Source organism: Macaca fascicularis, chromosome 2 (genome assembly GCF_037993035.2).
Source record: "Macaca fascicularis isolate 582-1 chromosome 2, T2T-MFA8v1.1".
In the NCBI taxonomy this organism is placed as follows: Eukaryota; Metazoa; Chordata; class Mammalia; order Primates; family Cercopithecidae; genus Macaca; species Macaca fascicularis.
This window is the reverse complement of record NC_088376.1, coordinates 101,902,626-101,974,714: the sequence shown is the minus strand read 5'-3', so window position 1 is coordinate 101,974,714 and position 72,089 is coordinate 101,902,626. Positions and strand designations below refer to the sequence as shown.

Here is a 72,089-nt window from a genome sequence, read left to right as displayed (position 1 = left end):
CCAGCCTCAAATGTTCAGTTTTTCCTGAATTCCCTTTTTTTAAGAGAGTGCAGTAAGTTTTCAACAGAGATAAAGCAGTCACCTCCATGTCATTCATGTTCTGCAAATCCTACGTGTAGTTTTTGATGCTTAGCAGATGGGGGCAGCCTGGGCCATAAGAGAAGAGCCTGTGTGTCCACTTGTTTGGACATCAGTCAGGTGTGGCACAGGGCAGTGATCACTGCCTTTCCCTGAGGAACTCAGTTGTACTTTTATGTGGAGAGGACAAAGAAAGCTGTTGTACAGGGGGCAGGAGACATTTCACCTGCAAAGCAAGGCACAAAATACATAGTCTGTGCCCTGTATGAGAAACCTAGCAGAACTGTGTGCTGATTCCCACCCCTGCCTCCCCTTCTGAGAGCGAACCGTCCATTGTACCATGGTGGAAGGCATTTCTGAAGCCTCTGCAATCGGAGTGATCTGTTACTTGCCCATTGAGCCTTAGGGGCAGCAACCAGATGGTGTGGCTGAAACACAGGCCTTGGCCAGACGTGGTTGGTCATGTTGGTTCTGCCACTGATTGTGAATTACAAAACCTTGGAGAAGTCATTGTCTTTGTCTGTGCCTCTCATGTAAGATGGGGAACACTGTGGCCATTGCAGAAAAGCAGATAGGTGGAGCGAGTATGGAGTGCTTTGTGTGTGTCATACGGTGAATGAAATGGCACTGATTGACATTATTGATAGTAATAACAGGTTTAATTCAGGAATAAAATTGGTAAAGTAGGCCAGGTGCGGTGATTTACGCCTGTATTCCCAGCACTTTGGGAGGCCAAGGCGGGCGGATCATGAGGTCAGGAGTTTGAGACCAGCCTGGCCAATGTGATGAAACCCCATCTTTACTAAAAATACAAAAATTAGCTGGGTGTGGTGGTAGTCCTGGGTGTGCCTGTAGTCCCAGCTACTTGAGAGGCTGAAGCAGGAGAATCGTTTGAACCCGGGAGGTGGAGGTTACAGTGAGCCGAGATGGTGTCACTGCACTCCAGCCTGGGCTAGAGAGTGAAACTCCATCTCAAAAAAAAAAAAAAAAAAAGCCTGGTAAAGTATTTTACCCAGCCTAGGTACATGTGGTAGAGCTGAATGAAAGCTTAGAAAAAGATGACTTGAGAACTAGCCCAGCAGAGGAATCAGGTGGGATGTGTTGTTACTGAGTAAGTGAAATTTGCACCTGCTTTCTCCCAGGCCTCGCTGAGTTGTGTACAACAGAGAGCTCAGGTGTTGGGGGCAGTTGACCGGTTGAAGAATGCATTGCTATTATGTGAGGAACATTGGGCTTTGAAAAAGCAGAACTGGATCCACGTTCTTGCCTGGTAACTCTAACTATCATCTAGTTTGTAAAGGGGTATACAGTTCACTGAAAAATTCTTATGACAGTGGAGAAAGGATTGGGGCATCTGCATTGGTGTGTGTAATATAGGTCATATGAAAGAGCATTTAGGCTGGAGGGAGACTTTTCATCTCTATAACTTTACTTTCACAGGACAATTCCATCATGATTTGAAGATTTTTGAGTCAAAACTACATTGTTCTGCTATGTGTTTGGGGGCAAATTTATACATACAATTTGCTTAAATATTTCAGATGATACAAGAATATATGTGTAGCATAAAAAGCTGAAACTTGCATTTCCCCTTCTCTAGAAGTAACCATTGTGAATAGTTAAGTCTGTATTCCGCTATTTTGTGTATTATAAATACACTGTGAATATATGAGTCTATATATACATATATGTTACAGAAACACATTTGTAGAGATGGAATATTGCTGTGTTGCCCATGCTAGTCTCAAACTCCTGGGCTCAAGTGATCCTCTCGCCTCAGCCTCCCAAAGTTTTGGAATTACAGGCGTGAGCCACCGCGCCTGGCCTGGATGAGTATATTTACTAATTGCTAAGTTACTCTGTTCATTACGTGTCTATTGAACTCCCCCATGTGCCAAGCATTGTTCTGAATACCTTATATGCACCAATTCACTTAATTTTTAGAGCAGCTCTATTATTGTGGCCCTTTTAGAGTGAGGAAACTGAACCACAGAGAGGCTGGGGACGTTGTCTAACATCACACAGCCAGTGCTGTTGGAATTGAGGTTGGAACCCAGACAGCTGGCTTCAGATCTCTTAGCTGTTATCATAGATGGCACACCCAAACCTTAGGGCCGCCTCCCAAGGCTTGCCTGAGCTCTGCCTGAGCTCTGCGAGAGCCGTGTATGTGAGGTTTCTTTCCTCTTTAAGAACACAAGTCTTGGAATTGTCCCAGACCGTGGTAGGACCTCTTGAGGACCAAAACACAGGGATTCTTCAAGCCTGCCCCAAGGCCAGATCTCTGATTTAGCTACTTGGAAGGCAGACGTGGAAGAGAGTAATTTTGCCAGAACAAAAAGTCAGGATGGCTGGGCTGACTCGGCCAGATGTGGTGGCTCATGCCTGTAATCCCAGCACTTTGGGAGGCCGAGGCAGGTGGATCACCTGAGGTCGGGAGTTCGAGAGCAGCCTGGCCAACAAGTTGAAACTCCATCTCTACTAAAAATATAAAAATTAGCTGGGCGTGGTGCTGGGCGCCTGTAACCCCAGCTACCAGGGAGGCTGAGGCAGGAGAATTGTTTGAACCCGGGAGGCAGAGGTGGCAGTGAGCTAAGATTGCACCACTGCAGTGCAGATTGGGTGACAGAGTGAGACTCCATCTCAAAAAAAAAAAGAGGGAAGGGGAATGGCTGGGCTGTCTCATCCTGGGGAAGAGGCCCTACAGCAGCCGTAGGACCTTGGCCACTTGGTTGGAAAAGAAGGAAGGAAAAGCTTCACCCATGGCGGTGACCTGGACTGCAGAAACCACACTAAACAGTCCACGTCCTGGAGCCTGGCCACCCCATTTGCTTCTCTTCTCCTTGGGTAGAGGGTGTGGGGAGCTTTCTACCCTGGAGGCTGAGCAGTGCAGCTTCTAACCAGGGTAGGCATTTGTCTGTCCCTGGGAATACAGACAGCATTCTCGTAAGCAGCCCAAATACTCCTGAACAGCTTTTTGTAGGGTGGGACGGAGGGGGGCAGAGGGTCATTTTGACTCATAGGTACCTTTTCCACTTTCACGGCTGATAACTGTGTTACAGATTAAAGTTTCGTTTTTGATACTGAAGAGGGCTTAAGAGAGTGAGCTATTATGGCACATCTAAGTCTGCTAAAATAGAACCGCGGGGTAGTGTAGGAAAATCTCTTCTAAATTATGGATCATATATGGTGAACGTTAGAAGCCACGTGTACCTAAGTTGACAAATCAAAACATGGCTTGTCTTTGGGTGACCCAGGTAAGTCTGGATGCCACTGCGCCTTGTGTGAACACAGGATGCTGAGGTGTAGGGATCAACAGGCTTTTTCTGGACATCTTGCGCTTCTCCCTTGGGGTAAAGTGGGGCGGCAGTAGGAGCGCACAGCTGTTGGGCCCCTAATATTTGTCAGCTGTTTTACATGTGGGATTCCATTTAATGCAATCTTAGAGGTAAAATTATTTTATTGAAGATAGAGGCTTAGAGAAGTTAAGAAAATTGTTAAAGTTCACGTCATTTTTTTTTTTTTTGAGACAGAGTTTTGCTCTTCTTGTCTAGGCTGGAATGCAATGGCATGATCTTGGCTCACCACAACCTCTGCTTCCCAAGTTCCAGTGATTCTCCTGCCTCAGCCTCCCGAGTAGCTGGGATGACAGGCATGAGCCACCACACCAGGCTGATTTCATATTTTTAGTAGGGACGGGATTTTTCCATGTTGGTTAGGCTGGTCTTGAACTCTCAACCTTGGGTGATCCGCCCAACTCGGCCTCCCAAAGTGCTGGGATTACAGGTGTGAGCCACCACGCCTGGCCAAGGCCATGTAATTTGTTAAGTGGAAAGATGAAGTACTTGATGAACTCAGAAGTTTGACTTCAAGACCCTTGATCTTTCCATAACACGTGGTTCCTTCCCTGGTTGGTGGGGAGTGACTGAAGAACTCAAGGAAGCTGTGTTTTGTGGAAAGAAGACCTGAGGGGTGTATGGTCTTTCCAGGCTTGGAATTGCCATGCTGGGCTTCTGAATTGTGTAGCTGGGCCATATAGAGAGAAGCCCCTCATTTAAGACTGATTATTTGGGGAAAATAAAGGAAGGCCGCCCACATGAGACAGGCAGAGATGACTTTCTCAGAGCTGCTGTGGCAAGGGAGTCGGCACCATCACTTGCGTGTGACAGAGACTGACATGCAAGTGAGTGGCAGATGAGGAGTGGGGAAGCTTCAGGATGGAAAAGAACGGCTCTCAGTGGAGGCTGTTGTGGGGGCTGGAGGCGGCTGTGCAGAAGTGGGGTGTCCTATGTGATTCGTTAGGGGCGTATTTGGCTTTCTTTGAATTATCCTAAATGGAAATAGGGGCCAAAATTAGGGTGGATGTCAGTTTTGAGTCAAGTCCTGGCCACGTGGGTCAGAATCATGGTTTAGTTTCTGGGTTGTGGAGAGAGAGCAGTTCGGCTTCCTGTCTGATGTGCTAGCCTGGCTGGCCTCCTGGCTGTTTACTGTAGATAGGGGATTGGTTTCCTGGGTGGGCAGCTACAGGTTGTGGTCTGAGTTCTGTCTTTATACATATGATCAGGCATGTTCTGTTTGTATATTCAGTCCCTCATTTTTCTTGTCAGTAAAAATATCAAATGACAAATTGGATACATTGGGAACTTTTTAGATGTCTGTGTCCCCTGGAGGAAGTTTTCACGTTCACATTTAATCAGAATGAATATAAACAATTGGGCCATTTATCTTGAAGTTGTAAAATAGGAAATCTTCAACAATACTACCTCAGCGCCATTGCCTGTCTGTCCATCGTTAGGGAATGTGTTTTTATCCCCCGCCGGCTCATCGTCCACCAGTTTGTGGTTGATCCACTTCTCTATACGTCTTGTCTTGTGTGCATCTCATTGTTTGCTAGTGTTAGCTTTCCCCTTGGTCAGTGTAGTTTATTTGTGTAGCCTCTGTTGGTAGGAAGCTATTTGTGGAATTTGTGAATGGAAGGGACCTTGGAGGTCTGCTAGGTCAGCCCAGTGATTTTCAAGATAAACGGAAATACAGGGAAATGTTCCAGCTTCTTTGGTGGCAAAACCAAGAATAGAAAGCAGTGTTCTTTGTGCCACAATGTCATTGGAAGACAACTCAAGGTGGCCCTAAAATGCAGAGTAACTTAACTTTCATTTATCTCTGCTTCTGACTCTTGTTATCAGACATTTTAAATTGACCTTAATGTGTTCGCAGAAATATGAAAAGTTCTGACTTGTTTACATATAAGGTACTTTGTCGCCTACTCATTTGGTTGTTTTTTTCAACAGGATTGAAAAGACATTGTTATAAACCGAATGTTTATGTCCCCTCCAGATTCTTGTACTGGAGCCCTAACTGCCAGTGTGATGGTATTAGGGGATAGGACCTTTGAGAGGTGATTAGGGTTAGATGAGGTCATGAGCGTGGGCCCTGGTCTGACAGGATTAGTGCCCTTAGAAGTAGAGAAACCAGGCCGGGTGTGGTGGCTCACACCTGTAATCTCAGCACTTTGGGAGGCCGAGGTGGGCAGATCACGACATCAGGAGATTGAGACCATCCTGAAACCGTTTCTACTAAAAATACAAAAATTAGTTGGGTGTGGTGGCACGTGCCTGTAATCCCAGCTACTCGGGAGGCTGAGTCAGGAGAGTTGCTTGAACCAGGGTGTCAGAAGTTGCAGTGAGCTGAGATTGTGTCACTGCACTCCAGCCTGGTGACAGAGTGAGACTCTGTCTCAAAAAAAAAAGAGAAAGCAGAGAGCTCCCACTGCCCTGGTGTGAGGAAACAAGAAGAAAGGTGGCTATCTGCAAGCCAGGAAGAGGTCCCTTTCCCAGAACTGAGTTGGCCGACACCTTGATCTTGAACTTCCAGCCTCCAGAGCTGGGAGAAATAAACTAATGTTTAAACCACACAGTTTTTACATTTTTTTATGGTATTTGCCTATAGTATTTTTATGGTGTTTTTTATGGTATTTGCCTATAGTATTATGGCCATCTGATTTGACTGATACAGAGATGGTTCCAGAATACTGTAGCCTGTATCTAAGTTGGTGATGCCATGAAAATAAATGTGGTAGTTTATTCCTTTATATAAAGATAGCGCTGTGAGCCAAGGGCCTTTGCTCATGTCTTAGTTGAGTCTTGTCTTCTTATAATAGCTTCCTAATTTCTCTTTTCCCCCTCTAATTTATATTATATATCTGGATTAAATCATATATGGTATGATTTTATACTTTATGTCTATACAAACTTTTAGTGATTTTATTTCATTTTATTTTTGAGACATGCCCTTGCTCTGTTGCTCAGGCTGGAATGCAGCAACAGAATCACAGCTCACGGTAACCCTAAATTCCTGGGCTCAAGTGATCCTCCCGCCTCAGCCTCCTGAGTAGCTGGGATTACAGGTGTGCTATCCTGCCTAGCTAATGTTTAAATTTTTTGTAAGGACAGAGTCTTGCTGTGTTGTCGAGAGTGGTTTCAAACTCCTGTCCTCAAGCAGTCTTCTCACCTCAGCCTCTCAAAGCACTGGATTACAGGCATGAGCCTCCACACCCACCCCAGTGATTTTTTGTTGTTAAGATCAAGGATGGGTTCCCTGGCTTGGCATTCAAGGCTCATGATCTGGGCGTGATATGCAAGTTGGGTTTCAGTGTTTCCGTTCCCGCCATCAGCCTTGCATTCCAACTTGTTGCCTAAGCCCTGTTCTGAAGCCCAGCCTGAGAGCTGCATTTAGAATTTATACCTTCTCATCTCTTCATCTTCTTTGCCTATGTTCTTATCTCCATCTGGGACATCGTCTTCACCTGTGTTCTTATTTCCGTCTGGGACATCATCTTTACCTGTGTTCTTATTTCCGTCTGGGACATCGTCTTTACCTGTGTTCTTATTTCCGTCTGGGACATCGTCTTTGCCTGTGTTCTTATTTCCGTCTGGGACATCGTCTTTACCTGTGTTCTTATTTCCGTCTGGGACATCGTCTTTGCCTGTGTTCTTATTTCCGTCTGGGACATCGTCTTTGCCTATGTTCTTATCTCCACCTGGGACATCGTCTTCGCCTATGTTCTTATCTCCATCTGGGACATCATCTCCACACTTCTGCCTCTTTAAATCTTCTCCATCCTTCAAGACTTGAAATACTCACTTCCTTTACATGATCCCCGCTCTGACATCCAAGCTAGAATTAATCTTTCTTCCTTTGAACTCTGATAGTGATTAATGTTTTTCATCCTTTATGCAGCAGTCCTGTGTGTTAGATATTATTTCCCCAGTTTTTCATAGTTACTCTGAAAATATTTACTGTAGTCATATATTTTGAGTATGAAATATGAGCGACATTCAAAAGGTCCTGGAGAGTGAAAGGCAGTCCTACTCCCATCACTGCTCTGTGACCACTGTTGCCAGTTTTGTTTGTTTGCTTGTTTGTTTTTCCAAGATGGAGTCTTGCTCTGTCACCAGGCTGGCGTGATCTCAGCTCACTGCAACCTCCACCTCCTGGGTTCAAGCGATTCTCCTGCCTCAACCTCCTGAGTAGCTGGGATACGGGCGCGCGCCACCATGCCCAGATTATTTTTGTATTTTTAGTAGAGACAGGGTTTCACCGTGTTGGCCAGGATGGTCTGGATATCTTGGCCTCTTGATCCACCTGCCTCAGCCTCTCAAGGTGCTGGGATTACATGTGTGAGCGACTGCACCCAGCCTATGTATCTTCTTTTTAAAACACAGGTGTTGGCATAAGATAAACAGTGTTCTCCACCAGTTCCCCACTGGTAAATATTTAGGTTATTCCCAACCGTTTGGATTAATCAATGCTGAGTTGTACATAATTCTTGCATATTTGCATCAATATATTCATAGGATGCATTGCTAGGAATGGAATTGTGGGATCCAGGGTTCTGCACATTTTAAATGTTGATGGGTGTTGCTCAATTCCCTTCTGTTAGGGCCATACTGTTATCTCACTGTCAATGTGTAAGGGCGCCTATTTCTATTTCCTTGCCAACAGTTTCTTCTGACATCACACACACACATAAAAATAGTCCTTTGTTCCAAAAACATGGACATTTTACCTTTCTACTTAAAGTGTGCGCACACTGACTGAAGCTCTGTGTTGCAGTGATATGTGCTGCTAGGATTGTGGCTCTGTTTTGAATTTGCTAGCCAGGCTACGGCTTTCCAGTCAGGTATTTTTTGTTTTGTTCACGTTGTTGCTGCCGTTGGGCCGGGGTAACCTGTGTGAATTTCCCTCTACTGCCCAGCCAGATTTCCTTTCCAGTGGACGGGCTTAGTGTCTCATCCGGCAGTCCTGTTTCCTGGTGATCTGGGCCAAGTGTCTCATCCGGCTGTCCTGTTTCCTGGTGATCTGGGCTTAGTGTCTCATCCGGCAGTCCTGTTTCCTGGTGATCTGGGCTTAGTGTCTTATCCGGCAGCCCTGTTTCCTGGTGATCTGGGCTGAGTGGCTCCATGAGAAGTTGCACCCATCTTCTCCAGTAGTGCGTCTTTTCACAGCAAGCAAAACATTTTCACCATGTTTCTAGCGGGACAGGCACTAGCTCTTTTCTGGACATCAGGAGACCTGGCTTTGTTCTGGTTCAAGCAACAGCTGGTGAGTTACCAAAGACAAGTCGCATCTGGCCCCTGGTCCTTTGCTTTATAAGTAGAATCACAGTCCGAGTGGGCATCACTGCCCTGGTCTCTATGCGGTGCTGAGTGTTGTGGGGATGATGGCTAAGTGTCAGGATGCATTTCCACCACTAGGGGATTATAGGCCAGCCAAAGACACAGGAGGAAAGCTAACAGCCCTGGGCAGGTACACAGAACCAGAGGAGTTTGAAAGGGTGGTTCCAAGCTCCTTGGTGTGATTGATGTGATCACAATAAACATTTTATCTCTAAGTCTTGGGTCATTGGACCAACAGAAGAGAGAGCTGGTGTTGAGTTGTAGTGAGAGGTGCGTGGTTTGTGAGCCTGCTGAGCCTGGCTGGGACTCAATTCCATTGAGTCCCATTCCATTTTACCTTCTGTTTCCACCTTTTTCGTGCTCCTGCTTGTTTCTCCAGAAAAAAAATGCAATAAATTCCTTTCAAAAACTTTACAAAAGCCATAGATGCTTATTGAAAATAGTTCAAATGATTTGGAAGACAGAAAGATAGTGAGTGTTTTTCTCCTGTGTGTTTGGATGAATGTGTCTTTGGGGTAGTCACTATTAACACTGGGTGTATTTCCTTCCAGATCTTTTCCAGTGTACCTACAAATATACATGTACACATAGTAAAAAACAAAATAGTACCTGATAGACATTGAGTTCCCCTACTCCCACTCCGCAGTCTACATGGACATCCTTTCAGGGTGATACGATGAGACCTGATCGACTCCTTTTGTTCGCTGGAGTGGCAGGTAATAATAGCTACAGATAACTCACCTTCAGTGGGCATTTACCATGTGACAGGGTCTGTGCTCCAGGCAGGCTACATGAAGTGGGTCTTAAGGCTTTTTACAACAATGCTATGGGTGAACACAGTAATTGTTAACATTTTGCAAATGATAGAATTGCAGTAGAGAGAAGCAAAGCTGCTTGCTCAAACTCATGGCACGATTCTTGAGAGAGAGAGAACACTTTTAAAACAATTGTTGTTATAGTCAGGTGATTTATGATCATTTTAAGAAATAGTGCATTCAGCGAATACATTTCAGGGTCTGGTACAGTCTGGGAGCTGGTCCTGAAAATGCACTGGGCTAGAGGTAAGGGAGCGGTCCGTTGGCCCTGGACCGCTAGTGCAAGGAGGGAGGTCCCGGGGAGAGGGGGTATGGAGAGGAGGTCTCTGAACAAACCTTGCAACATCCATTTCTGCTGAGTCTGGTCCGAGGTCTGGTTCTTGACATGTACACTTTTCAGAGATACTTGGTTTGATTTTTATCATGGCTCACCTGAACAGCCATGGTTTCAAACTGCCTGGAGATGTGGTCTGGAAGGCCAGTGCTATGCCCATCCTTCCCGCTCCTGCAGGAGAGGAGTCATCCTGGGACTAGAGGGCTTCGCCTGTAATCAGCTATCTCATAATACGTGGATTTGATGCTGGTTTCACTGTGTCAGGAAATTTCCCATTTGGAAGGAAAACTGATACTTGTTTTTGGGTTTTGCTGAGGAGTCACAGGGTTCAGAGCAGGGACTGGAGGTTTGTTGAGACACACGTGAGTGCACTCAAACATCTTCCATGAAACGTAGAAATAAAGACAGTGTTCCAGAGAGGTCCCTGGCTTTGGAATATAAATATTTCTGTAACAGAATGGCACTGGATGTCTGCTGTATTTTTTTCTCTGCTATTTTGGCAAATTTTATTTGGGTGTTTGTCTCCTGTACGGAAGGTATGACATCAGTTTTTGCCACCAAGTATTTACAGCCATTGGTCCCTCCTATGTGGGTCACTTTTGTGCCGTGGTTTCTTTGGGGAAATTGTAGGTCTCCTACCCAAAGCATATTGCCCATTTCAAGGTGCTCCTGGTTTCTGAACACCTGTGTCAGTGCCTTCCCTATAGGTGAAGCCAGCGGAGAAAGTACTCCTCCCCAGGAGGTGGGGACTGGTGATTGCCTGAGTGAGGAGGCCGGGGATGAGCCCTGGACTAGAACTTGTGACTGGCTGCTTTTCCTTCCCCTCCTCTCCCTCCTATTTTGCCACCACCCCCACTTTTTAAAAATTTCTTATTAAAAATTAAGCAATTATTTTGGTTTCCTTTATTCGCTATTCCTTTCTAATCGCATGCAGAGTGAGCCTAGGACAGTGGAAAGGAAAGTTGTACTTAGCTTCAGATGATCCTACCAGTCTCGCATTGAAGGGCTTCCGCCAGGCAGCATGGTCAAGTGGCGTTGAGGTTCTCCTTTCAGTCCTCAGCATTAACCAGCAGAGGCAGGTGGTACTTATTCCTGGTTAATGTTGAGGAAGTTGAGCTCAAAGTGGCTAAGGGAACTTCCCAAAGTCACATAGGAAGTAGCAGAGTAGAACCAAACACAGATTGTCTCTGTTTTGTTTTGTTTTGTTTTTTTTGAGACGGAGTCTCGCTCTGTCGCCCAGGCCGGATCTCAGCTCACTGCAAGCTCCACCTCCCGGGTTTACGCCATTCTCCTGCCTCAGCCTCCCGAGTAGCTGGGACTACAAGCGCCCGCCACCTTGCCCGGCTAGTTTTTTTGTATTTTTTAGTAGAGACGGGGTTTCACCGGGTTAGCCAGGATGGTCTCGATCTGCTGACCTCGTGATCCGCCCGTCTCGGCCTCTCAAAATGCTGGGATTACAGGCTTGAGCCACCGCGCCCGGCCCACAGATTGTCTCTGAATCAGGCAGGTCGTCCGATTCCAAAATGGGCTCTTAATTTTTGGAGGTCAAAAAGCTGAACAGACACAGATATTTCTTTTTTTTTTTCTTTTTGAGCTAGGGTTTTGCTATGCTGCCTAGGCTGGTCTAGGCTCAAGCTGTCCTCCTGCCTTAGCGTTCTGAGTGCTGGGCTTACAGGTTTGTGTCACCACACCCAACCGAACAGACATTTCTTGAAAGAAGACATACAAATGGCCAAAAAATATGTGAAAAAAATGTTCAGTATCACTTATAATCAGAGAAATGCAAATCAAAACCGCAGTGAGGTATCATCTCACCGATTAGGATGGGTATTATCAAAAAGACAAAAAATAACAAGTGCTGACAAGGATATGGAGACAAGGGAGCTCTTACAGGGTGTAGGGGGGTGTAAACTAGAGCAGCTGGCTGGGCACGGGGTGCACGCGGACATCCCAGCACTTTGGGAGGCCGAGACGGGCAGATCACCTGATGTCAGGAGTTTGAAACCAGCTTGGCCAACATGGTGAAACCCCGTCTCTACTAAAAACACAAAAATTATCTGGGCATGGTGGATCACACCTGTAATCCCAGCACTGTTGGGCGACTGAGGTGGGCGGATCACTTGAGGCCAGGAGTTCAAGACCAGCCTGGCCAACGTGGTGAAACCGCATCTCTACTAAAAAATACAAAAATTTGCCAGGTGCGGTAGCAGGCGCCCGTAATCCCCGATACTCAGGAGGCCGAGGCATGAGAACCACTGGAACCCGGGAGGCGGATGCTACAGTGAGCAAGCCGAGATTGCACCACTGTACTCCAGCTTGGACAACAGTGAGACTCTGTCTCAAAGAGAAAAATGAAAAAGAGTAAGAGTAAGCTAGGGCACCCACTATGGTAAACAGTATGGAAGTCCCTCAGAAAACTGTAAATGAAATTACAGTGTGATCCAGCAGTCCTACTACAGTGTAGATACCCAAAGAAAAGGAAATCAGTGTTGGAGGGGCATCCACGCCTCTGTGTTTCCTGCAGCACTGTTCACCATAGCCAAAGTATGGAATCAGCCTCGGTGTCCAACAGCAGATGATGGATAGAGAAAATGTGGTCTTTATACACAGTGGAGTACTATTCAGCCATAACACAGGATGAAGTCCTGTTATTCTCAACAATGTGGATAGAACTGGAAGATATTATGTGAAATAAGCCAGGGACAGAAAGTTACACAGCATATGTTCTCTTATGTGGAAGGCAAAAGGAGTAGATCTCATGGAAGTTGAAAGTAGACAGAGGATCCTAGAGTGTTGGAAGGGTGGGGGAAGAGGGAGATAGGGAGAAATTTGTTAAAGGATGCAAAATTATAGCTAGATAGGAGTAAGTTCTAGTGTTTTATAACATAGGACGACTATAGTTAACAAGTATATATAGTTTCAGGCTGGGCACCATGGCTCATGCATGTAATCCTAGCACTTTGGGAGGCTGAGGTGGGTGGATCACCTGAAGTCAGGAGTTTGAGAGCAGCCTGGCCAATGTGGGGAAACCCCATCTCTACTAAAAATACAAAAATTAGCCGGGCATAGTGGTGGGTGCCTGTAACCCCAGCTACCAGGGAGGCGGAGGCAGGAGAATAGCTTGAACCTGGGAAGCAGATGTTGCAGTAAGCTGAGATCACACCACTGCACTCCAGCCTGGGCAACAGAGCAAGACTTTGTCTCAAAAAAAAAAAAAAAAAAAATATATATATATATATATATATATATATGTGTATATATATATATTTCCAGATAATTGGAGGAAGGGTATTGAACGTTACCAACACAAAGAAATGATAAATGTTTGAGATGGTGGATATGCTAATTACGCTGATCACATACATTACATGTATTATAACATCACTATGTGTACTCCATACATATGTAGAGTGCACAATTATGTGTCAATTTAAAAAGAAAAAGCTGAACTTAGATTGCAATGGCTAAGTAGCTAGCTTTTTCATATTTTTGATATAGACCCTGGACATTTATTTTAAGTAAACTACCCTTGGCTTCAGGAAATGTTTAGTATTTGAATTTTAGCCTTGCATTTTAGTATACAGAGAAGTAAAACTGTAGGCTTGCTTTAGATACAGTCACAGGGGTTTGCCGTGATGACTTTTTGTGTAATGAGGGGGAAATATACCTTAATTAATAGGCATACATGCTCATTTTTCTCCCTCGTACACATTTTTAGTTGTTGTCCAGGCATTGTGATACTTATGTAAACAGTATGCGATATCTTAGGTAGGAATCAGAATTTTAAGGTAAGAATACTTAGAGTTATATATTTTTCAAGCTTTCAAAGTGGACATTTTACATGTCTATTATATAACTGTAATTAAATTTTCAAAAAGACAATACCTGTCTCATATGGGTGATGCTCTAGCATTTTTTGTTTGTTTGTTTGTTTGTTTGTTTGTTTGTTTTTTGGAGACAGCGTCTCACTTTCTCCCAGGCTGGAATGTAGTGGTGCAATCATGGCTCACTACAGCCTCAGCCTCATAGGCTCGAGAGATCCTCCCACCTCAGCCTCCCAAGTAGCTGGGACCACAGGTGTACAACACCATGCCCAGCTAATGTTTAAAATTTTTTGCAGAGACAGGGCCTCCCTCTGTTGCTCAGGCTGATCTGGAATACCTGGGTTTAAGTGATTCTCCTGCTTCATCCTCCCAAAGTGTTGTGATTACAGTCATGTGCCACTGCCTGGCCCCATATAAGTGGGATGATGACTTTAGCCTAGGAGTTCCACACCAGCCTGGGTAACATGGCTCAAGACCCTGTCTCTACAAGAACTAAAAAATTTACTGGTCTTGGTAGCACCTGCCTGTGGTCCCAGCTACTCCAGGAGGCTGAGGCAGGAGGATAACTTGAGCCCAGGAGTCAAAGCTGCAGTGAGCTCTGTTCTTGTCATTGCATTCCAGCCTGGGTGACAGAGTGAGACCTTGTCTCTTAAAAAAAGTTACTGGCTACCTGATTATTCATAGGAAAAAAACCTGAACTCTGATCTAAACCTCATACCTCGTACAAAAATTAACTCAGAATGGATCATGGACTAAAATGTACAGTGCAAAATAAAGATGAAAAGAGGAGTTAGAGACTGGGATAAACTATTTGCAAACCACATGTCTGATAAAGGACTCATATCTATAATACATAAAGAACTATCAAAATTCAACAGTGAAACCAAATCATCTACTTTGAAAATGAATAAAAGACCTGAAGAGACATTTCAGATAACATATAAGCACAGGAAAAGATGTTCAACATCATGAGCCATCAGAAAAATGCACACTAAAGCCACATCACTATACACCTATCAGAATGCCTAAAATAAAAAGTAGTAACAAGACCAGTGCTGGTGAGGATGCAAGGAAATGGGATCACTCACACTTGGCTGGTGGGAATGGAAGATGGTACAGCCATTCTGGAAAACAGCTGACAGTTTCTGAAAAAACTAAATGTGCAATTGCCATAGGATGTAGCACTCACATTCATGGGCAGTTATCCCAGAGAAATGAAGACTTATGTTCACACAAAAGCCTTTATGTATCTGTTCATAGCAGCATTATTTATAAAGGCTAGAACCTGGAAACAGCCTGGAGACTGTTCAGCAGGTGAATGGTTAAACAAACTGGTGCACCCAGGCCCCAGATACCACTCTGCAGTAGTTAATGACATCGTTGTTCATCAGTCTTTCAAACTAGAAACCACTATCATGCTTAATCCCCTTTTTTCCATCCTGGGTCTGAGTGGACTTCATTTTGCATTTCTTTCCAATGCGTTTTCCCTCTGTCCTTTCTGGTTGCGCCTCATGCCTCATTTGAACTATTGTAAGAGCCACCAAACTGTTACTCTGCCTCATCATGGAATCCTTTCTACAATTCATGCCCCGCATTGTCATTGGAACAATCTTTCCAAAACATGAACAAACTAACTTAAAAGAAATATCCCAGGTAGCCTTCCAAATAAGTATAAACTTTCTGTTAGAAGTTTTAGTTCTTGTCTATAGGGAACCCCAGGACTCTAGAGAGACGGATTTGCTGTCTGCATTTTAAGATCAGGCAGAAATCCCTGGAGGGGCCCATGTGGAATAGTGGCACAAATACTGGTTGTAGAATCAGAAGCCCTCATATCCTGGTTCTAACACTAGCTGGATGTTCTTGGGAAAGTTTTGGTTTCATAACCTCAGAAACTCCATTTCTTAAGAAATGGAGATGAGGAAGCATACTGAAGGGATCACACAAGGCTGCTGGGAGGAGCGGATGAGGGGCATGGTGAAAATGCTGTGTAATCCGTGAAGCACGTCGTATGTGTGAGAAGTGGAGCTGTGTGAATAGCGGTTCTGGAATCATTGTATGAAAATGATGGAAAGCACATTCATAGTTCTGCCTGATGATACCACTGGGTGCCTGTGTTGTACATGCCTGCAACATGGGTGAGGCCCGGGTCAGTACGGCTCACAGTTTGGTTTTCATGCAGTTAGAAAGGCCCGAGAGGACCCTTCCCCCCTCCAGCTGTAGGAAGGTGGTGGCTGTCTCCTGCCTATATTTGGTGGGATTGTCTGTGGCTCCTTAGGGACAGGAATGCAGGGAGTGGGGGAAGAAAGCCGGCCTGACTGCTCGCTAATCAGCCTTCCCCCAGGGAGGAGTGGAGGGGTCATTTCGTGGTAACTTGCCAAGTGTTTCTTAACCCATCTGCTCTTAGAAATGACCAGCATGACAAGTAAAAGACCCGTTAGAGACAGATGGGCTGTGTGTCCCCTGCGTTTATGGCTTTGTGGCCTCAGAGCTTCCAGAACTCGATAGCTTTCTGGGGAATGCTGGGTCAGCCAAGGGGCTGAAAATAGTGAGAGGAAGAAAATTCCCCCTTGCTGCTCTGGTCTGGGAGTGATTACTGAGGAGAGCAGCATGGAGAGCCCAGCCGTGGGGTCCCTCTCAAGCACACCCTCACCGCAGTGGGAATGCGGGTCTCAACCTCCCTAGGCCTCTGTGATTTTCGTCTGTCACATACTCACCTCCAGCAGGGATGTCTATGGTGATGAGATGAGGGAGCATCAGAGCAGATGTGGCACTTAGTAGGCTTGCGGTGAGTGGACGCTGGCGTCAGTGGAACAGGAGACTGGGCGCTGCGTGTGGACGCACTCACGTGCTGGTGGCATGGGTGGACAGAGGAGAGAGGGACACTCTGCCATTCTCCTTTTGGTCTGTCACCCCCGCTGTTTTGAACAGAATCCGTGAGTGTATTCTGTTGCCCCAGTCAACTTGGTAGGCTGATTGCTCAATTTTCTGCTTCCACATTTGATTTCTTATGAATGGGAAAAGGAATACTTCAGTTACTTTTCTGGTTGATGGCATATATTCCTTGATATCACCTTAATGCTTTTTAATTTCTATGTATTTTGGATGCTGGAGCTTGCCTGACATCTGTGTTTTTATGCCTCACCCTCTCGCGTAACTGTTGGCCACACCAGGACCAGAGAGAAGTGACCAGACTGATTGGTAGCAGGGCTAGGACTGGAATTCCCCAGCCTTTTGGCACCCAGCAGGCTCTGTTTTCTGTATTGCACTGCTCTTCCCTATTTCGACCCCTGTTAGGACAGTGGATGTGAAATGTAGCTGGGCGCTTTTGGGGGTGTGCTAGGAGTGTGGCAGATGCCTCAGACTGGCATTTTCCCCTGATTCTGAATTCTCATGGCTCAGAGTCAGTCTCTAGGCTACGGACCGGGAAGATACAGGAAGTTGTTTTGTGTGGCAAACTTTGCCTGGGCATTTTTTTCACCCGGCAATTTATTTGGTTTGGACTGGAATAAATTTCTGATATTGGTTTCTTTGCCAATATTATTAGGGAGTCAAGCCTGACTTGTTAACTTAGCCCAATTCATAGTGCTTAGAATCTCAGTGAGTGTGTGTTGAACTGAGCGGAAGTGTGAGAGCATCTTGGACAGTGGTTTGCAAACCTAGCTGCATCTGGGGGACTGAAAAAAGCATGCGTGCTTACTCCAGACCAGTTGAAATAGAATCTGCAGGAATGGAGCCTGGGCAGCTATAGTGCTGTTAAAAACTGATATACCATAAAAGTTGAGATCCACTGATCCACAGTGAATTGGAGTCCTGGATCATAGACATGCCTTATGCTTTCACCAGCTTAGAATGGTTCTTGTGCTTTAGAACTGTGAAAAAAAGTCTTATGCAAACAAATGTAGAAATAGCGTAAATGCCACCTCCTGTTACTACCTGCCATGAAGTATATTTACCAGTTATTCACTCTATTCTGATCTCTACCCTTTCCACCTTTTCTTCATGGAACAATGATTTGACAGTTGGTTACACAGAACCAGAGTAAGTGTAGTTTGATTGGTGGGAAACAATTTTGGGTATGAAGTACTCTTTAGGCATTTATTAAACTCTTGTTTGTACCACCGCTGTGCTGGACAGTTTATAAATATTACTTCTTTAAGCAAGGCCTATGGAGTCAGGCTGCCTGGGTCTTGCTAACTAGCTGTGTCATCTGGGGCAAGTTTTTAAGCTTATATAAACCTGACTTTCAGCTATGAAATGGGATGACAAGGAGTCATTATCATCTCACAGGATTGTGCAAATGTGTGTGTAAAGTGCTTAGTTTGGTGCCTAACACATAGTAACTAAGTAAAGTTATTATTACACCATCATCATCATATTTAAATGTAAATATTAAGAGCTAATAAATTTGTAAAGGTAGCATATACCCTTACCCCTTGAACCAAAGACTAGTTTAGTTTTAAGTGGTTGGGTTAATTTATCACTTAAATATTAGCCTCTTGAATACCTTGAATTTCAATTGAACGTAGCCAGAGGATTTCATAATTGGACTGTTGCCTCTGGAAGTTGGAGCTTTGTTTGGTTGGTTGGTTTCACTTCCTACACTAAGCATGTGGCTGTGTGCACCTTTATGGTGACTTCCGGTACTGGGGAGTCAAAGCTTCATTCGCTTCTTTGGAGGAGATGATCTTATGCCATATGAAGCACTCAGACTTCGTTAACTATGTACCATCCAGACAAGACCAGGTGCTTCCCATGGCAGCCTGTCCTTTTCTTAGCTCTCTCATCAATCTAGCCTGTTCCTTCTATTCCTCTTTATATTAGAACTCCTCTTTGAACAAGGAATGTTGTTTTGTCACTGCTAGGTCCCCAGCAATTAGTAATGCCTAGCACATACTAGGTGCCTCCTGAATGTTAATAGGTGATAATCTAGCAGAACACAAGATAAATCCGCAGGTTGAGATTTAAGCTGTGTGGTATGAACGCTGCATTGGCAAACGTATTGAATCAATTTTGTTAATACAAGTTAAACATGTCTTAGTAACTGACTTAGTTCAGTAATCATTTACTGAGTGTCTTCTAGGCCAGACATTGGGGACAGAAAGGTAATAATATATGATCCCTGCCTCATGCACAGGAAGTCTAGTGTGATGGACAGACATGTGCCAATGGCTGCCATGGAATATGGTGAGTATTGATAAAGGGGCACCCTGTGTGCCCTTGGAGCATAGAGCAGGGCTTGTGTTCTGGGAACATGGGCTCGATGTGAAAACACAATTTAAATTAATTTTCTTTTTTCTTTTTTTTTTTTTGAGACAGAGTCTTGCTTTGTCATCCAGGCTAGAGTACAGTGGTGTGATCTCGGCTCACTGCAACGTGCTCCCCCCAGGTTCAAGCGATTCTCCTGCTTCAGCCCCCCGAGTAGCTGGGATAACAGGTGTGCGCCACCATGCCTGGCTAATTTTTGCATTTTTAGTAGAGATGGAGTTTCACCATGCTAGCTGTGCTGGTTTTGAACTCCTGACATCAGGTGATCCTCCCGTCTCGGCCTTCCAAAGTTCTGGGATTATAGGCATGTATGTGTTCATCCTTTTAAATATCTGCGGGTAGCACTTAACTTTAAATGGGTACTAATTAAACTATTGAATGACTTTAGTATGGATTGAATGACTTTGCTCGGTCCTCATTTTTAATTTCCTTCATTAGAGGAAAAAAAAAAATGCAGGTTGAATATCCCTCATCCAAACTGCTTGGAACCAGAAGTGTCTCAGATTTTTTTGCATTTTTGGATTTTTGAATATTTGTATTATACTTGCTGGTTGAGCATCCTGAATTCAAAAATCCAGAATCTGAGCTGCTCCAATGAACATTTCTTTGAGCGTCACGTCGGCACTCAAAATCCACACTTGTGGATTTCGGTGTTTCTGGTTAGGGAGACTCATCCTATATGGGTGCTGGATTGTCGCAGGAGTTCTGGACCAGAGGTTAAGTGACTAGGCTTTGGTATCCGCTTTGTTCCTAACCAGGCTGTTTTCTTCCATAAGCTCAGCTTTAGATCCCCTGGTTGTCAAAGAAGGGGATGGGCCATCTGATGTTTAAGGCCTCTGTTAGTTCTGACTTGGAGACACCTGGCTTCAGTTCATCTTCCTTAGGAGTGGACAAAGAATATGGGAATTTTGAAATTGTTAGTCAACATCTACAGGGTCGTTGCAGCCTGGTTTTAGGTAAAGGTCATCTTTAGTGAGCCCAGGGAGAAGCACTGGTTTAGCTGTCAGCTGAGAGGGGTAAGCGGTCCTATTAATTTTTCTCTGTGTTAGTGAAAGCATTGTTAAGGGTCACAGCATTAGTGGAGCTGGCTGGAAAGAGGAGGGGAACTCACTGTTACAGGTTATATTGAATGTCTTTTCAGTCACTAAATGCTTTTTATGATATGTTTTTCAGGATTTCAGTGTTGTATGATTTCTCTGTATTAAGCACAGGAAATTTAACATCAGCAAAAAAGAATGCTCTTTATTTTTTCTTCTTTGAGGTGGAGTTTCGCTCTTGTCCCTCAGGCTGGAGTGCAGTGGCGTGATCTCAGCTCACTGCAACCTCGGCCTCCTGAGTTCAAGCGATTTTCCTGCCTCAGCCTCCCGAGTAGCTGGGATTACAGGTGCTCGCCAGCATGCCCCGGCTAATTTTTGTAGTTTTAGTACAGACGGGGCTTCACCATATTGGCCAGGCTGTTCTTGAACTTCTGACCTCAGGTGATCCTCCTGCCTCGGCTTCCCAAATTGCTGGGATTACAGGCATGAGCCACCACGCCTGGCCTTGAATGTTCTTTCTATGGGAATCTACAAAAGCCAGCTTTTGAGCCTAGTAGCAGAAAACCTCTTCTTCATTGTTTAGCTGTGCTGTGAGCTTGGAGGGCTTCAAGCCCAGCTGAAAAAGCTGTAGTATTTTATGTCAGTGGCTGTCTTGGAGAACTTAATGAGCACTGGGCTGGAGTGATACTGTCAGAGTTCCTGAGCTGTTTGAGGCTCTCAAGGCCTAGATACTGGGGTTGCCCAAATACATCAGCTGGACTCACTATTTCTCTCGGGAGTCGGGGGGTGGAAAATGCTGTGGTCTTAACTCTGCTCTTAATTTTACAGTGCTGTTATTAATGGTAAGAATGATTTCATACGTTTGTATTTTGCTTCGTAATTCACAGAGAATTTAAAAATCCATTATCTGATTTTATTCCCTCAGCAGTTCTGTGAAAAAGGCAGAGCAGTTTTCCTATCTTCTGTTTTCCCGTGATTCTCTTGTGGCTCACAGAAGCTAAGAGCCTTCACCAAGGTCATAGGGTGAATGAGTTGCAGAGCTGGGAGTAGAGGCTCAGGCTTCTAGTGACCCTGTTTCTTCCTCGATAGCTCGCTCTGGTGGCGCTATGCTCAGGTAACTGCGCATGCTCGGTTTGATCTTTTGTAAATCCCTGCCCCATTTTGGGGGAGGTTCTTGGGAGGCTTCTATTCATTTTGGAGCATTTAAGTATCTTGTCCTCTCTCCCTCCTCCCAGATGCATGGGCATTTCTGCAGGCCCCCAGGCTGGCCCTTGTGCGTGGGAGTGTCTCCTGCCTCCACGTTGCTTGCATGCCCCCTTCTGAAGGTGCTCTTCCCCGCATGGAGCCCCCTCGTGCCTGCCTCCACACTGCAGGCTGTTCGGTAAATGTTACTGACTCAGCATCGTTGTTTTCTAGAAATGGGACGGGGTATGGAGGCCAAGTTCTTTTCTGTTTGAAGGCTGCGATGGTATCGTCTTGCCTTCCCCGTGTGTGCTCCTTGAGGGTGTCGCTGTGCTGCCGTCATCTGTGTTCCCTAGGGTGCCTCCCTTGGAGTCCCGGCCGTAGCAGACATGCAGTCAGTGCTCATGGCCTAAATAAGAGGAAGGCCAACGGAGCCATTAAATCTGGAAAATGACAAGTGAGGGAAAGGAATTATTATTGAAGGCATGTGAAAAAGAAATCTTTTTAGAAAAGTTGACCTGTTTCTTAGCTGGAGCTGAATTTCAGCTCAGAAAAGCAGCTGTGTGCCCAGAGGGCTTTGGGATTTCAGTTTGGACAGATGAATTTAATTTGTTGTTATATTATCCTTTTGTGGTTTTATTAGACCTTTCTCGATTTTTCTATAAAAGTCTCACTTCCTTTTTGAGAAGTGTAACACTAATTGTATGGGATGGTCTCCCAAAAGATTACCTGCCAGGAACCAAACACACTGCCTCAGACTCACGGCCCCTGGTTTCTGCCTGTGCAGCTGCAGGGGAGAGACGCACGCTCGAACTGAAATCAAGACGCATGTCTGCATCTTCTCTTTCTTTACTGCTGTTTCGTCTCTGAGCTGGCCTGCCTTCAACGTCTAGGAGCTTGGTGGGTGTAGACACATTACGGTATGGAGGAGGGATATGGTGTTGCAACATCCAGGAGACTCACTGAAGTCTCTGTTCTCTTCCTGCTCACTGCTCTGACTTTGTACAAGTCGCATTTGTAGGGCTGTGCACAGTGGTTTACACCTGTAATCCCAGCACTTTGGGAGGCCGACCTGGGAGGATCTCTTGAGCCCAGAGTTCGGAACCAGTCTGGGCAACATGGTGAAGCCCCATCCCTGCAAAAAATAAAAATTAAAAAATTAGCCAGGTGTGGTGGCTCATGCCTGTAATCCCAGCTACTGGAGAGGCTGAGGTGCGAGAATCACTTGAGTCCGGGAAGTTGAGGCTGCAGTGAAACATCATCACGCCACTGCACTCGTCTGGTCAGAGCAAGACCCTGTCTCAAAAAAAAAAGAAAAACAAACAAACAGAAACCCATTTGTAATAGTGGCAGTAGTTAACTTTTGAAAGTTTGGAGAAAAGTTCCTAAATAACCTGTGACCATGGACAACTTACTTAGCCTTTCTGTGACTCAGTTTCCTCATCTATGAAAAATGAGAGAATATGGTACTGATCTTACCGGATTTCAATGAGAACTAAACGAGATCAAACTCAGAGCCTGGCACCTCGTGAGTGCACACTCAATGTTATTATTTCAACATTTTAGAGGAAAAAGAATGCTAATGGGTCATTATGGCTAAACATAGTCTATCACTGGCGTTACTCATGGTATTGGAAGGAACTTGAATTCCATATAGATAGTGTGATGGAGAAAGTATTTTGGGCATTGGCAGCATTTATTCAAAGAACAAAGGACGTGTCTGTCCTGTGTGGAGAGCTGTTTCCGCTTGTTTCTTTAAATGCTATGGGAAAAGCAGTCGGCCCTGTGCTCTCTGCCGGACAGCTTCAGTCTCCATGTATTGATTTGGCCAATTGTCGCTCGCTGTCATCATGGCAGCAGCAGTTGAAGGGACAGCTTGTCTTGATTTGCATTTTTGTGTGTTTGTGCCATTTATAGACAATTAAGACATGGAAGCCTGTTTATGGCAAGCTGGCAAATTCAGCAAAACATGGAAAAACCTGTTAGCACAGCTTGCACGTGTGCAGGCACAGAGCAGCCAAATAAACACACACGTTTTCCTGTACTTTAAAAACCCTCTGAAAAAAAAAAAAGACATTAAACCATTGCCCAGATGGCTTATAGAGCTAGAGCTTTCTCCTTGAAGTACATGAGTATGTTATGCCCAGACCATTTATTCCCCGAAGAAGACCACCAGAGTCCAGAGTCAAAGCTAAGCAGCAAGGATCTTTATTACAGGTTCGAACCTGGAACTCTCCCTCGCTCGTGAAACGAGACGGGCAGGAGAGCTCCCCCACTCAGCTCCGAACAATGTTATATAGTCTAAGAAAAGTGGGCATAGAGTTATTATACAAATCAGATATATGATTGGCTAGTGTTTGAACAAGGCGATTTGGCTAACTATGATTGGTTCCTGCCATTTCTGATATTTTGGTTCAAACTTTGAGGCGGGAGAGCAGGTTTATGGCAGCAAGAGTTTATCTTACTTAAACACGTCTTGTGACCTTGCCTCAGAACTTACAAAATCTCTGGTATGTGCAAAACAAAATCTCTGGTACGTGCAGAAAACCAGGTACTCACAGAACTTACGAAATCTCTGGTATGTGCAAAGATTAGAGAGCAGAACAAGGGTGTAGCGGATGGGGGGCGGGTACACATCTATCTTTGTGTCCTTTCAAGTATGGCTGTCAGACATCTGAAACCCAAAGCCATCTTAAAACATCACCATCATTTTGATGCTACCCCTACCCACCGTTTTTTTCCATTTGTAAGGTACAAGGATCCAGGAAGGAAAGTATCAGCTTACAAAGGCTTTTGTTACAATTAATCGTTCACATTCTTTCTTTTGGTATCTTATTCTCTGTTTACATTTTATTTTTATTTTTACTGTTTTTGAGACAGAGTCTTGCTCTGTCACCCAGGCTGGAGTGCAGTGGCGCGACCTCGGCTCACTCCAACCTCTGCCTCCCAGGTTCAAGTGATTCTTGTGCCTCAGCTTCCTGAGTAACTGGGATTACAGGTGTGTGCCACCACCTCCAGCTAATTTTTATGTTTTTAGTAGAGACAGAGTTTTGCCGTATTGGTCAGGCTGATCTTGAACTCCTGAACTCAGATGATCTGCCTGCGTCAGTCTCCCAAAGAGCTGAGATTACAGGTGTGAGCCACCGTGCCAGGCCGCTGTTTCCATTTTGTAACGCTGGCATCACCCCAGTGTAGGGTGGCTAGGGGTATTCTTCTTTCCTGTTTCCTGGTGTATTTTCCTCTACAGCATTGATCACTCTTTAACATACTTTTTGGTTGTCTGTCTCTACCTACAAAAATATATATGTTCCTTGTTATATCACCAGTGCCTGGCACGTAGTCAGTCAATATTTGTTGAATGAATGAATGAATGAATGAATGAATGGGCTAAAAGAACCTTCTTCTTCTTTCTTCTGTCACTTCACACCAAATGCTTTTGGAAAATGCTATGTGAACAGGGATCATAAGCAGGAGAGGTTACACACATTGCTGTGGGATAGCCCATCATCCTCAGATACTTGTCTGGAAGGAGGTGGAGTACTTGAGTAGAAATGATACAAGATAACTTCTTCAGGGAATCAGCCAAGTGTCACAGCTTTTCACATAGGCGTGTGATATTTGCGTATGTGTGTATGAAGAGCTGTCGTGGCCTAGAATCACGGGCCTTTAGATCCCTTGTTCAGATAGAAAAGTAAAGGCCGAGGCCCAGGAATGCTGCAGGACACCGAGGTAGAGTCCCTGTCTGCCCTTCTCAGTGCCCAGTCACTTCTCACTGCACTCCCCTCTTTACTGCTAAAGCCACTTTCCCTGACTCTGAATGTGTAACCACGAGGGAGAAAAATGTACTCCAGGCTCACAGTTTGTGGAGAAAAAGCCCAGCAACTGAAAATCATGTTAACGAAGTTTGTACCTAGAAAAAGTGGCCATTTCTATAGTGTCTTTTAATTTCCCTGTTTCTCATACATTTTATAAACAAGACAGTAGAAGGAGATTTGGGAACAGCAACTTTAGAACAAGGGGGAAAAAATCAAACCTAGAACATTCCAGTTTCTGTTTTCTTCTCAGTTTAGGGCTGAGGCACTTTAGCTTCCTGTCTAAGGGACCACTCAAATCTGATTAGAAGCCATTGTGGGCTGGTAATTATCCGTAATTTTAGGAAGACAGATGCAGCACCAACTCTGTTCTCTAATAGCAGGCTTATTAATTTTATATTTGCATGGCAGGAGAAGCAGATGGCAAGGTGGGATAAGCGTCCAGATGCTTGGTCATTGATAGCTTTTTACTTCTACGTATCACATGGGGATTCCTGGGAGGCCTGCTGAGAACTGATGATTATCTGTCCCTTAACCAGCTGGGTTCTTTTTCATCCTGAGCTCAGAAAGATTGCTCCTACTGCAGCCAGGGAAGACAGGTGGTTGACTGGTTAGAAATCATGGCAGGTTATTTTCTCCACCTGCAGTTCCCAGTTGGCAAGCAGAGCTATCAAAAAGTTGTCTTCTTTATTGTATTTCAAATCTGGGTGTTTAAAAAATTGTGTAAGCAAATTAAGCATTTATTTAATGGTAGTTGTGTGTGTTCTTGATGCGAATGAGAGGTGCGTTCCCTTGTAAAATCCCTGGGACACTGTAGGAGGACGTGAGCCTTAGAACTGAAGTTGGTTTTCTAGATAATCATGTAGACCTGATGCTGAGCACCAGACAAAGATGTTGATTGAAGCGATTTAAAAAAATTTTCTGAATTCAGATTTTACACCAATATTTAGAAAATCAGCAAAGGAACTTGGAGGAATGTTCTCAGGCATCCAGTTCAGCCCCCTACCCACATTGTCATAAAATCCGAGTGTGTGTACAGGGAGGCGCATTCCTTTCTGTTCTCATCACAGATCCTTCCCTGGCTCTGCACCTGCCTGTCATGTATGTCCGTGTGAAGAGACCACCAAACAGGCTTTGTGTGAGCAATAAAGCTTTTTAATCACCTGGGTGCAGGCGGGCTGAGTCCTAAAGGAGAGTCAGTGGAGGGAGATAAGGGTGGGGCCGTTTTATAGGATTTGGGTAGGTAAAGGAAAATTACAGTCAAAGGGGGGTTGTTCTCTGGTGGGCAGGAGTGGGGGTCACAAGGTGCTCAGTGTGGGAGCTTTTTGAGCCAGGATGAGCCAGGAAAAGGAATTTCACAAGATAATATCATCACTTAAGGCAAGAACCGGCCATTTTCACTTCTTTTGTGGTGGAATGTCATCAGTTAAGGCGGGACAGGGCATTTGCACTTCTTTTGTGATTCTTCAGTTACTTCAGGCCATCTGGGCATATATGTGCAAGTCACAGGGGATGCGATGGCTTGGCTTGGGCTCAGAAGCCTGACATTGCCCTCTTCCCTACCTTTTCCCTCCTGTGCGGTTCTCTCACAAAGTGAATGGCCTCAGCCACAGCTTCTCTGCAGCTGCATCAGACTGTGGCGACAGGAGTGATGGCTGCTGCAGGGCCTGCTGTCCCCACGGAGCCCAGTCTTGCTTGCCGCTACAACCTGGTCACCATTTTGCCCCGAAAGTATGTAATTCTACAGAATGTGAGCCCACATGCTGGGGATGGAGGTGTGTTTATCACGGTGCTCTGCATATTTTAATCTTGGGTGGAAAGTATGGAAAAGTATGTGATACCTGTGGTTTGATGTCAGAAGGACGTTGTGAACTTGATGTGGACTGAGGATGTTAAGGTGCAACAGGCACCCCGGCTTCATTAAATGAGACTTCCCCATCTCCCTGCCAGGCACGCACAGGTGTATGGCCACGCCTTATGTGTTATCCTTATCTAGAATGTGTCTTGTTGTCATGCTTAAAATTATATGATGATATTCTGCCTCATAGAGTAGGTCCCAAACCGCATTCAACACAGAAATGTACTCTTGCTATTATACATAGAAAGTGCTTTCATATACCAAGTGGGAGAGCAGTCCTAAAATCTGGGCTGGAATCGCAGAAGGAAGGCATTGGAAAGCAACAGATTCCCTAATCCGAAGCTGATTTTTGATGAACCTAGAAACAGGACCAAGAGAAGTGAATTTGCCTAAGGCCCTGACAGTGTCTCACGGTAGCATCTGAACCTAGCAGTTTCTTGACCTATTTCTTTAAATGATTAGTCATGCTTCCTCTGATTCCTATATAAACATTCATTTATATAATGTTCATTCTTCATTCATTCTTTTATATTCATTTATATAATGTTCCTCATTCATTCTTTTGTTTCAGTGAATTATTGCAGTGCTACCACGAAACAGTATTTGAGTCAAAATGTGGCAGTGTTGATCCCTTTCCAAGGATTTTAGTTGCACAGTTTTTCAAAGTTGTGCTAGCAGTTTCTTGTTGGTTGCAAGGTGTCCTTTCAGAAGCCAATTGTGTGGTGTATTTATGTTGATTGTTGGAGGTAGTTTGGTTAGAACCTACTTCGAGTGGCTGGCGTGGGCCTGGGGGACAGTGACAGCTGCCTGCTTCATGGGCAGAGATGAAGTAATTGCTTCCTGGGAAGTACCATCCTCCTGGCCACACTCTCCAGCCCATTTTGTTTGTGTTGGTTTCCTTGGCATCTGCACATTTCTGGCTTCATGTGAGTCTCATTTATTTTAGCGTATGACTTCAGGCTGTGGGGAAGAATGGCCATTTTAGCACAGAGATGCACACAAAGGAACAACTGGCTAAATGTGAGTGAAGACATTCTTAGGGGGGGTTTCATTTCTTTTATTCTGTAACAGGCAGTCTGGGAAGCAGTCTGGACACGTGGCCTGCGCTGTCACAGTTCCTCCTCGCAGGATCGCAGATGTTTGGAGATTGTAGTGATAACTGTTATCATTGAGAATGTCATTCTCGCAGGCTCTAATAAGTCAGGATTTATTCAGTGTTAATTTGTTAAAGACAACTGTATTTCTAGCCAAATCCATGTTAGACATTTCTCCTGGCATTGTTGCTGGGGGTATTCCCGTGGCTTAGTCTTAGGGAAGCACACGCCTTTGAATACTGCTGAAGCTGTGAGTACCCAAAGCGCACCGGAGTACTTTTGCCATATGGGGTGTTAGTCACTGATACACATCTCAGTCAGACCTGATGGATTCTTGACCCCTTCCTTTTTTAATTTTTTAATTTTTAATTTTAATTTTTGTTTTTTAAGAGCACAACCCCTCAGGTGGCCACCATGAATCTCTGGTGTTTTCAGTTGGCTGCAGCCTATTTGCCATCTCTGGTTCAAACATATTCAAAGCCTGATGATGCTTCCCTCTGTTGTTCTTCTGCTGTGTGACCCCCGCACCCACAGGGTTCAAGACTGTCAGAGCTGGGAGCCACCTTCACAACTACCAGGGTTTCCGGAACCTCCTTCTTCTAGCCCTGGGGATGGAAGAGATGTCATCAGAGGTGAAGGCTTATTAGGTTTCCATGCCATTGATAACGAATGAGGAGGTTTTCTTTTATATAAGGGGAGCTTCTTATAACGTGCTTTAGTAGGGTAAAGAAGCTTTTGAGGTTTGCTCTCTCTGGAAAGATAATTTGTGATCCTGCCCTTGCTTTCAACAAAAATATAATTTGCATACCAGTGCATTTTGTATTACTGAGCACTGGCTGACAAATGGTTCTTAACTCGTCATTCACTCAGCCACTGTTTCTTGAATGGCATATGTGTGCCAGCTGTAGTAGGAACTTGCTAGGCTCTAGGACTAACCCTTATGAAACGGGGGTCCTGGGGGAAACAAATGCATATAAATATAAACGTTTGAGGGGATATCAGAGGGGGTGCCTATAGGTGCAAAACTTCGTTCATTCTTTGCCCCATCTAGGAGGTTTTGTGTCTTAGCAGCATGTTCCATAGCAACACATCCCTCTATCAAAATGTTCATCATATTATTTTGAAATTCTCTGCTTAGGTATGTGTTTTTCCGACTAAGTTTAGAACTGGTTAAGGACAGGCTATGGGGTATGTATTATATATATCTACACACACACATATATTTATATGTATACACATTACCATTGTAAATTTACAATATATTTATATATATATACACATATATATTTCTCCCTTTCTGTATATACACACACACCACACACATATATGTACACACACACATATATATGAAATTCTACTGCCAAGCACAGAAAGTCAAAACTAGTCAAGGGTTCTTTTAGTGTTCATGAAAAAATAGATGTGCTTAGTTGAGAGTGTCCTTCAGTTGCCAGGGGAAAGACAGGATGGATTCACAAAGGGAGATAGTGTTTTGTTTTTGTTTTGGTTTTTGTTTTTTCTTTGTTTAACTCTTGAATTCAAAATAATCTAGACTTATGGAAAAGTTGCAAAAATAGTACAGAGAATTCCCATATACTCTTCCCTCAGATTCCCCAAACATTTTACCCCATTTGCACTTTCTCTTTCTCTCTCTGTGGATATAATTTTTTTTTTTTTTTCTGAAATGTTTGAGAGTGGAAGGTAGAATGCAGGGCAGGGTGAAAGGTGGAAGGAGAGAGGTAGGTTGGGAGGCTTTTTTTTTTTTTTTTTTTAAACCTTCTGAGATGGAGTTTTGCTCTTGTCACCCAGGCTGGAGTGCAATGGCACGATCTCGGCTCACTGTAACCTCTGCCTTCTGTGTTCAAGTGATTCTCCTGCTTCAGCCTCCCGAATAGCTGGGATTACAGGCACCCACCACCATGCTTGGCTAATTTTTTGTATTTTTAGTAGAGGGGTTTCACCATGTTGGCCAGGCTGGTCTTGAACTCCTGACCTCTGATGATCCACCTGCCTTGGTCTACCAAAGTACTGGGATTACAAGCATGAGCCACTGTGCCTGGCGATTGGGAGGCTTTTGCAGTAACCCAGAGCGCTCTGATGAGGGCTGGACCTGGTTGGAAATGATGAGAAAGGTGAGAAGTGGTTAGGTCTGGCATATAGTTTGAAAGGAGAGTTTAAATGGGTTAGATGACAAGAGAGAGACGTGGCTCTGAAGGCATAGTAGCCCTTGCCCTGCTGGGCCGGATGAGACAGGCAGCCTAGGGCTACTACCGTACCCTGCGGGTGGCTCAGGACCTGGGCCAGCGGAGGAACCAGGCAGTGGTGCTGGCCAACTTCGGGACCCTATGTCTGCACGCGGGTGCCAGCAGGCTGGCCCAGCACCACCTCCTGGAGGCCGTGCGGCTGTTCTCGAGGCTGCCCTGCAGGGAGTGTGGCCGGGACTTCACCCACGTGCTCCTGCAGCTGGGCCACCTCTGCACCCACCAGGGTCCGGCCCAGCAGGGCAAGGGCTGCTATGAGTGGGCCCTTCTGGTCGCCGTGGAGATGGGCCTTGTGGAGAGTGAGTGCCCCGGTTCCTCCTGTGCGCCTTCCGGGGCCACTCGCGTCAGGGCACACCTGGGGTTTGTGATTCAGAAACAAGTGGTGGTTTTTCTACCATCGAAAGTGCTGAGTCATGGCCAGCAGCAGATGTTGGCAAGCGCCCTGGAGACAGGCGGTTCCCACGCAGGGCCAGGCCCTCTGCCCTACTGGGGCAGCCAGCTCTTCCCACTTTGCCCAGGGACCATGCCGCCTTGAGCACGGAAAGTCCTGCATGCTGGGAATCCCTAGCCATAACCCTGGGATCAAGACAGGCTCTGCTGAGCTGGGACTTGGGGCCCCTCCATGAGCCAGGCCCTGAACGCCGGTTCTTGTGCCCGTGTTATCTGCTTGGTGTGTTGGCAGCCTGCGCACCTGTCATCCCACTTCACAGAGGACATGGGGCGGGTGATTGCCCAAAGCCGCAGAGCAGTTCATGCAAAAGCAGCTCGTTGTGCAGTGTGTGCCAGGCCCCACCCATAAATGGGGCTTGTGGGGTCCTTGGGTGGCAGGGACTGAGCGTGAGAATGTGAGCTTTAGGCCAGAGAAGCCACAAAAGGGTGAGTGGCGTGATGGCGGGGCAGCACTTGGCCCCGGGTTAGGGAAGACTCTTAGTCTGGGACCAGAGGGTTGAGAGGATTTAGTCAAGTAATAGGAGGTGGGGGAGGGGCTGGTGGTGTAGCCTGTGTGAAGGACCAGGGATAAGCTAGTGGGGGTGAGTGGTGGTGAGTGAGTGGGGGTGAGTGAGCGGGGATGAGTGAGTGGGGGTGAGTGAGTGGAGGTGTGATGGGGGTGAGAGAGTGGGAGTGTGAGCGGGAATGAGTGGGGTGTGAGCAGGGGTGAGCGAGTGGGGGTGAGTGAGCGGGGATGAAGGGGGTGTGAGCGGCGGTGAGTGAGTGGGGGTGATTGGGGGTGAGTGAGTGGGGGTGAGTGAGTGGGGGTGAGCGAACGGGAGTGTGAGCGGGGATGAGTGAGTGGTGGTGAGTGAGCGGAGGTGTGATGGGGTGAGTGAGCAGGGATGAGTGAGTGGGGGTGAGTGAGCAGAGGTGTGATGGGAGTGAGTGAGCAGGAGTGTGAGCTGGGATGAGTGGGGTGCGGTGGTGAGTGAGGGGATGAGTGAGCGGGAGTGTGAGTGGAGATGAGTGAGTGGGGGTGAGTGAGTGGAGGTGTGATGGGGGTGAGTGAGCAGGAGTGTGAGTGGGGATGACTGAGTGGGGGTGAGTGAGCGGAGGTGTGATGGGGGTGAGTGAGCGGGAGTGTGAGTGGAGATGAGTGGGGGTGAGTGAGCGGAGGTGTGATGGGGTGAGTGAGCGGGAGTGTGAGTGGAGATGAGTGAGTGGGGGTGAGTGAGCGGAGGTGTGATTGGGGTGAGTGAGCAGAAGTGTGAGCGGGGATAAGTGGGGTGTGAGCGGGGGTGAGTGAGCAGGGCTTATGCAGGGAGGTGCAGAGTTAGGAGTGCGTGGGTTGGGTGCTGGATGGTGAGAAGCTCTTCTGGAGAGCTAAGCAGGGCCTGGGGCCTCAGGCTGTGGCTTGGCCTTTTCCCCAAGAGCACTGGGGAGCCATGGAGTGCTATCCAATAGTCACTGCAGACTGAGCAGTGAATGGACAGTAGGTGGGCAGGGCTGTCCGAAATCTAGGCCGCAGAGGATAGATGAGGAAGTTGAGTCCAGGGAAATGGCCGAGACAAGGGATACTGTTGTGGGTCCCCTCTGCCTTGCAGCGCTTTGTCATGGCATCGTGAGACCACTCAGAGCTGCCTCCTGTGGCCTGGACCAGAGCCCCAGGGGCTGTGGCCAAATCTGCCCATTTCCCAGCACAGGCCTGGCACCCACTCCTGGCCCTAGGAGGGATGAGATTTTGGGAAGGACCGTGTGAAGGGGCCCCGGTCCCACACATCTGCCCAAGGAGGGTTGGGAGGTTCAGACCCAGGCTTCTTCCCCAGGGGCATTCTTTGACTGGAAGGAGACCCTCCAGGAATCCAGCGCCCCAACCCCCACTGCAGCCTCCCGTGGCTCCTGGCACAATAGCCTGTGGCACCTCCTCCTACGAGGCCCTCCCCAGGGTGCTGGGGGATTCAGACTTGGAAATGCAGGCCAGGGAACGGGGATCATGCTTCCCTATCTCCCCACCCTGCGCTGAACGGTCGAGGAGACCGAGGGCGGGGCTGATACCCCACATGCTTACTTGGGGTCATTTTTGAGTCATTTTTGGTAGTTTGTGTCATTTTAGGAGTTTGGCTGTTGTGTCTAGATGGTCTGATTTGTTGGTGTAGAGTTGTTCGTAGTGTTTTCATGGAATCCTTTTATTTCTGTCAGGTTGGCAATAATGTTTCCTCTTTCATTTCTCATTTTAGAAACTTGGGTTTTTAATTTTTTATTTATTTCTTTTTATTAGAGATGGGGTCTCATCATGTTCCCCCAGGCTGGTCTTGAATGCTGGCCTCAGCGATCCTTCCACCTCAGCCTCACAAAGCGCTGGGATGACAGGCGTGAGCCATGGTGCTCAGTCTCTGATTTCAGTCATTTGTGTCCCTCTTTCTTTTCTTGGTCAGTCTGGTGAAAGATTTGTCAATTTTGTTATTATTTTCAAAAAACCCACTTCTGGTTCTGTTGATTATCTCTTTTGTTTTTCCATTCTCTGTATTTTTACTTCCCATTTCCACTCTCATGTTTATTATTTTCTTCCTTTTATTTGCTTTGGGTTTAGTTCATTCTTTTTCTAGTTTCTCAAGGTGGAAGGTTAGGTTTTTGATTTGAGATTTTTCTTCTTTCTTTGAATGTAGACATTTACAGTTATAAATTTCCCTTTCAGCACTGCCTTAGCTGCATGTTGGAATTTTTGATACACTGTGCTATTTTTTTTTTTTAAAGACAGAGTTTTGCTCTATTGCCCAGGGTGGGGTGCAGTGGTGCAATCTTGGCTCACTGCAACTTCTACCCAGGTTCAAGCCATTCTCATGCCTCAGCCTCCCGAGTAGCTGGGATTACAGACGTGCACCACCCTACCCGGCTAATTTTTATATTTTATTTTTTTATAGAGACGGGATTTCACCATGTTTCCCAGGCTGTTCTCAAACTCCTGGACTCAAGCGATCCTCCTGCCTCGGCCTCCCACAGTGCTGGGATGACAGGCGTGAGCCACCGCGCTGGCCCGGGCTGTGCATTTGTTTGCATTCTTCTCAAATTAGTTTTCAGTTTCCCTGATGGTCTCTTTGACTCACTGGTTGTTTAGGAGTGTGTAATTTCCACATATTTTTGAATTTCTCACATTTCCTTCACTGTTGATTTCCAGTTTCATGCCAGTACAGCTGAAGAACACCTCTGCTTTGGTCTCAGACCTTCTCCATTCACTGAGGCTCATTTTGTGGCCTGGCACATGGTCTGTCATGGGGAATGTCCCATGGGTGCTCGAGAGGACTGTGTATTCAGCTGTTGTTGGGTGGTGTGTGTAACAGATGTCCATTCGGCGTACCTGGTTTCTTGTGTTAATCTCCGGAATGTTTCTGGCACTAGAAAATCAGAAGCTTTCCACCGCCAGGGCCCAGCTTTGAACCCCGTTCCCCCAACATGATGCCGTATGTGGCAGACATGACGCTTGGCTTTGCTCTCTCAGGGTTCCATCTGCGACAGGGGCTACTTGTGCCCCTGGCCTCATCAGCTCAGGCTGAAGGCGGCCGTGGTCCTGGCCAGAGAGGCTTTGTGAAGCAGAAATAGATGGCCTGGTGCAGGGGCCAAGCCTGGCCAGGACCTCGGCCCTGGGAGTTGTAAAGAAGGCCGGCCTCTACCATGAGCATCTGCACCAAGGTGTGCCCATGTGACTGTGTGTTCGGAATCTGTCCTGAAATGGGTGCATGGCCTGTCTGTGCTCAGTCTCCCCACCTATGGGGCCCAGGCTCACAGAGGTGTGAAAGAGGCAAGCATGGCGCAGGGGCCTCCGAGCCCAGCCAGCCTCGCTTCGATGCTGGGAGACTAACATCTTCCATTTTGTCTTCTGCCCAGGCCAGCTGTGGGCCGTCCAGCGGCTGTGCTACTTCTACGGCACCGTCATGCCCAGCGAGGCCCAGTGTGTCATCTACCATGAGCTCCAGCTCTCCCTGGCCCGCAAGGTGGCCGACAAGGTGCTGGAGGGGCAGCTCCTGGAGACCATCAGTCAGCTCTACCTGTCCCTGGGTACGGAGCGGTAAGGGCTGGCTTTGCGGTGGTGGAGGTGGGGACGGGCAGGGCAGGGAGGGGGGCACAAGAAAGCTGGCCCAGGACCCTAGCAGCCCCTCTCCTTTTGATCATTTGGTTCCTTGGCATCAGATGCTTTGAGCTGGTGGGCCTGGGGTCGTTCCAGGGCTGCTGCTGGCCCGTGAGTCCCAGCTTGAGCCTCCCTTGTTGGGTCAAAGGTCATCTCCACCCCAGCAGAGGCAGTACGTGCACTCTGGGCTGTTCTTCCTACTATGGTGGCTTTTGTCATCTGACCTCTGCCTGCCCTGAATCTTCACTCCTGGCCTTCATCTGTCCCCTTAAATGTGACCACAGCAGCCACCTGTGGCTTCTCTCCCACAGAAGACAGAGCCAGTTGTGTCACCTGCTTCCCTGGGGCAGGGTTTCAAGGTCTCACATCCCATATGTGGCCTACTCGGCTTCCCCCAAGCATCCTGACCTGGTGGGGTAACCATGGCCCTGGCCACCCCACCCACAGGGCCCAGTGACATTGCTGCAGTCACACCCCCTCGAGTGTCGGACTTACTGAGAGAGCAGGGAAGGAGCCAGATTCCATGGGGACCTGGGAGACTGGCTCCAGTCTTGGCCTCAGGTTCACAGAAGGAAAATGGGCCAGTGTGCTAGAGCCATGCTTCTCAAAGGGTAGTCCCTGGACCAGCAGAGCAGCATCTATGTCACCTAGGAGCCTGTGGCAAGTGGGAGTTCTAGGGCCTGCCCCAGGCCTGTGGAGCCGGAAGCTCTGTGGGCAGGGCCAGCAAGCTATAGGGACAGGCCTCCGGGTGACTGTGATACCTGCACACCTTGAGAACCATCGGCCCAGATAGCCTCTGAACACTAACGGCTCCTGGTGCGTGTGGAGAAGACACAGGCCATGTCTGGGAGGCAGGGGAGATGGACTAGCACACTCCTCCTGCTACAGGGCAGCATGATGCTCAATTCCCTCAGAAGGATGTCCTTCATCTTTTCCATGCTATGTGTGTTCACCCTGGCCCTCCTAGCAGCTTGGGAAGGGCAGAACACTGCACACACAAGAGGGCCGTTCCCAGTCCACACATTCCAGATTCATCTGTCACCAGACCCACAGGAGAGGCAGACTGGTTCCAGGAGGATGAAAGCCCTTGTTCTGACACCTGTTTCTGATTCCAGGGCCTACAAATCCACTCTGGACTACACTAAATGAAGTCTGGGGATTTTCATTGATCTTCAGAAGAAAGAGAAGGAGGCGCGTGCCTGGCTGCAAGCAGGGAAGATCTATTACAGCCTGCAGCAGAGCGAGCTGGTGGACCTGTACATCCAGGTGAGTGGCAAGGGATGCAGGAGGACCCCTGTGCTGTTCACTCTCTGTCCATCCACCCATCCATTCATCCTTCCATCATCTATTTACCTGTTCATCCATCCATCCATCCATCTGTCCATCCATCCATCCATCCATCCATCCATCCATCATTCATCCATCCTTTTCTCATCCATCTATTCACCCGTCTATCCATCCATTCACCTGTCCATCCACCCATCCATTCATCCTTCCATCATCTATCTGTTTACCTGCTCATCCTTCCATCCATCCATCCATCATCCATCCATTCTTCCATCATCTTCCCATATACCTGTGGGTCCTTCCATCTATCCATCTATCATCCATCCATCCATCCTTCCATCCTTCCATCATCCATCCATTCACCTATTTGTCTTTCCACGCATCCATCCATCAATCCATCATCCATCCCTCCGTCCATCCATCCATCCCTCCGTCCATCCATCCATCTATCATCCATCCATCCTTTTATCATCCATCCATTCACCTGTCCATCCATCCATTCACCTGTTCGTCCATCCATCCATCCTTCCATCTATCTTTCCATCATCCATCCAACTGTTCATCCTTCTATCCATCCATCCATCCATCATGCTTCTGTTCACCTCTTCATCCATCCATTCACCTGTTCGTCCATCCTTCCATCCATCCTTCCATCCGTCTTTCCATTATCCATCCAACCATCTTCCATCCATCCATGATGCTTTCATTCAGCTGTCCATCCATCCATCCATTCATTCATCATCCATCCTTTTATCATCCATCCATCCATTCACCTGTTCATCCATCTCTCCGTCCATTCTTCCATCATTCCGTCATCCATTCACCTGTTCATTCTTCCATCTATCCATCATCCATCCATCCTTCCATCATTCATCCACTCACCTGCTCATCCTTCCATCCATCCATCCATCCTTCTATCATACATCCATTCACCTGTTCATCCTTCCATTCACCTGTTCATCCTTCCATTCATCCATCTATCGTCCATCCATCCATCCATCCATTCGTCCATCCATCATTCATCCATTCTTTTATCATCCATTCATTCAGCCACCATCCATCCACCTGTTCGTCCATTCATCCATCCATCCTTCCATCATCCATCCATTCACCTGTTCATCCTTCCATCCATCCATCATTCATCCATCCATCCATCCATTTATCCATTCATCCATATATCCATCCATCCATCTATCATCCATCTATCCTTCCATCATCCATCCACTCACCTCCTGTTCATCCTTCCATCCATCCATTTATCCATTCATCCATCCATCCATCCTTCCATCATCCACCCATCTTTCCATCATCTATCCTTCCATCATCCATCTATTCATCTGTTCATCCTTCCATCTATCCATCATCCATCCATCCATCCATTTATCCATCCATCCATCATCCATCCAGCCATCATCCATCCATCTGTCCATTCATCCATCCATCCTTTTATCATCCATCCTTTTATCATCCATCCATTTATCATCCATCCATTCACCTGTCTATCCATCCATTCACCTGTTCATCCATCCATCCGTCCATTCATCCTTCCATCAACCATCCATTCACCTGTTCATCCTTCCATCCTTCCATCCATCCACCTGTTCATCCTTCCATCCATCTACCATTCATCCATCCACCATTCATCCATCCATCATTCATCCATTCATCCATTTATCCATTCATCCATTTATCCATCCATCATTCATCCATCTATCCATTTATCCATTCATCCATCCATCCTTCCATCATCCATCCATTCATCTGTTCATCCATCCATCATCCATCCATCCATCCATCCATCCATCATCCATCCTTCTGTCCATTCATCCATCCATCTGTCCATCCATCTGTCCATTCATCCATCCATCATTCACCCATCCTTTTATCCATCCATTCACCCGTCTATCCATCCATTCACCTGTTGTTCCATCCATCTGTCCGTTCATCCTTCCATCATCCATCCATTCACCTGTTTATCCTTCCATCCATCCATCATCCATCCACATATCCTTTTATCCATTCATCCATCCATCCATCATCCATCCATGCTTCCATCATCCATCCATGCTTCCATCATCCATCCATCCACCTGTTCATCCTTCCATCCATCCATCATCCATTCATCCATCCATCCATCCTTCCATCATCCATCCTTTCTCCCATCCATCCATTCACTGTTCGTCCATCCATCCATCATTCATCCATCCACCCACCAATCTACCTATTAATCCATCCCTCCATTCATCTATCTGTCAGTTTGTTTATCCATACATTCATCTATCCACCATCTATCCATCCATATGCACATACATCATCTACCCTCCACCCATCCATACATTATCTACCCACCCATACATACATACAGACATACACACATCATTCCACCCATCCATCCATCCATCCATCCATCCATCCATCCATCCATCCATCCACCCACCCATCCATCCACCCACCCGTCTGTCCGTCCATCCATCCATCCATCCATCCATCCATCCATCCATCCATCCATCCCAGCATTAATCTATCTACACACTCATCCATCCATCCATGTGTCTACATCTCCTCATCCATTCATCCATCCATCCACTCATTCCTAAGCCACTGCTGAGCACCTGTTGTGTGCCTTTTTCCTCCCTCCAACTGGTTCCCTCATATCCTCCCCCAGTGGCCAGCATCTTCTCCCTGAGGGCAGAGGCGCGGCCCCTCACAGTGCCCAGCACCTGCTCAAATACAGCACATGCTCAAATAATGTGACCACTCAGTTAACACACAGAAGAACTTGCTCCAAGCACCAGGTGGCACATTTCCTTACAAAATGAATCTATCATAGTGGCTGTTTTCAGAGGCTTTCCCAAACACAGTGTGATCTGGAACAAATTGTGAAGCCCACAAGCCTGGTGAAGCTTTCATTACTGAGCACCTGCTGTATACCTCCTTGAGCTGAGGAGAGGGATCAAGAGCTCATGGCCAAGAGGGGACCAGGCCCACCCACAAACACTGTTGATGTGGCAGGGATGTGGCAACGCAGAAAGGAGCCAGGGGATGGGCTCCCAGCAATCTGGGGGCCACGGAGACTGGTTTGAGTGCAGGGGGAGTGGGCTACGGCTAGCCCTGGTGGTAGGATTCACAGGTGTCGGGCTCCTGGGCTGCAGCTGCTCAGTCATCTCCTGGCACTCAGGTGCATCAGTTCATTGTCCTCATGCCAGTGGTGGGGGCAGCCCTAATGCACAGGGTCTGAAAAATGCTCAGGTGTACCTGTAGTGTGTGAGAGGAAGGAGGCTGGAAAAGGTGGGCGTGGCTACCTCACCAGGTGTGGGTCTTGAGGGAACTTCTGTCTCCTTTCAGGTGGCACAGAATGTGTTCCTGTACACAGGCGACCCCAACCTGGGGCTGGAGCTGTTTGAGGCAGCTGGAGACATCTTCGTCAGTGGGGCCTGGGAGCGGGAGAAAGCTGTGTCCTTCTACCGGGTGAGCTGGCCTGTGGGCTGATGTGGGTGGGCCTCAGGGGGGCACCTGGAGGGCTGAGGCACAGGTGTGGCAGGGCAGAGGCCTCCCACCTGGAGGCAGGGCCACCCATGCACATGCTAGTTTCCAAGTGGTCTCACCGGGCATGATATTGACCGTGCCCCTGCCCGGGAAAAACGCTCGGGGCCTGGATGTGACAATGGCTCTACCCTTGTACCTGATGATCTCAAGCAACCATGAGCGGAAAGTTCTGTCCCCATCTTTCAGATGAGGAAACTGAGGCTCAGAGAGGCACAGGGACATGTCAGAGGACACACAGCATGTCAGTGGGAGGCCCAGGTCTGCATGCACCCGGAAGTGGGATGGCTTCTCCCTTCCTCTGAGCTCACGGTGTGGCTCAGCCCTGGGCACAGATAAATGTGGTGTTTTTAGAGCAGAGAGGAGTGCTGGCTCCCCTGAGTCAGACCCCCGGTGCCCAGGTGGGAGAGACGGGTCTGAGGCTGCCGGGTGTAGCTGGATGGGCCTCAGGTGATTCTTCAGCCCCCAACTTGGGTGTCTGAACTGTGTGTTATCCCAGAGCACAGAGCTGTGTGGAGGTGTAGGGGTAGCTGGGGTGTGGGAAGCTCCAAGCACATGTTTGAGCTCTGAGGAGGGCGCTGGGCAAGGTGGGTGCTACGGGAAACCTGAGCCACCTGCCTGTGTGGTAGGACCGGGTCCTGGCCCTGGCAATGACTACGGGCAACCGCAAGGCGGCGCTGCAGCTACAGCTGTGCAACAAGCTGGTGGCACTGCTGGCCACACTGGAAAATCCCCAGGAGTGCTTGGAGTTTGCCTACGTGGCCCTAGCACTCAGCATCACTCTGGGTAAGTCCCCTGAGCCCCCACCCTGCCAGGACCCACACTTTGCCAGAGCCCAGCCTCCAGGTCTGCAGGGCAGGAGCTGAAACAGCTGCTGGATTTTCCTGGTCTCCTGTCCAGGCAGGCAGATCTACCCAACTGGCTTCCCCGTCCGGCTGTGGGGCACTGCCCGAGGTCTCTCACGCAGTGCAGAGCTCCCTGCCTGACTGAGCTCTGTTTCCTCTGCCTGTTCCCGCTGCTGACCACAAGGGCCGCCCAGTGTGCCCTCTGCCTTCCAGACATGCCAGGCATCTCGTTGGTCCCTGTATGTGCCAGGCCGAGTGGCATATTCCCTTTCTCTTGTACCCTTCCCACCCTCATCAACCACACAGCTCTCTGGCTGATAAAATCCCAGTTCCCCTTCCAACAGTCTGCCCCTTAAGGCCGGGCATCCCCTGGTGCTGTGCCAGGGTCATCTGTCCCCCTCCAGAGACAGGGAACCCTAGGCAGGCCACATGCCCCAGCGCCTTGTGCCCTGTGGCCCAGTACACAGTAGGTGTGCAGCTGACTCCCCAAAGTAGGGGGCTCTGATTGTGACACACCCAGGAGGAGTCGGATGTTATGTCTGTGGGTTGCCTGGAGCTGGGGTGCCTGGGAGCACCTGGACTGCATGGCTTTTGGGCTCCCCTGGTTAAAACCAGTGAGCATAGGCAGGTGGCTATGTGTAGGCACAGAGCTGGGCCATCCAAGTCCGACTTTGCCAAAGCCTCACAGTAGACAGGGGCAGGCCTTATTAATTCTGCTTTGCAGATGGGAAAGTGAGTCTGGGAACCCAGAAGGGACTGGCCAGAGCTGCCCAGGTGACCGCAGGTGCCTGGAGGCAAGCCAGGTGTGCTGCCTGGGGTCTGCATACCTGCTCCTGAGGGGCCTGTGCCCTCCCTGCCCCAGGGAGCCACGTCCTCACACCTGCCCCTTTGGCCTGCACCCCAGGGGACCAGCTGAACGAGCGCATGGCCTACCACCGGCTGGCCGCCCTGCACCATCAGCTGGGTCATGGCAAGCTGGCAAAGCACTTCTACCTCAAGGTCCTGTAGCTCTGCAACTCGCCGCTAGAGTTCGACGAGGAGACCCTCTACTACGTGAAGGTGTACCTGGTGCTCGGTGACATCATCTTCTACGACCTGAAGGTGGGTGGGGAGGGGCAGGGCTTGGGGTGTTCCTGGCCCCCTTGGAGTGGGATCTCCACCCAGACCCCAGAGGCCTGGGTTCCAGCCTTCCTTAGGAATGGCCCAGTGGCCTCCCTGGAGCTCTGCACGTGGCTGGAGGAGCCGGCAAGGTCAGCAGATACAACCCAGCTCCCAAGCTGGCCAGGCCCCACCCTCAAGAACTCAGTCTCAGCCCGGGAGGCTGACACATGAGTGGGCAATGGTGTCCTCTGGGTAAAGAAGGAGGATTGTAGTCGGGGGGCCCTCCTGGAGGAGATGACACCAAAGCTGATTCTTGACAGTCAAGTGTCAAGTTGCATTTAACAAAGAAAACAGGGTCGGGAGAAGGACATTTCGGAGGACGGCATCATCCTCACATTGAATCAACGTTGCAAGATCCAACCCAAATCCTGGCGCCTCGTCTAGGAAGCCTGCCCAGGGTGCCAGCCTGCACTGAGCAACTCCCTCCTGGAGCCCCGAGACACCTTGAATCTTCACATCACCCAGGAAGGGTGGGGTGGGACCAGTGTCTTACCATTGGGTTCACAGACAGGGAAACCCCAGCTCGGGGCAGGTGCGGTGGGGCCTGAGCCAGCCAGGCTGAGGCCTTGCTGGGTCGGGTCTGTCTCGAGGGGAGGTGCTGTGCTCCCTCTGCCCCCAGCCCTGCAGGGGTGGAGAGCTGGGACTGTTAGACTCAGACCTGGGGTGTCTCCACCCCTCTGCCCAGCAGGCACCGCCCCTCCTCAGCATCGCACCGGCACCGCGTCAGTGCTCCTTATGGGCTGAGGGGCCAGGGCACTCCAGTCCTGGGGCCGAGATCTTGGGGGCCTTAGAACAACATGAGGAGCTGGGGCAGCCCTAAGACCCCACCCCGTATCCCCCACCGCAGGCCTGGGGCTGCCCGGGAGGCCCCCGCCCAGTGCTGGCGACACTTGGTGGTCAGAAGTGGTCCCTGTGGCCTCCCAAGTCCCAGCCAGACAGGGAGGTGCCAAGTGTCAGACCCAGAGGGACGCTGCTCACCGCTCAGGGGCTCGCCTGGGACCCAGGGGGACGGGCCTCCCAGAAGAGGCCTTTATCTCTTTTGGTCAAGCCTGCCACCCACTCCGCTTGCCCAGGAGGAAGGAAAGGGCCAAGTAGTACCTGAGAGGCCAAAGTCCACGGTTGGGGTTGAGGGGCAGAGGCCTCCTTCACCTCCTTCCCATGCACAGCCCTCCTTCACCTCCTTCCCATGCACAGCCCTCTGGGCCTCATCGTGACTATGCTGTCAGCGCAGGCCAGCTTCCCACAGGGAGGCCCACTTGGAATTCCCCAAGGGCGGCTGTCTTTCCAAGACTACACCCTCCTCCTTGTATAGTAGGCTCTGGACCCAGGGCCCAGAGGAGTAGGAGAAAAAGCCGGGCTGCATGGGGCCTGGAAGGCTGGCAGAGAGGCAGGGGTAAATGGGCATCTTTGCCAATTGCCTCTAAAAAGGGGTCCCCTTTAGTCTACACGTGAGAGCGAGCCCTGGAATAGGGAGGATTAGGTGTGTCCTGGCTCAGCCTGCCACTCACTAGCTGCTGCACACACTACAGGCACATGGAAATGCACACGCAAATGCACACGGGCACAGGCACACGCACACACAGGCGCGCACACACACACAGGCATGCACACAGGCACACACACGGACACGCACACACAGGCACACAAACACGCACAGACACACAGGCACCCACATATGCACAGACACATGCACAGGCACACGCAGAGACATATGCATTGGCTGGCTCCTTCCTGTTTAGTTGGGATGTCCCCACCCCTTCAGGAAGCCTTTGCCTTCCACCCCTGGCTGAGTCTGGGGCCTCCTGGGCCCCCCACAGGCTCCTGGGCTTCCCTCTGCCACAGCCCGGGCCACCCTGTGTGGTCAGTGTTCACTCCCAGGTCCCTCAGACTGGGAGCAAGGACGTTAGGCTCAGCCACGCACCCAGCACAGAGCCCAGTGTTCGGCTGGGCCGAGGGGCATTGGATGAGCAGTGGCGGTGACTCGGGGCCTTCTCACGCCCCTGCGCCATGTGTGGGGTGGGGCAGTGGGGGAATGGACTGCTGCATCTTGGACTTTGTCCTTGGCCCTGGGAGTCATCTTGAGATGGTAGAGGGACAGGCTAGGCATGGGTCTTAGAGAGGTCCCTTGGGTGACCCCATGTGGAGGAGGCGCCTGGGGAGAAGCCGGGTGGGGGATGGGAGGGTCAAGGAGGAGGTCTGGGAGACGGCATCCCAACCCAGGGATGGTGAGTTTGAGCCAAAGATGCATTGAAAATGGGAGTGGATGTCTGGGGAGTCACACTCCGTCAATATTTCAGGGAACATTGCCAGATAGAACACCTGTGAGATGGTTTTGTACCTGGCCTGTCCCGTGGAGGGCCTGGAAATGGTCAGCATGGACAGGGGCCAGAGGGGAGCCTGGGTCACTCAACGCTGTGCCCCTGCTGTGGCTTGGAGCCACGGGCCCTGCATGGAACTCTCAGAGCAGGCAGGATCTGCCCTGACCTCAGCCCATGGGGAAAGCAGCCACTGCCTGCAGAGAGGGTGGCACTGGGGCAGGACACTTGGGGTGAGTGGGGCGTAGGGGCAGTCAGGAAGGCTTCCGGGGTGTCAGTGTCGTCCCCACCTCCTGCAGCTGAGACCACAGCAGTGTCACAGGCTTCGGGGTTCATGGGGTGAGCCAGCATTGGCTGGACATGTGGAATGACCTGGAGACAGGAACGGCCTCTGGGAAGACGGGCTCCGAGTCCCCCTCTTGCTGAGCATGACCTGTCCCCTTCAGGACCTGTTTGATGCAGCCGGGTACTACCAGCTGGCACTGGCAGCCGCCGTGGACCTGGGCAACAAGAAGGCACAGCTGAAGATCTACACGCGGCCGGCCGCCATCTCCCACAACTTCCTCCTGGACCGTGAGAAGTCGCTCTTCTTCTACCAGAAGGCCAGGACCTTCGCCACAGAGCTCAACGTCCGCAGGGTCAACCTGCCTCCTCTGCCACTCTGCGGGTGGGCCCCCTGGTTGGCCCCCAGCCACCCTCGCTGAGGACAGCATCCGAGGGAGTGGGTTTTGTGCAAGGAGGATGGTCTCCTCCCTCTCCTGGTGTCTCCCGTGGCTCATTTTCTGGGAAATGGAGGCATGAAAGCAGGGTTCAAATAGCAATAAATGGTTTTTTTTTTGCAATAACATACCGAAGTCCCCAGGGCATCCTTCCCTGTGTGCTTCCTGGGCTGTGTCTGGGGGCCATCTCCTTCCCTGGTGGCAGCCCTCTGATCTTGGGGATGAGAACAACTGTGAGTCCAACAGACCTGGGCCAGGTCATCATGAGCCTCGGTTTCCTCGGCGGCCAGGGGGGAGATGGTGGTGGAACTCTGGGCAGCTCCTTGCTCTCCCTGCTCAGAGTTCTTGCTGTAGGTCTCGTGCCACCCTTGCCTTTAACCTTCAGGCCACTGTGCCTGGATGTGGGGGCTGCTAGTGTCCCTGTTCGCCATTGAAGAAATAGAGGCACAGAGAGGTTAGGTGTCTGGCCCACCGTCACACAGCAGGTAGGGGCAGAGACACAGAGCCCAGTACACTGACCACCACACCACCCTGCCAGCCTGCAGCCAGGAAGATGTCCCCCATTAGGACCCAAGGTCAGCTCCTGGACCTCTCTTGTGGTGTCAGGAGAGCCACAGGCCAGTGAGGGTGGCCCCAGGGATCCCTCACTCAGTGTCCTCTGCTCCCAGACTTGGTTGGGCCAGGCCTGGCCAGTCCCACCTCTGGCCACTGGTCAGCCCTGCGGGAAGTGAGATGCGGGGATCTTCGCCTGTGTAGATGCTGGTACCCAGTATTGAAAGCCTTATCTGGGCTGCCCCCCAGCCATCCCCACATACCCCTCCCCTTCCGGCCTCCAGCCCTCATCCCAGTCCCTGGAAACCCAGGTTTTCCTTCTTAGAATCTCTGGGCCCCAGGAACACAGCTCACACGGTCTCTGCCAGTTTATGGCAAGGAAACCGAGGTTAGAGACTGTGGGTGTCCCACGCGATTCTCGCATACACTGCACTCTCCCAGGCCCCTCTTTTAAACACTTTAAATGAGGTGACGTTCACATCGCATGCAATTAACTATTTCAACGCAAATAATGTGGCATTTGTGCATTCACAGTCCTGTGCAACCACTCACGCCATCAAGTTTCATAAATGTATTCGTCTCCCCAGAAGAAACCTCCCATCCTCACTAAGCTGTTACCTCTCCTTTGTATCTCCCAAGCCCCTTGTTTAATGGAGGAGGAAACTGAGGCCCGGAGAGGGACTTGTCAGTGGGCGGAGCTCTGATAATAAGGAATCAGGCACCCATCTGCTGCTTCAGTCCTGGGTTGGTGTTCCACCCAGCAGAGGTGACAGAGCCAGGAGGTTCTGGGACCCCATGCTTGCAACCAGAGCCCTGCCCCGAGCCTCCCCACCAGGGGACAGCAGAGAGCTTTCCAGAACGGGCCGCGGGGCTGGCGGGAAGCAGCGGGTCAGAGCTGCTGACAAACCTCACGTTGACCCCAGATCGCTGTCTCTGTGGGTTGGGCTTGGGAATTGGAGAGGAGGCCGCATGACTGGAAACGTGAAGACGGCACGGCCTTGGCTGGCTGGAGGAGCGGGAAGCGCCGTCACGTTGACTGAGGACACAGACCTCCTGCCCGCTGGGCCGGACCTGCAGCCATTCTTCTCGGGGTGGGGTCCGCAGGTCCGGGTTGCTCTCGGCCCCCGACCTGCCTCAGAATCCGGGGGGCTTTGGAACTGTGCCTCCTCATCTCCACCCACCCTGGCTGGTGCCATGAGGGGCCTGGATCCTGGGATCCTGTTTCTCCTGGGCAGCAGAGACTGGGGGACCAGAGGAGACGATGGGTCTTCAAGCCCCACATTCATAACCCCAGCCCACCACTGACAGTCTGGGGGTTCGAGATGAGGGAGTTGATGTCTCTGAGCCCCAGTTTTGTCACCACTAAAATGAGGCCGACATACTTGGGCAGAGTGCCAGCCCCAGGGCTAACAGAGGCCTGTTTCCTACTGACAATACCTGTTACTGCTAGGAACAGCTCCAACAACCACACACTAGGGAACACTCAACCCAGGCCAACTTGTCAGAGGCACGTGAACCAGAGCAACTCCATCTTGAATGGGGGCTGGGAAAAGGGAGGCTGAGACCTGCTGGGCCGCATTCCCAGGAGGCTAGGCATTCTTCGTCACAGGATGAGATAGGAGGTCCCCATAAGATACAGGTCATAAAGACCTTGCTGATAAAGCAGGTTGCAGTAAAGAAGTTGGCCAAAGCCCCAAACCCAAGATGGCAACGAGAGTGACCTCTGATTGCCCTCACAGCTCATTATGTGCTAATTATAATGCCTTAACTACTACAAGACACTCCCACCAGCGCCACAACAGTTTACAGATGCCATGGCAACATCTGGAGGTTGCCCTACATGGTCTCGGAAGGGAGGGCAGAAACTCTCAGTTCTGGGAATTGCCCACCCCTTTCCTGGAACACTCATGAATAGTCCAAACCTTGTTTAGCGTATGATCAAGAAATAACCATGAAAATGGGCAACCAGCAGCTTTTGGGGCCACTCTGCCTATGGAGCAGCCATTCTTTTTTTTCTTTTTTTTTCTTTTTTTTTCTTTTTTGAGATGGAGTCTTGCTCTGTTGGCCGAACTAGAATGCAATGGCATGATCTTGGCTCACTACAACCTCCGCCTCCTGGGTTAAGCGATTCTCCTGCCTCAGCCTTCCTAGTAGCTGGGATTACAGGCACCTGCCACCACACCGTTAATGTTTTGTATTTTAGTGGAGACAGGGTTTTGCCATGTTGGACCAGGCTGGTCTCGAACTTCTCACCTCAGGTGATCCACCTGCCTCGGCATCCCAAAGTTCTAGGATTACAGGAGTGAGCCGCTGCACCCGGCCAGAGTAGCCATTCTTTTATTCCTTTTCTTTCCTAATAAAGTTGCTTTCACTTGATGGACTCGCCCCGAATTCTTTCTTCTGTGAGATCCAAGAAACCTCTCTTGGGGTCTGGATCGGGACCGTTTTCCAGTAACAAACTTGCTTAACCTGTCAGACCCCTCGTCTCTTCATCTGTAACCAGAGATAAAGCCTCCCCCGAGGTTCCAACAGTGAGGAGAGAACGCATGGAAAAGAGGGGCACAGAGTTGGTGTGCAGAACCAATATCACAGACTGGGTGTCAAGCCACTGTCATATTGGAAGTAATATCACACTCTCCCCTACAAGTTATGAGGAACAATATCACAGGGGGGTGTGTACCTTCTCCGGTAGTGGGAGTAGTATCATCATCTCTTCCTTTAGATGACAGGAACAATATCACAGGGTGGGTGTACACCCCGTGTGTTTTTGGAAGCAATGTCATTCTCTCTTCTTCTAGGTTTTAGGATTCATATCACAGGCGGGGTGTACACATCATCCACTCACCCCCTGGATATCAGGAACCATATCACAGAAGAGTTGTCCACCCCCTTCGATATTGTCAGCAATGTCATCTTCTTCCCGCCTGGATATTAGGAACGATACCCCGGGGTTGGGGGCGGTGTACACCCAGTGCGATATCGAAAGTAAAATCAGCCTCTTTCCCGCTGGATATTAGAAACTATATCACAGGTGTGTGTGCACCTTCTGGGATATTGGGAGTACTGTCAGCCTCCACCCCTCTGCATATTAGGGACAATATACAGGGGACAGGGTGGATACACAACCTGCGATATTGAGAGTAATATTCTTCTCTTTCCCCTGTACATTAGGAACCACATCACAGGGGTCTGTACACCTTCTGCGATATTGGGATTAATGTGATCGTCTCCCCCAACTGAATGTCAAAAACGATATCACAGAAGGGTGTACACCCCCTGCGATATGGCCAGTAATATCATGGTCTCTACCTTTGGATACTAGGAACAACATCACAGAGGGTGTGTATACTCCCCAGCAATATTGGGCATAATGTTATCCTCTCTTCCCCTGGATATTAGGAACGATATCCCTCGTGGTGGGAGGTGGAGTACATTAAGAACAACATCACTGAGTGGGTGTACACCCCCTGCGGTATTGGGTGTAATATCATCCTCTCTTCCCTAGGATATAAAGAACAATATCACAGGAGGGGTGTACAGCCACAGCCCCTACGTTATTGGGAGTAATAGCGTCTTCTCCCACTCTCGATATAGGAACAATATCCTAGGGTGGGTGTACATCCCCTGCGATATTGGGCATATTGTCATCGTCTCCCAACGTGAATATTGGGCGTAGTGTCCCAGGGGGGTGTACACCTTCTTCGATATTGGGAGTAACATCATCCTCTCCCCTCAGGATTGTAGGCAAAATATCGAAGGGGTTTTACACTTTGTACGATATGGGCAGTAACATCATCCTCTCCCTACCTGGATGTAAGGAACTATATCACAGCCGGCTGTACACTTCTTGCCATACTGGGAGTCCTATCATCCTCTCCTATCATGGATATTAAGAAAAATATTACAAAGGAGGTGTACACCCCCTGAGATATTGAGAGTAATATTATGCTCTCCCCTTCGGGACATTAGGAACAATATCGCAGGAGGTGTGTACAACCCCTGTGATATTGGGAGTCATATCATCCTCTCCCCTGAATATAAGAAACAATATCACAGGAGGATGTACCTCCCCCCCTGTGATATTGGGAGTCATGTCGTGTTATTCGGAACAATAGCACAGTGGGTGTGTACAACCCCTGCGACATTGCCACTAGTATCATCGTCTCTCTCCCAGGATGTAAGGAACAATATCATAAGGGGGTGTACACCCCTGCGATATTGGCGGTAATATCTTCCTCTCCCTGGCTGGCTATTAGGAACAATGTCACAGAAGAGGTGTACACCCCCTGCTTTAATGGGAGTGATATCATCCTCTCCGTCCCTGGATATTAGGAACAATATCACCAAGGAGTGTACACCTCCTGCAATATTGAGACTGATATCATCCTCTCGCCAGCTGGATAGTAGGAAACATAGAACAGGGGTGGTGTACAACCCCAGCGAAATCGGAAGAAACATCACCCTCTCCACCTTTAGATGTTAGGGAAAATATCACGGTGCAGGTCCACGCCCACGGTGATATTGGGAGTCATATCAACCTCTCCCACCCTGGATGGAAGGAACATGACCGACGGCATGTACACACACTGTGGTAGTTTCAATAATGTCCTGCTTTACCCCTGGCTACTAGGAATAACATCATAGAGGGGTGTACACTTTCTGCGACACTGGGAGTAATATCCTCTCCTGGCAGGATATCAGAAACAAGATTATTAATAACTAATATTAATAAATATAAAAATTAATATTAATCACAGATATTGAAAATCAAAACTAAGATACTATGAATACTGGTGAAAAATGTTAACGATTAGTATTAATAATTAATAATATTAACACAACTAATAATAAAATGATGATATCAACAACTAATGTAACTCTAATCAATACTAAGGGATGTTGGCAAAAAATTAATAATTAATATTAAGAAATAATAATATTGATAAATGACATTAATATTAAAAATAATTCTTAGAGTAGATCATAATCTATTTAAAACAATTATCTGTAATTAATAAAAAATTATTAATTGATAGTATTACTGATAAATATTAAAATCGATCATTGATGAGTACTAATTAATTATATTCTTGCCCCAAGAGCAATACACTGAGGGTGTACACCTGTCTGTGAAACAGTTCATTATTTCCAGAGAGGCAGACGATACTACTCAAAATACGGTAACCAGGCTGTGAGTCCACCATGGCTCCCAATAGCCAAGGGGGGGAGAGGGGGTGGCTATTGGTCCCCACCTCGCGGGGGGTGGCTCACCCCCCTGCGAGGTGGCTCCCAATAGCCAAGGGGGGGAGAGGGGGTGGCTATTGGTCCCCACCTCGCGGGGGGTGGCTCACCCCCCTGCGAGGTGGCTCCCAATAGCCAAGGGGGGGAGAGGGGGTGGCTATTGGTCCCCACCTCGCGGGGGGTGGCTCACCCCCCTGCGAGGTGGCTCCCAATAGCCAAGGGGGGGAGAGGGGGTGGCTATTGGTCCCCACCTCGCGGGGGGTGGCTCACCCCCCTGCGAGGTGGCTCCCAATAGCCAAGGGGGGGAGAGGGGGTGGCTATTGGTCCCCACCTCGCGGGGGGTGGCTCACCCCCCTGCGAGGTGGCTCCCAATAGCCAAGGGGGGGAGAGGGGGTGGCTATTGGTCCCCACCTCGCGGGGGGTGGCTCACCCCCCTGCGAGGTGGCTCCCAATAGCCAAGGGGGGGAGAGGGGGTGGCTATTGGTCCCCACCTCGCGGGGGGTGGCTCACCCCCCTGCGAGGTGGCTCCCAATAGCCAAGGGGGGGAGAGGGGGTGGCTATTGGTCCCCACCTCGCGGGGGGTGGCTCACCCCCCTGCGAGGTGGCTCCCAATAGCCAAGGGGGGGGAGAGGGGGTGGCTATTGGTCCCCACCTCGCGGGGGGTGGCTCACCCCCCTGCGAGGTGGCTCCCAATAGCCAAGGGGGGGAGAGGGGGTGGCTATTGGTCCCCACCTCGCGGGGGGTGGCTCACCCCCCTGCGAGGTGGCTCCCAATAGCCAAGGGGGGGAGAGGGGGTGGCTATTGGTCCCCACCTCGCGGGGGGTGGCTCACCCCCCTGCGAGGTGGCTCCCAATAGCCAAGGGGGGGAGAGGGGGTGGCTATTGGTCCCCACCTCGCGGGGGGTGGCTCACCCCCCTGCGAGGTGGCTCCCAATAGCCAAGGGGGGGAGAGGGGGTGGCTATTGGTCCCCACCTCGCGGGGGGTGGCTCACCCCCCTGCGAGGTGGCTCCCAATAGCCAAGGGGGGGAGAGGGGGTGGCTATTGGTCCCCACCTCGCGGGGGGTGGCTCACCCCCCTGCGAGGTGGCTCCCAATAGCCAAGGGGGGGAGAGGGGGTGGCTATTGGTCCCCACCTCGCGGGGGGTGGCTCACCCCCCTGCGAGGTGGCTCCCAATAGCCAAGGGGGGGAGAGGGGGTGGCTATTGGTCCCCACCTCGCGGGGGGTGGCTCACCCCCCTGCGAGGTGGCTCCCAATAGCCAAGGGGGGGAGAGGGGGTGGCTATTGGTCCCCACCTCGCGGGGGGTGGCTCACCCCCCTGCGAGGTGGCTCCCAATAGCCAAGGGGGGGAGAGGGGGTGGCTATTGGTCCCCACCTCGCGGGGGGTGGCTCACCCCCCTGCGAGGTGGCTCCCAATAGCCAAGGGGGGGAGAGGGGGTGGCTATTGGTCCCCACCTCGCGGGGGGTGGCTCACCCCCCTGCGAGGTGGCTCCCAATAGCCAAGGGGGGGAGAGGGGGTGGCTATTGGTCCCCACCTCGCGGGGGGTGGCTCACCCCCCTGCGAGGTGGCTCCCAATAGCCAAGGGGGGGGAGAGGGGGTGGCTATTGGTCCCCACCTCGCGGGGGGTGGCTCACCCCCCTGCGAGGTGGCTCCCAATAGCCAAGGGGGGGAGAGGGGGTGGCTATTGGTCCCCACCTCGCGGGGGGTGGCTCACCCCCCTGCGAGGTGGCTCCCAATAGCCAAGGGGGGGAGAGGGGGTGGCTATTGGTCCCCACCTCGCGGGGGGTGGCTCACCCCCCTGCGAGGTGGCTCCCAATAGCCAAGGGGGGGAGAGGGGGTGGCTATTGGTCCCCACCTCGCGGGGGGTGGCTCACCCCCCTGCGAGGTGGCTCCCAATAGCCAAGGGGGGGAGAGGGGGTGGCTATTGGTCCCCACCTCGCGGGGGGTGGCTCACCCCCCTGCGAGGTGGCTCCCAATAGCCAAGGGGGGGAGAGGGGGTGGCTATTGGTCCCCACCTCGCGGGGGGTGGCTCACCCCCCTGCGAGGTGGCTCCCAATAGCCAAGGGGGGGAGAGGGGGTGGCTATTGGTCCCCACCTCGCGGGGGGTGGCTCACCCCCCTGCGAGGTGGCTCCCAATAGCCAAGGGGGGGAGAGGGGGTGGCTATTGGTCCCCACCTCGCGGGGGGTGGCTCACCCCCCTGCGAGGTGGCTCCCAATAGCCAAGGGGGGGAGAGGGGGTGGCTATTGGTCCCCACCTCGCGGGGGGTGGCTCACCCCCCTGCGAGGTGGCTCCCAATAGCCAAGGGGGGGAGAGGGGGTGGCTATTGGTCCCCACCTCGCGGGGGGTGGCTCACCCCCCTGCGAGGTGGCTCCCAATAGCCAAGGGGGGGAGAGGGGGTGGCTATTGGTCCCCACCTCGCGGGGGGTGGCTCACCCCCCTGCGAGGTGGCTCCCAATAGCCAAGGGGGGGAGAGGGGGTGGCTATTGGTCCCCACCTCGCGGGGGGTGGCTCACCCCCCTGCGAGGTGGCTCCCAATAGCCAAGGGGGGGAGAGGGGGTGGCTATTGGTCCCCACCTCGCGGGGGGTGGCTCACCCCCCTGCGAGGTGGCTCCCAATAGCCAAGGGGGGGAGAGGGGGTGGCTATTGGTCCCCACCTCGCGGGGGGTGGCTCACCCCCCTGCGAGGTGGCTCCCAATAGCCAAGGGGGGGAGAGGGGGTGGCTATTGGTCCCCACCTCGCGGGGGGTGGCTCACCCCCCTGCGAGGTGGCTCCCAATAGCCAAGGGGGGGAGAGGGGGTGGCTATTGGTCCCCACCTCGCGGGGGGTGGCTCACCCCCCTGCGAGGTGGCTCCCAATAGCCAAGGGGGGGAGAGGGGGTGGCTATTGGTCCCCACCTCGCGGGGGGTGGCTCACCCCCCTGCGAGGTGGCTCCCAATAGCCAAGGGGGGGAGAGGGGGTGGCTATTGGTCCCCACCTCGCGGGGGGTGGCTCACCCCCCTGCGAGGTGGCTCCCAATAGCCAAGGGGGGGAGAGGGGGTGGCTATTGGTCCCCACCTCGCGGGGGGTGGCTCACCCCCCTGCGAGGTGGCTCCCAATAGCCAAGGGGGGGAGAGGGGGTGGCTATTGGTCCCCACCTCGCGGGGGGTGGCTCACCCCCCTGCGAGGTGGCTCCCAATAGCCAAGGGGGGGAGAGGGGGTGGCTATTGGTCCCCACCTCGCGGGGGGTGGCTCACCCCCCTGCGAGGTGGCTCCCAATAGCCAAGGGGGGGAGAGGGGGTGGCTATTGGTCCCCACCTCGCGGGGGGTGGCTCACCCCCCTGCGAGGTGGCTCCCAATAGCCAAGGGGGGGAGAGGGGGTGGCTATTGGTCCCCACCTCGCGGGGGGTGGCTCACCCCCCTGCGAGGTGGCTCCCAATAGCCAAGGGGGGGAGAGGGGGTGGCTATTGGTCCCCACCTCGCGGGGGGTGGCTCACCCCCCTGCGAGGTGGCTCCCAATAGCCAAGGGGGGGAGAGGGGGTGGCTATTGGTCCCCACCTCGCGGGGGGTGGCTCACCCCCCTGCGAGGTGGCTCCCAATAGCCAAGGGGGGGAGAGGGGGTGGCTATTGGTCCCCACCTCGCGGGGGGTGGCTCACCCCCCTGCGAGGTGGCTCCCAATAGCCAAGGGGGGGAGAGGGGGTGGCTATTGGTCCCCACCTCGCGGGGGGTGGCTCACCCCCCTGCGAGGTGGCTCCCAATAGCCAAGGGGGGGAGAGGGGGTGGCTATTGGTCCCCACCTCGCGGGGGGTGGCTCACCCCCCTGCGAGGTGGCTCCCAATAGCCAAGGGGGGGAGAGGGGGTGGCTATTGGTCCCCACCTCGCGGGGGGTGGCTCACCCCCCTGCGAGGTGGCTCCCAATAGCCAAGGGGGGGAGAGGGGGTGGCTATTGGTCCCCACCTCGCGGGGGGTGGCTCACCCCCCTGCGAGGTGGCTCCCAATAGCCAAGGGGGGGAGAGGGGGTGGCTATTGGTCCCCACCTCGCGGGGGGTGGCTCACCCCCCTGCGAGGTGGCTCCCAATAGCCAAGGGGGGGAGAGGGGGTGGCTATTGGTCCCCACCTCGCGGGGGGTGGCTCACCCCCCTGCGAGGTGGCTCCCAATAGCCAAGGGGGGGAGAGGGGGTGGCTATTGGTCCCCACCTCGCGGGGGGTGGCTCACCCCCCTGCGAGGTGGCTCCCAATAGCCAAGGGGGGGAGAGGGGGTGGCTATTGGTCCCCACCTCGCGGGGGGTGGCTCACCCCCCTGCGAGGTGGCTCCCAATAGCCAAGGGGGGGAGAGGGGGTGGCTATTGGTCCCCACCTCGCGGGGGGTGGCTCACCCCCCTGCGAGGTGGCTCCCAATAGCCAAGGGGGGGAGAGGGGGTGGCTATTGGTCCCCACCTCGCGGGGGGTGGCTCACCCCCCTGCGAGGTGGCTCCCAATAGCCAAGGGGGGGAGAGGGGGTGGCTATTGGTCCCCACCTCGCGGGGGGTGGCTCACCCCCCTGCGAGGTGGCTCCCAATAGCCAAGGGGGGGAGAGGGGGTGGCTATTGGTCCCCACCTCGCGGGGGGTGGCTCACCCCCCTGCGAGGTGGCTCCCAATAGCCAAGGGGGGGAGAGGGGGTGGCTATTGGTCCCCACCTCGCGGGGGGTGGCTCACCCCCCTGCGAGGTGGCTCCCAATAGCCAAGGGGGGGAGAGGGGGTGGCTATTGGTCCCCACCTCGCGGGGGGTGGCTCACCCCCCTGCGAGGTGGCTCCCAATAGCCAAGGGGGGGAGAGGGGGTGGCTATTGGTCCCCACCTCGCGGGGGGTGGCTCACCCCCCTGCGAGGTGGCTCCCAATAGCCAAGGGGGGGAGAGGGGGTGGCTATTGGTCCCCACCTCGCGGGGGGTGGCTCACCCCCCTGCGAGGTGGCTCCCAATAGCCAAGGGGGGGAGAGGGGGTGGCTATTGGTCCCCACCTCGCGGGGGGTGGCTCACCCCCCTGCGAGGTGGCTCCCAATAGCCAAGGGGGGGAGAGGGGGTGGCTATTGGTCCCCACCTCGCGGGGGGTGGCTCACCCCCCTGCGAGGTGGCTCCCAATAGCCAAGGGGGGGAGAGGGGGTGGCTATTGGTCCCCACCTCGCGGGGGGTGGCTCACCCCCCTGCGAGGTGGCTCCCAATAGCCAAGGGGGGGAGAGGGGGTGGCTATTGGTCCCCACCTCGCGGGGGGTGGCTCACCCCCCTGCGAGGTGGCTCCCAATAGCCAAGGGGGGGAGAGGGGGTGGCTATTGGTCCCCACCTCGCGGGGGGTGGCTCACCCCCCTGCGAGGTGGCTCCCAATAGCCAAGGGGGGGAGAGGGGGTGGCTATTGGTCCCCACCTCGCGGGGGGTGGCTCACCCCCCTGCGAGGTGGCTCCCAATAGCCAAGGGGGGGAGAGGGGGTGGCTATTGGTCCCCACCTCGCGGGGGGTGGCTCACCCCCCTGCGAGGTGGCTCCCAATAGCCAAGGGGGGGAGAGGGGGTGGCTATTGGTCCCCACCTCGCGGGGGGTGGCTCACCCCCCTGCGAGGTGGCTCCCAATAGCCAAGGGGGGGAGAGGGGGTGGCTATTGGTCCCCACCTCGCGGGGGGTGGCTCACCCCCCTGCGAGGTGGCTCCCAATAGCCAAGGGGGGGAGAGGGGGTGGCTATTGGTCCCCACCTCGCGGGGGGTGGCTCACCCCCCTGCGAGGTGGCTCCCAATAGCCAAGGGGGGGAGAGGGGGTGGCTATTGGTCCCCACCTCGCGGGGGGTGGCTCACCCCCCTGCGAGGTGGCTCCCAATAGCCAAGGGGGGGAGAGGGGGTGGCTATTGGTCCCCACCTCGCGGGGGGTGGCTCACCCCCCTGCGAGGTGGCTCCCAATAGCCAAGGGGGGGAGAGGGGGTGGCTATTGGTCCCCACCTCGCGGGGGGTGGCTCACCCCCCTGCGAGGTGGCTCCCAATAGCCAAGGGGGGGAGAGGGGGTGGCTATTGGTCCCCACCTCGCGGGGGGTGGCTCACCCCCCTGCGAGGTGGCTCCCAATAGCCAAGGGGGGGAGAGGGGGTGGCTATTGGTCCCCACCTCGCGGGGGGTGGCTCACCCCCCTGCGAGGTGGCTCCCAATAGCCAAGGGGGGGAGAGGGGGTGGCTATTGGTCCCCACCTCGCGGGGGGTGGCTCACCCCCCTGCGAGGTGGCTCCCAATAGCCAAGGGGGGGAGAGGGGGTGGCTATTGGTCCCCACCTCGCGGGGGGTGGCTCACCCCCCTGCGAATTATGAAAGATATTACAGAGTGTGTGTTCAACTCCTGTGATATGGGAATTAATTCCATCTTCTTCCCTTCCGGATTTCAGGAAGAGTATCACACGGGGATGTACAGTGTCTTCAATACTGGGAGTAGTATGAACCTCTCGGCCTTGAGATATTAAGAAGAGTATCACAGGGTGGATGTTCACCCCCTGTCATATTGGGAGTAATATCAGCCTCTCCCCTCCATGGATATTAGAAACAATATCCCAGGCTGGTTGTACACCTCCTGCTCTATCGGGAGCCATATCATCCTCTCCCTTCCAGGATATTAATAACAATATCACAGGGCGGGTGAACACAGCCTGTGATACTGGAATTATTATCCTCCTCTCCCCTTCTGGATACTAGGAACAATATCACAGAAGAACTGTACACTCCCTGTGATATTAGGAATGATATCATATGCTTCTTCCGTGAATATTAGGAGCAGTATCACCAGGTGTCTGTCCATTCATTGCTATGTTGGGAGGCATGTCATATTCTATCCGCCTGGATATTAGGATCGGTGTCACAGCTTGAGTGTACACCTACTGCGATATTAAAACTAATATCATGCTCTCCGTCACTGGATATTAGGAATGACATCACAGTTAGGTGTACACCCCTTGCGGTATTAGGAGTAATAATTTGATTAATTATTAAACATCAATGATCAATTTTAATAATTTTCAATGACACTATTAGTAGGATACCATTATTAATTATGGATAATTATTTTACATATATGATTATGCACGCTTAAAATTAATTATGAATATTAATGTCACTTAACAATATTATTAGTTCGTAATATTAATCATTATTTTATTACCAACATCTCTTAATATTGACTTAAGCAACATTAATTGCTGATATCATTCTTTTATTATTAATAGTGATATTACTATTAATTATTAATACCAATTGTTAACATTTTTAACCAGTATTCATTTTTACTACCTTTATTATGAGTATTAATATTGATTATTATTATTAATTTTTATTATATTTATTAATATTAATAATTAATAGACTTGTTTCTGATATCCGGCGGGGAGAGAATGATATTACTCCCAACATTGAAGAAAGTGTACACCCCTCTATGATGTTTTTCCTAATAGCCATCGAGTAGAGGATAACATTATTGAAACTGTCACAGTGGTTGTATATCCCCTCGGTCGTCTTGTTTCTTATATCCTGGGTGAGAGAGAATGATATGACTCCCAATATCGCAGGGGTTGTAGACCTCCCCCATAATATTGTCCCTAACATCCAAAGGTGCAGATGATGGTATTTCTTTTGATTTCGCAGTGGATGTACACCACCCCTGTGATATGATTCCTGATATCCAGGGGACGAGAGGATTATTCTCAATATTGCAGGAGGTGTACACTGTCTAGTGATATTGTTCCTAATATCCAGGGATGGAGAGGATATCACCCCCTACAGAGCAGGGGTTGTACACTCCTTCTGTGACATTGTTCGTAATAGTCAGCGGGGGAGAGGAAGACATTACTCCCAATATTGCAGGGGATGTACACCCCCTTGTGATATTGTTCCCTATATCCTGGGAGGGAGACGATGATACCAGTGGCAATATCGTAGGGGATGTACATCCTTCTGTGATATTGTTTTTGACATTCAGTTTGGGGAGAGGATAACATTAATCCCAATATCGCAGAAGGTGTACAGACCCCTGTGATGTGGTTCCTAATGTACAGGGGAAAGAGAAGAATATTGCTCTCAACGTCGCAGGGGGTGTAACCACCCTGTCCCCTGTATATTGTTCCTAATATGCAGAGGGGTGGAGGCTGATAGTACTCCCGATATCCCAGAAGGGGCACACACACCTGTGATGTAGTTCCTAATATCCAGCGGGAAAGAGCATGATTTGTTTTGATATCGCAGGGGGTATACACCGCCTGCAACCCTGGGGTATCGTTCCTAATATCCAGGCAGGAAGAGGATGACATGGCTGACAATATCGAAGGGGGTGGACACCTCTTCAGTGATATGGTTCCTCTTATCCAGGGGGTGAATGGATGACATTACTCCCAATAAAGTAGGAACCGTACAGCCACCCTGGGATTTTGTCCTTAATAACCACAGGGGAGAGGTGATATTACTACCAACATTGCAAGGGGTGTACACCGCTCCAGTGATATTATTTCTTATGTCCAGGAAAGGAGAAGATGGTATTACTAACAATATTGAAGGGATGGACAGCCCCCATGTGATATTGTTCTAAAGATACAGGTTGAAAGAGGATGAGATTCCATCCAATAAAACAAGGGGTGTACATCCTGCCTGTGATATGAATCCTAAAACCTAGAAGAAGAGAGAATGACATTGCTTCCAAAAACACACGGGGTGTACACCCAGCCTGTGATATTGTTCCTGTCATCTAAAGGAAGAGATGATGATACTACTCCCACTACCGGAGAAGGTACACACCCCCCTGTGATATTGTTCCTCATAACTTGTGGGGGAGAGCATGATATTACTTCCAGTATGACAGTGGCTTGACACCCAGTCTGTGATATTGCTCCTAATTTCCAGTAGGTAAAGTATGATGTTCCTTCCAAGAGAGTAGTGGGTGTACAACCGCCCTGTGATATGTCTCCGAATATTCAGGGAAACACAGGACGACATTACCCCAAATCTCCCAAAAAGTGTACACCCATTGTGTGATATGGTTCCTAATATCCGGAGGTGCAGAGGATGGTATTCGTTCTCCTGTCGAAGGCTGTGTACACGCAACCTGTGAAATTGTTCCTAATATCCTGAATAAAAGAGACTGCTAATAATGGACACACATTGCAGGGGGGAGTAATTGGCTATTATGATCCACATCGCAGGGGGTGAGGCACTCCCCATGATATGGGGAGTAATAGCAACCCCCTCTCCCCCCTGGCTATTACGATCCACATCGCAGGGCAGTTCAGGACACCACCCCTGCCCCAACCTTGACCGAGACAGTGAGTGTCATGGGACCACCTCAGGGTGGGTGGCAGCTCAGCTTGAAGGTATCCCTGCTGCCAAAGACCAACCGCTCCTGCTAGTTTGAATCTGGCCACAGGGTGTCTGTTGGTGAGACAGGTGACCATGAGGCAGACACCCTGAAATCTAGCACGACAGAGCTCAATGCCCCCATGAGAGGCACCATAGCACGCAGACTTTGCAGACATACTAGGGAAGGCCACAGCAGGCCCTGAGTGAGGAACAAGCTGACCAAGATCCTGGGGTCTTGCCACACAGTCCTTAAACCAGGGACTGGAAACTGTTTCCCTAAAGAGCCGGGAGTCAGTATTTTCAGCTTTGCCAACTGATCTTTACCTCAAGAATGCAACTCTGCCATGGCTACACCACAGCAGCCTTCTGCAGGTGGCCTGTGAAGAGATGGGCATGACTGCACCCACATCAAACTTTACTTATGGACATGGAACCTTCTCAGTGTCATGAATTGTTATTTTTTTATTTGTTCAGGCATTTGGAAATGTAAAATCCATTCTTGATTCACGGGCCACAAGAGCAGGCAGGTACGGGCTGCCTCTGCCCCTGGCCGACCTCTGGAATGAGCTTAGAGAAGGAAATGACAGGCTGGGTCAGCGCAGCCTCCTCACAGTGGGTTCACTGCAGGAGGGTCCTTCGTAGCAACCACTTCTCATCCTTCATCTTGGCTTCAAGTGCAATTCACATGGAGAAAGAGAGAACAGAACCGGCCTCAGCAACAAGGAAGGAGATGCAGGGTCAAGCAGCCGTGTGGATCCATCACACTCAACATTCACACCAAGCGGAGCACAAGCAGGACCAGCCCAGGGGGGGCCGAAGTGGAGGCTCTCTGGGGTGGGGGCCCTCTGGGTGGGCAAGATTCTCTACATAAAACTCCAATAGAAGATCTACACAGCAGTAGTTAAAGAAAACACACACTAAGAAAAAGGCCAAAATAAAAATAGGACACCAAGTTTGGCCAACCGGGTCTCACAAGCCAGTAGGTAAGAAATCCCAGGAGGGCCCACCAGAGGAGCTGGGGGTGGGTTCCTGCCTGCAGGGGGCCTGGGACACCCCATTCCCACAGACGAGGACCCAAGCTTTGGGGAGGAAGCTGTTAGAGTCATCAGTGAGCTTTTCAGAGCTGGAGCCATAGGTCAGGGGGGGAGCCCTGGCCACGTCCCTGTGTAGGCTCAGAAGCTGGGGTGGGGGCACACCCCCAGGGGCCGATACAAACAGTGGACCGCGAGTCCTCCTCCTGTCCAGAGGATGCTCAGCTCCCAAGGGACCACCAAAGTCTGGAACCCAGGGACACACCACCTGACCCTCATGCCCAGGCCTCCTGGACCAGGCAATGTCCAGTACAGGCAGGCAGTCTGGGCTTGGGGCCAGGACAGGGGTGGATGGTCCTGCTAGGCAGGCCTCCTTCTCCCTACCAGCTGTGCTGGTTGCACTGTAGTTTTGTTCTGGCAACATATTGCTGCCCACTTTGGCCACACCAGTCCCCGGCTCCCTGGCTAGGCCCAGTGCTGTCCAACCCACCTACACAGGCCCCACACACCCAGTGCCCACCAGACTCCCATCAGCCAGGAGGACCCATGCTCACCCCCTGAAGTATCCGTGGGAACCTGCATCCGACAGGGACCCACAGCTCAGGGCCAACCTCCATGGGGCCTTTTGGTTGTGGTGGTAGGGGCGGGGGGGAGTTGACCTCCAGCCCTCCCATCCTGGCCACTGTGTTCTGTGGGGATCATTCAGTCCTGGGAGCTTCCTAGGGACCCCAGAAGGAAGAGAACAGGGTGGTCATGGCGGCCTCAGCCCCAGGCTCTGGGCCCGAGTGCAAGAGTCTTTCGGTTCTGGTTTGACCTGGGCGGTAACAACAGGCCAAGTCATTCACACAAGGATTGGCTTTGATATAATGCATCAAGGGACTGTGGAGGACACAGATCAGCCTCCAGGCCAGTTACACCTGGTGGCTTCGCCAGTGCAGGCTAGGGAGTGGAAAAGCTGACCCCTGACCTCCCCACCTACCCTGCCCACCAGACGCCAGTAGCGGCCAGGGATCCCTGACTTCAGGCAGAGGCAGGCAGCACAGTTGCTGCCTCCTTTGAGCCCATCCCAGGGCCCACAGGGCCTGGAGAAACCTGGCAGGGGCTGAGTTGGGAGAATCCGGCAGGGAGATGCCAAGTGAAGAATGTGAGGGACTGGGTATGAGGGGCGCTAGGGCACAAGGTCTGCTTCCTCTGGGGAGGTGGCAGTGAGACATATAGTAGCCAAGCCTCCGCAGGCCCCACCCTGCTGCCAGGCACATGTGGTGCCCATACCCACCCCAACGGCTGCAGGAAGGTTCTTCACCAACAAAAGGGGAGGATGTACCCACACCCACATAGGCATTGGTGCCCACAAACATCAGAGAAGAAAATTGCTGCTGTGCCCAAGGTGTGGGGAAAGGGGCAATGTCCCCTTCCTCCCCATGGTGGGTCCAAAATTACCTGTTCCTGCCAGCACCCCCACCCCCAACTCCACAAGCTGCTGACCTCCACCCCAGTGCCATGCCACGCGCCAAGAACAGCTCAGCAGTACATCCCAAAGGGTGCTATCCTGGCGCGGCTGTGCTGGGCAAGTGACATGTTTCCTAGTCACAGAGGTTTTCTTTCTTTACCGCTCACTGGCCCTGTGCCTCGGTTTCCCCCACTGTGGCAGAGTGTAAAAATCCCATCTTGAAGGCTAGGAACCCAGGAAGATCACCACACCTGGTGAAATGGTGGGTGAAACTCCCTGCCTTGGACCTCTTGCTCCAGGACTGATGTCCACTGGGACATGGCCAGGCCAGCATTCTGGGGAGGGCTGCATTCCTTGCCTGGGGAACCTTACTCCCAGTTAGGAATCACTGGAGTTGAGGCCCCTAATGAATTGGGGGAGGCACAGGGGTAGAATGGAGGTAGCCCCATCATACGGGCCTGTGTAGACCCCAGAAAACAAGCATTGAGTTCAGACTCTTGTCTGAAGCTGGCCACCTGAAAGGATTTGGGGTGTGATGAGGGCCTGGGGTCAGGGAACAAAGTGCTCTGGTTTGGACACGTAGGAGGTTCTCTGCAGCTCTCTCAGGTACAGGGTATGTTGCTAAGTATATGCTTTTAAAAACCCTAGGAGGAGGGGGCACGCAGAAGGGGCCCTGAAGCCAAGGGCAAGGTCCAGGCTTTCCACCTCCCCAGCTGAAGACATGCTGGAGGACAATTCTCCGGAGTTTCATAACAAAGAAGAGAAAAAAGAAACCAAAAAGACCTGGAGGATAGGCAAGCTAATGAGGGCTGACTGGGATTACCCTGCCTAATCCTCAAAACAAGCCTTCCTTATCTGTCCTCTGGGCCAGGTGAGGAAACAGGTCACAGTAGGACATTCAGACCCTGGGCAGGCAGCTGGCAGTCTGGAGCCCAGGAGGTACAAACAGACTGTCCCAACCCCAGCCCTCAGCCAGGAGCGGCTCTGCCCACAGCTCATTCACTGGTAAATCAGGCCCACTGGGCTGCCTGCCCTTCCCCAATCCCCCTCGCTCACCAGGCAACAGCCGCCCTGCTCGTGGCTGCCAGACTGCGGATGGCAGTGCACGCCCCCTTCATTCTGGCTTCTCAGCTGCCCACCAGGCCATCCCTCTCTGCCAGGCCACCTGGAGCCTAGCAGTGTGCATGCGGGATGGGCAGCACCTGGAATACTTGGGCGGGCTTGGCTGGGGGCTGCAGTTCCTATGCAGGGAGGAGTTAGCGCCCCATCCCATTCCCTGGCCCCATGGCCCCTCTGAGAAGACCCTCCACATACTGCCAGGCCTTGACCACCAGTAGCCCCACATCCAGGAGGCATCGACGTGCTCACCTCTGATTGGCAGTGGACATGCAACCCTGGGGCAGACCCCTTAGAATCCCAGGTATGAGAGAGCTAGGTGAGGGCAAGGGTGGCATCAGAGTGAAGGGGGCCTGCCCCTCCACACCTGTGGGTATTTCTCGAAAGGTGGAGATGAGAGACTGAGAAAAGAAATAAGACACAGAGACAAAGTATAGAGGAAGAAAAGTGGGCCCAGGGGACCTGCGCTCAGCATATGGAGGACCCGCGCTCAGCATACAGAGGACCCGCACCGGCACTGGTCTCTGGAGTTCCCTCACTATTTATTGATCACTATCTCTACTATCTTGGCAAGGGGGATGTGACAGGACTACAGGGTAGTGGTGGGGAGAGGGCCAGCAGGAAAACATGTGAGCAAAGGACTCTGTGTCATCAATAAGTTTCAGGAAAGGTGCTGTGCCTCTATGTGCACGTCGGCCAGATTTATGTTTGACTTTACACAAACATCTCCGTGCAGTAAAGAGCAGTATTGCCGCCAGCATGTCTCGCCTCCAGCCATAAAGTGGTTTTCTCCTATCTCAGTAAATAGAATGTATGGTCAGGTTTTACCCCGAGACATTCCATTCCCAGGGATGAGCAGGAGACAGATGCCTTCCTCTTATATCAACTGCAAAAAGGCCTTCCTCTTCCACTAATCCTCCTCAGCACAGACTTTTTACGGGGGCCGGGCTGGGGGATGGTCAGGTCTTTCACTTCCCACGAGGCCATATCTCAGGCTGCCTCAGTGGGGAGAAACCTTGGACAATACCCAGGCTTTCTTGGGCAGAGGTCCCTGAGGCTTTCCGCAGTGCACTGTGTCCCTGGGTACTCGAGACTGGAGAACGGCGATGACTTTTACCAAGCATACTGCCTGCAAACACATTTTCACTAAGGCACATCCTGCACAGCCCTAAATCCATTAAACCTTTAGTCAATACAGCACATGCTTCTGTGAGCACAGGGTTGGGTCTAGGGTTACAGATTAACAGCATCTCAAGGCAGAAGAATTTTCTTAGTACAGATCAAAATGGACTTTCTTATGTCCTCGTCTTTGTCCATAGACACAGTAACAGTCTGATCTCTCTTTCTTTCTCCCACACAGAGAGTGTCACTACTGTATGTCAGCCACTGGGGGACAGGCTTCAGCTTACACCCACCTTCCAAATTCCACCCTCTCACCTTGGCAGAAGCTGGCCAGGAATTGGGGCCAATGGATGGGTGGGGTCTGCAGACGACACCGTGTTCAGGTCCCCATGATGGCCTCACACATGTGTAGTGGCCCTGCAGTTCCAGGTGCCACACACATGCCATCCCCTGCTTGGGCCCTGATCTTCGAGGAGGGGGAGCAGCAGAACCCAGGCACTGACCCCACAGTGCCACTCACACCCACAGACGATTCTCCAGACAGGCATCAGGTCTCGGTCCTGGCCACCTTCCCCTGCAGGGCCTCAGCTCTTTCCCGGGACTCACGTGGTCTTTCCTCACATGCAGCTCTGCTAGGATGCACTGATCTGTACACAGGGGCTCTGAGGTGACAATGGCCACGATCATGCAGAATGCAAGGGCACAGGCTGGGTGCCCATTGTGGGGACTCTGCAGCACTCCCAGACTATCATCGGGCATGCTGGCCCCCAGGCTTAGCTAGGGCACCAGTGGTAGGAGTGCACTGCTCTGGACTCTGCAGGAGGAGGACAACTGTCACCACATCTTCATGTTCTCCTGCTGGTGTCACTGTGTGTTTCTCATCTCCTGCTTGTAGGATTCAGGGCAGACTCTCTGAACACCTTGTGGGAAACAGCAGAATCCAGCAGAGAAGAGGAGAAAAGCCCAGCTGCAAAGATGAAAAAATGGCAGGTGTGACATGGACCCCCATTCAGATTCTGTATTTAGATGAGGTCTTCCAGAACACCTGCTCTCATTGGATAATACTTCAAATACATACATATATATATATATATATATATATATATATATATATATATATATATATTTTTTTTTTTTTCCAGAGAGAATCTTGCTCTGTAGCCCACACTGGAGTGCAGTGGCAGGATCTCGGCTCACTGCAACCTCCGCTTCCCGGGTCCCGGTTCAAGCAATTCTCCTGCCTCAGCCTCCCGAATAACTGAGATTACAAGCATGCACCACCATGCCCAGCTACTATGTTTTCTTTTTTTTTTTTCTTGAGACGGAATCTTGCTCTGTCACCCATGCTGGAGTGCAGTGGCACGATCTCAACTCACTGCAGTTTCCAACTCCTGGGTTCATGCTATTCTCCTGCCTCAGCCTCCTGAGTAGCTGGGACTACAGGCGCCTACCACCACGCCCGGCTAATTTTTTATATTTTTAGTAGAGACGGGGTTTCACCGTGTTAGCCAGGATGGTCTCGATCTCCTGACCTCGTGCGACAGAGCGAGGTCACCTGGGCAAAAGAGCAAGACTAAGTCTCAAAAAAAAAAAAAAAGAAAAGAAAAGAAAAAGAAAAGAAAAGAAAAAGAACAATATAAGCCAAATTCACTCAAAAGAAATAAAAACAAGATGACAAGTCAATGGCACTGAAAACAGAAAATCAACAGAAGAACTCAATAGAACAACAGCTGTTTCTTCATAAAGATCAACAAAATTGGTCACTATCAAGCCAGGCTAACAAAGAAAAAAAGAAATCGCACAAATTACTATAAGGTGAGTACAAAAGCAATGGCAGTTTTTGCATTCTTGGAATTTGCTGTTTGATACTGGAATACCTTCTTAAATAAATGTGGTTATGTTATTCATCATTTTAATGGGCATTTCTTGCTTTTTATTGCTAATGACTTATTACTTATTTATTTTAGACTGTGGAAATGATGTCAGACAAAAAGCAAATTCAAGCGACTCTCTTATTCGAGTTCAAAATGGGTCCTAAAGCAGGGGAGACAACTCACAACATCAACACATTTGGCCCAGGAACTGCTAATTAATGTACAGTGCAGTGGTTCAAGAAGTTTTGCAAAGGAGGCAAGAGCCTTGAAGATGAGGAGGGTAGTGGGCAGCCACCGGAAATTGATAACAACCAATTGAGAGCAACCACTGAATTTGATCCTCTTACAGCCACACGAGAAGTTGGCGAAGAACTGAATGTCGACCATTCTATGGTCATCCGGCATTTGAAGCCAATTGGAAAGTTGAAAAAGCTTGATAAGTGGGTGCCTCATGAGCTGACCAAATATTTTAAAAAGCATCCTTTTGAAGTGTCATCTTCTCTTATTCTATGAAACAACATTGAACCATTTCTTGATCAGATTGTGACATGCCACGAAAAGTGCATTTCATACAACAGCCAGCTCAGTGGTGGGACTGAGAAGAAGCTCCAAACCACTTCCCAAAGTCAAACTTGCACCAAAAAAAGGTCATGATCACTGTTTGGTGGTCAGCTGCCGGTCTTCTGATCCACCACAGTTTTTGAATCCTGGTGAAATCATTACATCTGAGAAGTATGCCACGCCATTCGATGAGATGCACGGAACACTGCAGCACCTGGAGCCGGCACTGATCAACAGAAAGGGCCCAGTTCTCCACAACGCGTGACCACATGTCATACAACCAGGGCTTCAAAAGTTGAATAAATTGGGCTATGAAGTTTTGCCTCATCTACCATATTCACCTGACCTCTTGCCAACAAACTACCACTTCTTTAAGCATCTTGACAACATTTTGCAGGGAAAACACTTCCACAACCAGCAGGATGCAGAAAACGCTTTCTAAGAGTTCATTGAACCCTGAAAGCATGGAATAAACAAGTTTATTTCTCATTGACAAAAATGTGTTCATTTTAATGGCTTCTATTTTTTTTTTTTTTTTAATTTTTTTTAGACAGAGTCTCACTCTGTCGCCCAGGCCAGAGTGCAAAGGTGCAATCTCGGCTCACTGCAACCTCTGCCTCCTGGGTTCAAGAGATTCTCCTGCCTCAGCCTCCCTAGAAGCTGGAAGTACAGGCGCCCGCCACCACACCAGGCTAATTTGTTTGTATTTTTAGTAAAGACGGGGTTTCACCATGTTCACCAGGATGGTCTCGATCTCCTGACCTCGTGATCTGCCCGCCTTGGCCTCCCAAAGTGCTGGGATTACAGGCGTGGGCCACTGCGCCAGGCCAGGTGACTTCATTTTATTAGTTTTATTAGGAATTTAGGTAGAATCAACTTCTGATTAAAGGCTGAATTTCTGTCATTTTGTAGAGAAATGAATAAACTGGACACTGTGTGGTCAGTGTTTAGATTTGCCCATGGGTTTGTTTAAATCGATGTCATGGATCCTGAGACACAAATATAATTAAGATAGGTCTAGAGACAGGAGAAGCAGAAATAAGTTGACCCAGGAGTACAGTCTCAAGTAGTTCATTAATGAGAAAATGGACATCTGGCAAGAGTCTTTTTACTTTATCCTGGCTGAAAATCCAAATCTTGTTTTATTTTTCCCACTAAAAGTAACTAAAATAATAACGAATTTTATTTGTTCTTGGGTTCTTTTTTCCTTTAATGATTGTGCTGTAACTTAAAATAATGATGTTACTTTTGAACATTTTTAAAGCATATCTGAAAACGATTGATGTTTATAACTCTCTTTTGGCTTCAAAATAAGATTGTGTTATCACCATTTTGGTAGATGAGGTTGTCTGATGAAAATGATGCGCATGACTTGTACCGTTCAGTGTACATCTTGCAGTAGTGGACGATTGAAAACATAAAAAAGTGGAGTATAAATTAAAAATTAATTTGGTTTCTTCTATTTCTTAATTTAGGAATGTTAAACCATGGCTGTAAGGGATTTTCTTGGTGAAAAGAGAAGATCCTCAGAGTCAAAAATGTTCTTACAACTCGGGCTTGATGGCCTTTGAATTAGGAATGGATTGTTCCTCTCTCTGAAGCCTGTTGTCACATGGGTTTTTAATCCTGGCCTTGCTGCTAGAAATCTGTGCTTGAAGTCGTCTCTTTCTGGTGGTAACGTACCACTTAAAAGTCATGAGGTGGTGGAACTCAGTTTACTAAACTCTTTAGCCTTTGAGCTAAACTGAGCAAGCTCTTAGATGTACACACACCACTTTGTATGAAAGGGTTCTCTAGAATGGTTCTTTGGAGAGAAATATTTTCATGTAATTTTGACAGGGGTGTAAATAAAGCGTGGTGACTAATAAGTCTTTCACTCTTCATCTGATGAACATAAGGATCTATGCATCCAGATATTATTTTGTATACAAATATTTAATTTGGTGATTGATAATCTCTCTTTGGGGTAGTCACATGGAAAGCTCTTTTAAATTTAACTTTTGCCTTTGGATCTTTTTTGAGAAAAGCCATTGAAGAGCAAAACTAATGTAAACGTCTTGATCATTTAAAAAGCTTACTTGTCCTCGAAAGGAAACACGAGTCATCAGTGAGTATAAACGTAGACAGTTAATTTGTGAATGCTGTCGGCCTCAACGTGCTTGATAATAGATTCTACTGATCTAGCTGGAGTAACTTGATCACTTACTTCCTTATTAATACTAGATCACACAGTGTCTTTCTTACTCCTTCTTCTTTACTTACTGGCATGAGCACAGAGTCCCACTATCTGAAAGAGAAGGGAGAGTTTGGGGGATTATTGGAGGATTCTTAAAAACTTGGTTGGCAATTGGGCAAGATGGCTCATGCCAACCATGAGGGGCAGGTATCACTGAGCCCCATCTAGTGATATGAAAACCAGGGTTCATAGAGGTTAACTTCCTTGCCATGGTCATATGGATGGAAAGTAAAGACATTGAGCTTTGCATTTAGACTCGGACCTAGAGTTGTTCAAACCGTAGTTCTGCTTATTCCACGGAAACGTGGGTTTTTTGAGGGGAGTACAAGCAGAGGAAAGTGGAGAAGTGGATTGCAGTTTGATTCTTAGCGGTCAAGAATGCCACCGGGGGATTTAGACTTTAACCTAATCACATGTATTTATTTCTTCAAATGCTAGCCTTGGAACGTTTTTGAGCACGTGCTTTGGAAACATTCCTCTGGAAAACAGAGAAGGTGAGGGAGGGGAGGGGAGGGTCTGAGATTTGAGGGGTCTGCAGCAGGAGGTTGGGAGACACAGTAGGGAGCTGGGACAGCAGGTCTAGAAATGAAACTAGGACACGTCCAGACCTCAGGTGGAATTAACTAGAATCTGGTTAGAGAGCCAGAAAGAACAAAGCGAAAAAATACCTCCCAAGTTCCCACCTGGCTGCCCAGGAGGCTGTCATGCGCTTAACAAATAAAGCCTGCCCTTTAACAAACAGAGGAGGGAGGAGGTGTCTGCAGGGAGGCTACAGACAAAACGTGGAACGAGGCTGCCCTCTTCTGGACAATGAAAGCCGGATGCTGAATCAAAATCCTCATATGCCCAGGACAATTTATTATTATTATTATTTTATTTTCAGAGACAGGGTCTTGCTGTGTTGCCCAGGCCGGAGTGCAATGATGCAATCATAGCTCACTGTAACCTCGATCTCCCGGGCTCAAGCGATCCTCCTGCCTCAGCCTCCTGAGTAGCTGGGACTACATGTGTGTGCCACTACACCCAGTTATTTTGTTTGTTTGTAGACAGGTCTCATTATGTCGCCCAGGCTGGTTTCAAACTCCTGGCTTCAAGCGATCCTCCCAACTTGGCCTCCTAATGTGCTGGGATTACAGGTGTGAGCCATCACACCTGGCCATCAGCACGTTTAAATACACATCCTTATATATATTTAAATATATGTCTTATATATATACATATACATCCATACAGAACGGACCGATGCTGAGTTGATACTAACTAGTCAACTAACAAACAACTAGTAACTAATGACTTGGTAACCAGGTAGGAATTCGGACAAATCTGGTTGTTCAGGGAGAACAAGGGTCTGTCAAACAAGTTGTTACATCTTCTAATGCATCCTATTCAGACTCAGGAGCAGTTTATATTTTGCACAGTCTCTGCCTCTCTGATTCCTTCAGACTTGTCAAGCACAGGAGAAAACCTAGGTAAAGGCCGGGCGCGGTGGCTCGAGCCTGTAATCCCAGCACTTTGGGAGGCCGAGACGGGCGGATCACAAGGTCAGCAGATCGAGACCATCCTGGCTAACACACTGAAACCCCGTCTCTACTAAAAAATAGAAAAAAACTAGCCAGGCGAGGTGGCGGGCGCCTGTAGTCCCAGCTACTCGGGAGGCTGAGGCAAGAGAATGGCGTAAACCCGGGAGGCGGAGCTTGCAGTGAGGCGAGATTGCGCCGCTGCACTCCAGCCTGGGCGACAGAGCGAGACTCCGTCTCAAAAAAAAAAAAAAAAGAGAAAACCTAGGTAAAAAATAAATAATAAAACACTAGGGAGGCCTCACAATCATGGTGGAAGGTGAAAGACACATCTCACATGGCAGCAAACAAGAGAAGAGAATGAGAACCAAGCAAAAGGGGTTTCCCCTGATAAAACCATCAGATCTTGTGAGACTGATTCACTACCATGAGAACAGTTCGGGGGAAACCACCCTATGATTCAATTATCTCCCACTGGGTCCCTCTCACAACATGAAGGAATTATGGGAGCTAAGATTCAAGGTGAGATTTGGGTGGGGACACAGCTAAACCATATCAGACATATTATCTATTGCTACATAACAAACTATGCCCCAAACTTAGGGCTTAAAACCACATCCATTTTTTTTTTTTCTTCACACTTTCTGAACATCTCAAATGAAAAAAAAAGAGTTATAATATCAAATGTTGTTGCAGATGTGGAACGAGATGTGGGAAAACTTGAAACTCTACTAATAGGAGATACTGAAAAGCCAGACAGCAAGGACACAGAGAGGGAGACAGAGCTGAGCTAAAAGTCCAATCTAAGACAGTACACTACGACCCAGCAATTCCACTGCCAGTGTAGACCAGATAAAAAGAGTTCTATGATACCAAAAGATATGTACGTGTATGTCCCTAGCAGTACTTTCCATTATAGCCCAAACCTGGAAATCATCGAATTATCCATCAACAGTAGAATGGACAAGTGTATTTATACAAGTGTATTCATATAATTTAATGTAATAGACCTATGGGAATTTACTGCTACCCTGAACAGCAAAAGTAAATCTCACAAGCGTAACTTAAGTGAAAGAAGCCAAATCAAAAATTACATATATCATTCCATTCACAAATTTCAAAAACTGGAAAAATTTTTGTATGGCGATGGAAGGCAAAATAACAGCTCCTCAGGATATGGGCTGGGTAATGTTCTGCTCCCAAATCTAATTGTGGATACAAGGGTAGGTCACTGTGTGGATACATGGGTGTGTCACTGTGTGAATTCAGGAGTACACACTTTGATATGTGAGTTTTTTACTTTGTATTTTATATATGTATATATGTGTGTGTGTATGTGTGTGTGTATATATATATATATATATATATATATATATATATATATATATTTAAGAGACGGGGTCTTGCTCTGTCTCCCAGGCTGTA

At 50.1% G+C, this 72,089-nt stretch overlaps 1 pseudogene; it reads left to right on the top strand.

The window, feature by feature from the left end:
- Positions 1-18,859: 18,859 nt before the first annotated feature.
- On the top strand, positions 18,860-44,782 carry LOC135969452 (SH3 domain and tetratricopeptide repeat-containing protein 1-like; annotated as a pseudogene).
- The last annotated feature ends 27,307 nt before the right edge of the window (positions 44,783-72,089 follow it).